The sequence below is a fragment of the Vitis riparia genome, chromosome 1, assembly GCF_004353265.1.
Source record: "Vitis riparia cultivar Riparia Gloire de Montpellier isolate 1030 chromosome 1, EGFV_Vit.rip_1.0, whole genome shotgun sequence".
NCBI classification, from domain to species: Eukaryota; Viridiplantae; Streptophyta; class Magnoliopsida; order Vitales; family Vitaceae; genus Vitis; species Vitis riparia.
In genome coordinates, this window is record NC_048431.1 from 38,394 (window position 1) to 99,341 (window position 60,948).

Genomic DNA, 60,948 nt, shown 5'->3' on the forward strand with positions numbered 1-60,948 from the left:
AAAACTCCAAGTCATTATCAATGCGGAGACATTTTACCTGCTTTCTTGTCTACTTCTCAATCATAATCTTCCACTCCTTGAATGTAGCTAAAACATCACTCTTTTGCTTCAAAAAGAACACCCAAAAGTTTTTGGAAAAATCATTAATGATAGTTAACATATAACTAGCACCTCCCTTAAAAGGCACCCTAGATGGTCCCCAGAGATTAGAATGTATATAATCGAGTATCCACTTTGTGTTGTGAATGTCTTTTGTGAATTTGACTATCTTCTGCTTCCCAAAAATGCAATGCTCATAGAACTTTAGTTTACTAATACTCTGACCATTAAGAAGTCATCTTCTGATCAATTCAATCATCTCATTCTCACTCATATGCCCAAGACGCATATGCTAAAGTCTAGTAACATCACCATTTGATAAGAAAGGAGTAGCAACAGCTGCATCACCTGTAATTATGGATTATTGCAAGACATATAATTTGGTAGACCTTTTCTATCATTTCATCACAACAAGAACACCTTTGCTAACCTTTAGGACTCCACCTTCACCAGTGTACTTGTACCCTTTTGAATCAAGAGTACTCAATGAGATAAGGTTCCTCTTTAGATTTGGAACGTGTCTCACATTATCAAGTATCCTGACAACCCTATCAAACATTTTGATTATGACCGTTCCAATACAAGCTATCTTACAAGATGCATTATTTCCTATCAACACAGCTCCTTTGGACATTGTTTCATATGTTGAAAACTAGTCCCGATTATGACACATATGAAACGTGCAACCTAAATCAAGAATCCAATCCTTGCAAGGCTCGGAGTTGTCATCAGAAACAATAAGGAGTTTTCCATCACTATACTCATCTTCTGCAACACTGGCTTCACCGGATTTTTTCCGGTTGTTTTTCCTTTTGATTTGCAACAGTTCTCTTATTCTTATTCTACAACTTATAACACTCAAATTTGATGTGCCCATTTTTCTTATAGTACTTGCAAGTTTTGTCTTTATTACTGGATTTCGATATGTCCCTCGCATCACCATTAGAATTTCTTTCCTTTGTCTTCCCTCAAATAACAAGGCCCTCCACTTGATCCTTAGATCCAACCACATGCTGCTTCATCTTCTTCTTAGAAAATAAAGCATTAAAAACTTCTTCCAAGGTAAGAATGTCACAACTATACAAAATAGTATCTCTGAAAGTCGCATATGAAGAGGGCAACGAACACAATAAAATCAACCCTAAATCTTCTTCATTGTACTTAACCTCCATGAAAAAAATGATCTTTATATCAGAAACAATTTCCTTAAAGACTGTTAAGTGATTTTCTAAAGACATACATTTTGTCATACAGTGAGAATACAATCGCTGCTTCAGATGCAACTTGCTAATTAGACTTTTCGTCATGCATAATTGCTCCAACTTTAACCATAATGCAACTATAGTTTTCTCCTTTAGAACGTCCTGTAGAATTTGATTTGACAAATGAAGATGAATTTGAGATAGGGTCTTTTGATCCTTACATTGTTTTTCCTCTTGTGTCCACGATGAAGGCATCTTATCAAACCCTAATAGTGCATCATCCAAATCCATTTGTGCAAGCACAACTCGCATCTTAACATGACATAACGAAAATCTGGTGTTGCGATCCAAAAACAGAATATCGTATTTCATCATTGCCATTGTCGAGAAAATCAAACCTCTCACTAATCAAACCTCGCTCTGATACTAGTTTGTTATGAACAAATAAGAATAGGCAATAAGAAAAATAAAAACACACACGGATTTCCATTGGCTATGAAATTGTTATGTATTTGATTACGATAATTGGAAGGCCACGTTCAGCTGTAATGACCCTATTTGATTTATAATATTGTTTGTTTTATGGGTAAAACTGTCCCTATTTGATTTATAATATTGTTTGTTTTATGGGTAAAACAACGCAGCGGGAAATCATTATTTATGAAAGTACCGTGTGCTTCTTGATTTCCGGTTACTGGCATGTCTAAATAATCCCCTAGTTTTTATTTCAGGAAGTGCGTGCGCTGATTCCTCTCTCACATGAAGGATAATGAATGCCATTAGTCTTACAGAAATAGTACAGCTTTCCCACATGAATGGCTTTTATATATATATATTCAGAGCCTATCCTAATAAATATTTGGCTATTCCTATGTAAATATATAGCAATTAATTTGAGTGCTAATCCACCATGCATCCTAATACCAACCACGCCTTACAGGCCGGATCCTGTCCCCATCAGCCAATCAGCAAAAAAACATGTACATATCCATTGTTTTGACTAGCCCAAGACTCAAATTAAACAGTTCCGCATGATTTCTATATCATGTCACCATACTATATAAACTTAAATTAAGGTCCCCTCTTATGTAACTCATATTCATCAACTTTAATGTGTCAATAGTTCAAGCTTAAACCACCACCACCACCTTCTTCGCAAAGGCAAAGAAATGAAGGACTCTGATATGGAATTTCCTGGATTCCATACTTGTGTTCACAAAGATGAGCTCCTTCTGAGAAGGCCTCGGAGCAGGTTGCAAAGGAAAGCTCCCTGCCCACTTCAGCTAAAGTCAACAGTCTCCCTTGAATGCAATCGTGCATCAAAATCAATGGTATGCAGTTTGAATTCATCATCATCTCCAGCACCATCTTCTGCTTCCTCATTCATGAATTCATTCTATCACGGTACTAAAGATCCCATTCCTCTTCTTTCTCCACTTGTGTTGCCTTCTTTGCTTGAACCCCACTACACTGAAGAAAAAAGTAATGCAAGATCGCTCTGAATTTCCCGTAGCTCTAGTTTCTAGCACAAATGTACGCGGTCAATCTTTCTTATAATTGTATTAAATGTGCATTTGGGGTGTAAATGAACTAGATTTCCTTCTGTTTCAGATTATAGATTTGGCATTTCAACTTTTCATTTCTAATATCTGGCTCCCCATTCTATTTTAAGCTTAGCGTTTGCTGTCGCTAGAATTACACAAATCCTGCAAAGCTCCATAGCAAATTTATTCCAAGGGCATCGACCAACTACAATTCAAAGTTCCATAATTTGGAATAATTGAATCAGCCTTCGCCCTGCAAAGATCACTCTTTAGCATCCTTAGTGCTTATTGTAGGATTTTAACAAATAATATATAATAGATTATTATTATTATTAATTTATATCCTTCATGAAGCATTAATTTCCTGAACTGGAGCTTGTAATAGAGGACAACCAATTCCACAAGCTAGAGTACAATTCCAAAAGGTATAAGTATGTACGTAATGCGCCTCACAAACTGAGCCCATCATTCATAGAAACCAGGAAAGATCAACTTTGGTGCAAAGCAGCCCGATCACTTAAATTAGTTGTTAACATAACATGCAAGCTATGAGAAATATAAGAATGAACCCACCAAGGTGTGTGATTTCATTGTCATCATCTTCTTCTTATTCTTCTTCCATGTGTTTTCAAGTCACTTGAAATTCTTTCTTAAACTAATCTTGAGATTCACCTCCTTGTCACTTACCTTCTTGTCAGGGTTGTAATTGATAATGAAGCCTGCAAGAATGCTACAGTGATACGGGTATGCTTTCATCTCCTCTTTTTGTGTACTCTTCACTGTAACTAACCTTCTCAGGAAAGCAATTATTGCTTAGAAAATTAACCTGGAAAAAGGATGTCAAAATGCATGCGGTTATATAATTTCAGTTTAAATTTAAAATTTAATCATCAGACCAGATTTAAGGGAGAGTCAAGCCAAGTTATATTTCTTTATGTCATTGTCCATGCCCCAGCCAGTGTGGCAAAAATTTAAAAAGTGGCTTTTTATTTTATTTTATTTTATTCTATTAGCATTAAAAAAAAAAAAAAAAAAAAGATATGTCATTTTGTCTATTCCATTTCTTAACCAGCCTGGTGGTGTTCGCTTCTCAGTTTTTTCTAATGCTTAAAATCTGGCCCAAGTAAATGGCTCCGATAAAGGTTTTTAGTACTGCCTATGCTTGGTAACTGGTAATTCATTATTTAGAGACACTTTAGAATAAACTAAATTGTAAACAAAGAGAATAAGAATTTAACATGGTTCCAAAGTATACATCTATATGTGTCCATAAAGAGAATTTGTGTAAGTAAATTGATAAAATTGAAGGAAATTAACAAGAAAAATGTGCAATGAAAAATATGCTTGTAATTTGGATTGAGCACGGACATGACTTATTCCATGACTGAGAAAAGGAACCAATTTAATTTGAACATCTGGACTGTGGTGTAAAATATTAATACTTCACGAGTGTTCACAATCCAATAGCAATATTCATTTCCACCAACTAAATTATGTTTCATTTCTTGAATTTTAATACAAAATCACATATCAATTATTTTACAAATACAAAAAGTATGTCTAGATAAATAATTTAACTTGTTCATGAAATTAAAACAAGTGAAAGTTACATTATGTTGTTCATAAATTGTGATGAACTTTAATCGACAATAGAACCACAACTTGAAAATGAGTTTCAATGTAAGGTTGATTAAGCTAATTATTGATTTGCTGGTATTAATTAACATTTAGTAGTAATAAAGAGAAAAAAGTTGACCTAGCAAGAATATTGGGAATGCAAAGATAATGATAATAAATCATAAAATATTATGATTGTTAAAAGAAAAACATATTTAAACTATATATACAATAATTAACTCAAAAAATCTCACAAATTTAGTGTAAAATAAATAAATAATGTATTTAAATTAAAATTTGGTAAATGTCATCATTAAGGATTAAAGTGGTATTAATTTTTCTTGATCTATGAAAATTGGTTAGAAAATAATCTTACTATCACAAAATTTGGTGTGGAAAAGTGTAATCCTATTTATATATATCTCATCCCAATCATTTTTTCAATTCAATTTCATGTCTAAATTCAATTATCTAACTTTGAATCTCTACTTAGTTTTGTACATGAATCTTGAAAGTTAGAGTTGGTGTCATTTGCATTACCTTATACTTGGTTTAATTAGAGAAAGAATTCTTCATCCATTTAAATAAAGTTCTTATAAATGATTAATGGCTCTACTCTTTTAGGGATGTAAGAGTTGAAAATCTTCTCATCATTGGCTCTTATCATGAGCCTATTGTCTTGCACTTGGATAAAAGGGTTATAGAAATAAAAACTAAACTTTTTAGATGTGAGGAGTTTTGGTTCCAAATTTTGGGTTTTATTAACGTTGTTAAGGAAGAATGGAAATCAAAATTTGTAGATTTGAATGTCTTTCAACTGGTTAGAAAAATCCAAGTTTTTAGACAAAAAGTTAAAGCCTGGAATAAACGTAAAGTTGAAAATTAAAAGAGAATATAAAGCAAATTAAAAAGGAAATTGATGTTATACAAAGAAATCTAATGGTAGACCCATAATGTAGTCTTTCAAAAGAAGAGTGTTTATTTATCACAAAAACTTAGCTAAGTTTTGAAATTAGAAGAGATCAAGTGGGCCCAAAAAGTAGGCAAACTTGGACCCAATTAGGAAATAAAAATAATTGTTATTTCCAAACGTTAACCCTAAATAGGAGAAAAATAAAATAAAATTTGGAAAATCAGAGATTTTAAAGGAATATGATATGATGATCAAAATAAATTTCAAAAGTATTCATAGATGACTTCTCTAAAAGATTTACTTTTGAAAATCCAAGGATATATCATGAATTATTTGATACCTTTAGTCCTTGCATATCAGAAAAAGAAAATAGGGAGTTAATTAAAAAAGTCACATATGAAGAAATTTGTGCAACTCTTTCACAAATCATTAGTCTTAAAGCACTTAGGTCTAATGGTCTCCAAGCTAGTTTTTATCAAAAATATTGGAAAATCTATTTGTAGAATGGTCAAAGCATTCTTTTTCAATGGCCATATGCTCAAAGAGATAAATTAGACTTTTATCACCTTGATTCCTAAATATGATAACCTGGAGTCTTCAAATCATTATAGATCTATTAGCTTATGCAATGTCTGTTATAAAATAATAGCTAAAATCTTGGCTAATAGGGTAAAACCTCTCCTAAACAAAATTGTATTTCCTTTGCAAGATGCATTTGCCCCTAGAAGACTTATTAATGATAATGTTCTTCTAGCTCATGAAATCATGCATTCATTTAAAAAGAAAAAAAAAAAGGCAAATCCAGATATATGGCGATTAAATTGATATGGAAAAGGCCTATGATAGGCTTGAATGGGGTTTTATTAGGGTAATTCTATTCAAAATGAGCTTTCACCTTAAATGGATTGAATGGGTTATAGAAAATATCTCTATAGTGTCCTACTCAATCTTGCTTAATGGTATTTCGAAAGGAAAAATTTAGCCTTCAAGAGGTATTAGGCAATGAGACCCTTTATTTCCTTACATTTTCATTATTTGGGTAAAGAGTTAGTAAAAGAAATAGAGAACCCTAGAAATGATATAAGAATCCTAACTCATTGAAATGGACCTAAAATTCCCTTATTTAAGTTTATAGATGATTGTATCATCTTTGTTAAAGCATCTCAAAATGTTTGTTCTAATATTAAAAGGATTTCAAATAATTTATGTGCCATGTTAGGAAAGTTCGTGAATTTTCATAAATCCTCGGTCTAGATTTCTAGTAATATTCAAGGGACTATGAAGAGGAGGCTTGGGGAAGCTCTGAACATTCTTATTTCCAATGACATTAGCAAATGTCTTGGTTGTCCAATAATTTAAGGTAGGGTTAAAATAAGCATTTTTTATGAAGGAATTCTCAATTTTTTTAAAAAGTTTGCATCTTGGAAGACTCAATTCCTTTCAAGAGCTAGTAAAATAGTCTTAATAAAGGTTCATTTAATTTGGCTAGTTTCATGTTATGCATTGTTTCAAACTTACAAAGAGAAATTATGAGGATCTATATAAAATCAACAAAAACTTTTTATGGTTACCAAATGTAGGGTCTAATGAGTCTAAAGGATTTCCTTTGGTAGCCTAGAAAGAACTTCCTTCCTGGTTGCAGGATCGGCCCTCAACCTAAGTCCATGCTACTTCATAGGTTTGAGGTAGGAGTACTGCTATAAATTTCTCTGGAGCCTGTTGGATCTTCCATAAACAATGGAAATTTGGTTGATCATGCAATGCGATACATAGAGGTGGTGCTTGTTGCCCGGAATCATTCAGCCCTGATTGCTTGATCATAGATGTGTAGGAACCAGTTATTACAAGATCAGTGACAACAAAACCATCATATTCTTGGATGCATACTTCTTTTTGAACTCTTTTTTTTTTTTTTTTTTTTGTATGAATTCGTTTTTCTTTGTCTGGAAGATTTTTGTTCTAACTGAACATCTTTTCTGAGTGTAGTTTAGAATTGGAGTGCTGGAAGGCTGGGATTTGAGAGGTTGGAAGGTTGGTGAATTACTTTGTGCATGTTTGGCTGGTGATAAAAAACTGATGGACTCAAAATCAGACTCTTCGTCGTCCTGCAGGCGACTGTAATGGTGCATATGTGATAATCAAATATATCTATATATTAATATATTTCACTTTTCAACCCAAACTTACATGTTAATTTCTAATCCAAAGATAAAATAACTGAAAATCTAACTCATATTTTGTTAATAATGATGCAGAATAAGCTACGGATAATATTCTACTCCACAAATCCTTTATTTCCTCTTTGTGGAAGACACTTGCTAAGGATGAAATTGAAATGATTTTATACTCAGCATAGAACCATCAGCCAGTGGCTAAGGATGAGAGAGAAAAAAAAAAAAACTCTTGTATCTATGGAAACATCAATATATTTTATTATATTAATTAATGAATTAATAATAAAATATTTTAATTTAAATGAAGTGCTTTAATTTAAAAGAAGTTCAATTTTATAATAAAAATGATTCATTAATAAAAATCTTTATATTTATAGAAAAAATGATAAAAATGGAATAAAAAAATTATAGAAATTATAATTTTGCTATAAGTTATTAACTAAGAGGGTATTTGGTATAATTTAATATTTATTATTTAATAACTTAAATTAACTTTTAAGTTAAATTGTTTTTAAGTTACAAATATAAAATTTATTATTTATTTTTTACTTTAAGTTAAATTATTTATTTTTCTTTTTAATTTAATATTGAATATAATTTACTTTTAGACTTTAAATAATTTGTTTTTAACATTTTTTTGTTACTTATTACTTATTTTTTTAAAAAAAAAATCATTGAATAAAAAAAATTAAATATTTGACTTTTGTTAAATGATGAAAATAATTTTTTGAAATAAACAATCTCAACATTAGCCACACTTTATTAATACTTAAACTGAAAAAAAATAAAATAATAAAAAACCAAACAACTTAATATTTAAAATTATTAAGTTGTATTTGAAGTTAAGTTAAATTAAAATTTATTTAAATTTAAGTAAAAAAATAAATATCTTCACACTTTCATGAAATATAAGTAAATAAAGTAAAAGATATTTGAGATTAGGAATAAATTAACTTTTTTTACTTAATATGTAAAATTATTTTTAGTTTTATGTTATTTTTATTTTATAACTTAAATTTAAGTTATTAAATTATTTATGAAACGCATTTAAGTTTTTGAACGAAATAAATTATTTTTAATTTTAAGTGGTTTAAAATTTATATTATCAAGGCCCATCATTCAACCCCCTCCTTACTTGCAAAACGTGCAATTATCAAAATTTCGCAGCGTCAACAGTTGCCTTGCCATGGCTGTTTGGTAAATAGATTCAATCATAAGGGTAATTAACCCCTCTGCTGCACTTAATAAATTAAATTCCAAAAAAACACCCCTCCCAGGCTGAATATCAAAATTTTCATTCCTGTGTCGCTCGTGCCATTCATTCATGGGAAAACCTGTGCGTAAGTAGCACACCATTGACATCTCCTCACCGCGTAGACCATTTTCCCTTCCGACCCTTCGTCTCAATTTTCTCGCCAGAAAATTCAACTCCCATTTTTTCAAGATACCCTCTTCTCATGCTACTGTGAGCGAGGCCAAGGGTAATTTCAATTTCTTTCGCTCTAAGATTTGATCTTTGTTTCTGATCATATATGCTTCAATTCCTTCATTGCACATGTTATTCTGTGCAATTAATTATTTTCTTTTTCTCTTTATTGTCTTTTTTCTCCTGGGTTGGTTACTGTAACTAGGGTTTGCTCGTTCTTTCCAATTTACGCATCTTTCTTCTTTGTGTGATGATTCGGATTCAATTCTTCTTCTTCTTCTTCCTCTTCTTCTTATTTAGGGTTTTTGAGTCAAGAAACATGAATTAGACTTAACAGTTGGCTCCTTTGTTATTATTGTTGATGCCTCTGCATGGGATTAGAATCCTGATTGGTGTATTTTTATTTTTTTAGTTTTATTGTTTCTTCTATTTGGAAATTATTATGCATTGCCTTAGGGCAGACCTCATGGGCCCTCTGTCTGGTTGCAAAGAAACTGAGGGAAGTAAAAGAAAATAAATTTGTTGCTTATTTTTTGTGTTTTGTTTTTTGAAACATAAAATGCTTTCTTCAATTCAATGGAGTAGTTTTATTAAGCTCTGTCATATGTAGGTTTTTCTTTTCTGGGTTCCTAAATAATTAACCATTTGGCCACCTAGCAATGACTGCCTCAACAGTAGTACAAACCGCCAAGCTAGAACTCCACACCTACCACGCCATGACTTTAACACTATGTTTCAGGCTTCAACTATCACAATCTGTGTTCTAAAAATTGGTCTTTTGGCTATTTGTGCTTTCAAAACTTATTTGGAAAACAAGGCAATGCTTGTGGAAGTTGGAATCAACCAAAAAGCAGCATGTTTGCTGTAGGAAATAAGAAATAAAAAGAATTGAATCATCCAAAAAAAAGTTTATTGACCATATTAGAGAACGTGCATGCTTGGGAATAGTTTAATAGTTGCAATCTTGATTGTTTCTTATGAGGATGATGACTCTCTAAGTTATACATCGAACAACAGAATTACTATTAATTTCAATTAAAGTGTTATTAGTATTACTTGGAATTAAATTAGAATTTGCATTTGTTGGAGTTAAATTAGGAGTAGCTAATTAGGCTATAGGAGAATTAAAATTAGAGTCATGATGGATTATGAGAATCCTAGTAAATTTTGGATTTTTTAGAAAAGGCTATAAATAAGGCTAATTGATGTAAATCAAAGTAGTTGATTAATGTTGATTAATGATTAACGATATTATGTTATTTTTCAGATTTTGCAAATTTCAATGATGACACTTCATTGATTTTCTTCTAAGTGAGACTTTAGTGAAATTCTAAGGTTTCCGTGTTTTCTTCTTCTTATCTTCTTTCTCTCTATTTTATTCAGCTGTGATAAACATTCTCCCTTGTTATCCTAGCCCACCTATTTGATTGCAGGCAACCATCCTAGGGTTGTCCTACATCAGTTTCTCCTTCTTTTTTTTTAATGTATTTTATTAAAATTATGGACTTTTTGAATATTGTCTTCAACTTATTAACCTTAGACAAAGGAAGATTATTAAATTCTTCTCAAAAGGAGTCCTACCTAACTCCAAAGTCATTTGGTTAAGATTTGATGATATGATGTAGGACTGACATTGTGGAATTCATGGTATTTCTAGTACAGGATTTAGTAGCTTGGATATCTTCCATGAATGCCTTTTTTTTTTTTTTTCTACTTTTGATTTATTTTTCTAAACTCATATTCTTGTAATGCAGAATTAAATGACAGGAGAAGGGAATTCAGGACGTCATTCTCAACCTGAACCCTGTTTTGGGATGAAAACACTAAAAAGGCACAAGATGAAACGGAACCTTAATGATGTTGTCTTCATTGATGTAGATGGTGATAATTTCCATAATGTTATTATCATAGATGGTCCAAAGTCTGTACAACAGAATGTACAAGATTCTGGTGTAATGAGAAGAGACAAAAGGGTTCCATTGGAAAGCATTATTAGTATTGATGATGATGAAAGCACGGACATCCATCCTGAAAATGGTGTGGAAAGTCGTGGTGACTTGGATAGTGATGCCAGCTCAAGCAAGAGATCTTGTCCTGCTTCCAACCATTCACAAAATTCTGTGGGCTTAGAAGCTGAGGAATGTCAATTCATCCGAGAAAGAAAATCCCCAGTGAAGTTGTCAAAATGTAAGCGAACCTATTCTGGGAAAGCTCCCTCCAGAAACCGTTATGGTTTAGATCCCATGCCTGAAAGTACTTCGCCTGAAAGTACTTCATCTGAAAGTGGTTTATCTGATTGTGAGCTTATGGAAGGTTCTAAGGGAAAGCTTCGTGAACAGTGGGAACAAGCTTACTTAAAGAAAAAAGATGTCCATCAAACTGCCAAATCTGATTTGGGGGATCAGCCTAGTGCCTCTGGTTCTAACACTGATACTCCCCCAAATATTGAAGTAGAAAACATGACTGAACAACATCAAGAAACCCCAGTATGTTCTAGTTCAAGCAATGAAAATTTTGAAAAAGAAAACCTACCTTCCTTTTTTGCTCCTGATGTCAGCAATTTGGGTGCTACTTCTCCAAATCCTGAAGTTGAGAATCCTTTTGCAGAATTTGAATTTAAATTTGATGAGGAGAGTTCAAGGTGTAAAATTGAGTCAATGGAAAAAACACAATTTTCTGATGTCAACAATGATGTTCAAGATGAAGAAGCTTCGTTCTGCAAGAGCCACAGTTCGGTGGAAACACAGGTTAATCTAGTTGCTTCGAGTGAAAAAGATGAAGGGCTCCATGAGGTACCTAATGGGTCTCATTTTCCAAATGAATCAAAATATGGAGGAACTATTTTCAAGGGAAAAAAGAAATCAGTTTCTAGAGAACAGTCATTTTGGAAACCTCAACCATCTGATGAAACATGGATTAATTGTGGTGTAGCACCCTTCAAGGACAAAGTTCAAGTTGTTCCTGAAAAAGCTTTCTTCTGTACCTCTCTATTGGCAGAAAAGTTGGATGTTAGTAATGAAAAAGGTTCTTGTCTGGAAAGAAAGAAACCAGTTTCTGGGGAACCTTCTTCATGCCATGCTCCACCTAATGAAACACAAATTAAAAAGAGCAAATCTTGTTTGATGAGGAAGGAACTAATTGCTGAATCTATGTCTGTCAGTGAACAAGATAATAAAATTGATGATATAGCACATGCTCAAGATGGTCAAAGAGATATAATCAATGAGCGAGAGAAGCTCAAGGAGACTGAGGAGTACAAGCGAGCGATAGAAGAAGAATGGACATCCAGGCAGAGGCAGTTACAGTTACAGGTTTGACATATACATAATTTCTGTAAATCCCTTTAAAATCACAACAAGAATCTGCAATATATGCACTTTTAGAAAATAGAGTTAACAGTTCCATATGCTGAGAGATGACTGTTCATAATTGCTGATGGATCTAAACTCATAAATACTCGTTATAATCATTCAGTTATTAGTTGCACACAAGTCAATTAAACAAGTAAATTTTCACCATTATATTTATGTACTAGTTGAAATTGTTCTGCATGATGCTCAACTTCATTGTATAGGCTATGCCTATCCAAAAAAACAGATGAAAGAAAGAAAGAAGAAAAAAAATGTCTTATAAAAGAAAGGAAGAAGAGAAGAATGAATAAATGAATGAAAGAGACTTCACTGTATAGTTTGTAGTTTTTTGTACACTCCAAGTACATGATAAGCATTATGTGAATAAGGAATAAAGATTCCAATGCACTTAAGTGATTCTCTAGATAGCAATAATGATATCCTTGCTTTTGTATAGGCAGAAGAAGTGCAGCGGTTGAAGAAGAGAAGAAAAGCCGAAAATACACGTTTATTGGACATGGAGAGAAGACAAAAGCAGCGTGTCCAAGAAATGAGAGAGACACAAAAAAAGGTTTAAATCTATACTTCCATACATTTCTCACCTTTTCTTTTCTCAGGATTATGTATTCTTCATCAAACCCTGCTTTTGTTTGCACATGTTGCGGGTATTATTGCATTTCTTTGCTGCTTGTATATTTTTCTTTTAATTGTAGCCAGATATGACTACTATAACTTTTAAGATTGTTCTTAATATTATGTTTCTTCACATGTTAATTGATTTTGAATTCAGGATGAAGAGAATATGAACATGAAAGAGAAAATTCGTCTTGAAGTACGGAAAGAACTTGATAAATTGGAAATGACATGTAGTGATATGGCCTCATTACTTCGTGGCCTAGAAATCCATGTGGGAGGTGGTTTCTGTCCCTCATCAAATGAGGTGAGTTACTTTCCTTATTTTATTTTTTTATTTTTCATTTGTAAAAACAATGCTTTATATTCCTAAGTTGTGAAAGTGAATAAACTAAACCATGAATCACAAATATGCTTAAAATGCTTATGCAGATGCATTGATGTGTACAGAATTAGGAACACCCACAAAAATATAAAGATAAATGTATGGCTAAAGATGTGGAAATATTTATATTATGATCAAACTGAATTACATGCATAAAATATTAGAAGAATCTAAATGGATATATCTGTTTCATATCGATCATTTTAAGCTAATTTGGGAATGGGAATTGGTAAAGTAGCTGCTTGGTTGGGCTTTCGAGGCTTGCCTCAAATGGTGAGGGGATGGAGTGGAGTTGTGGGAGGTTCCATGTTAGAGTCCTAGTGGGACCAAAAAAATGTTTTACCAAAAAAAAAAAAAATGAAGTAGCTGCTTCCTTGGGACATGCAATTGACATCTTAGACTGTGAAGCTTTTCCATTTTTTGGATCTGACGCACCCCACTACCATGTGTGGCTGAACATAAGTTGTTTTGGGTTCACTGTCTAGCATTAGCACAAGATTTTTCATTTTTTATTGTTTTAAAATCATTTTAGAGGTGACAAATATTTTGCCACTCTTTTTCTTGAGATCATCCTAGTCCCTTTCTAGCCTTTTGAACATCATTCGGATTAGAGATTGCATTTCCATATAATCAAAGGAGGCAATGTGTGAACCACCAGTACACTGGTGCTTGCAGCGCCTATTCAAATTTGTAGGCATCAGGGTACAGGGCAGAATGTATGTGGTAGGGTATATATGCCATTGTTGCAATCTTCATGGTTATTGTTAGGAGAGGTTGATGTATGGCACGAGCTGGTCATCCATTGATCCAATTCCCAGTTGCTTGGAGTTGGGGCTTTGATTTTCTCTTTATATAAGATATGTTGAGTGCTCTCTTGATGTTTAAAGAAATGCTTCTCCGTAAGCAAGTTCACCTTATTATGAAAGGTAGGAGAAAGGTTTATAGGATTAATCAATTATTCTTCATTATGTCACTTGGTCCATCTGAAAAGAAGGAATTGAAGAGCCTTCAAGGGCACTGGGATTTGGGACTGAGCTATTTCCCAACTCAAGGGAGTTCTGTTGTACTCGCTCCATTCTGGAATTCTGAGTAGCTTGGTAGTCAGGAAACATTCTTTCTTAGATTTTATCTTCAGTTTTGAGTTGAACGCCTGGTTAACATGTGCACAATAGTTTCTTCTTTTTCTTTCCTTTGCTGTTTTCTTTCTTCAGCTCAGACTAAGAATACCTCCTGAGTGCATTTATCGTATAATACAGAGGGTCATGTTGTCAATCCTTGCAAGCAATGGAGCTGTCAAGGCAGACTATCTCTGATATCTCATAAACTGCCTATTAATGTGGTGCTGAACGCATGATCTCAGACTACATCAGAAAAAAGAGTACATCATCACAGATTTCACAAAGGAAACATTTTATAACCAGTAGATCATGGAAATGCAGACTAATAGTTAAATGGCTGTTAATTGTACAAGGGACTTATGGATGAACCCTTGTGGTTGAATGGTGATTAATGGAGATTGTGAATAACAAATTGGGCCTCTGATAAACCTGAATGCTGATAAAGATGGTCATACTTCTAGCAAGGGAGGGCTTGGAAGTCTCCTTCCTACGCATCAATCCAACCAACTTCCAGACAAGGAATGTGGCTTGAGAGGAGGAAGCATCCCTAACAAAATGATGAGAAAAGTACTATTTTGAGTGGACATTATCTCGACATGCAATTTCCAAATGTAAATACCGTGTGATTTCTATTACATATCATGTGTTACTGCCAGAGGGGTCTCTAGATGAGAGTGGTTGTCTTAGGGGTAAGAGAAGGAAGGAGAGAAGAGAATTCCCATGTATGTTTGAGTGGGAAAGGATGTGTTTCCTACAAATGTTGGTATTTATGAGAGCCATTTTTTTGGTCAGAGCACATAGTTGGGCCAACAAAACAGGATAGTCCTGATAGGGACAAGTGTTTAACCATTCCACTGTTTCTCATTCGGCTTATTCCTAGCCCTTGAACCAGCTGGTTGTGAATTGTGAAATGGGAATGCTGTCAATTGTGTGATGTCATTGTCTATTATAGCCAGTTCATATAATAATTTACTTGGCTTCTCATCCCAGCTAGCTTGCCCAACCATGACCTCCTTTAAAATCCCTTCTCCTTCTCTTTCACCTGTTATAATGTACTGTCAACACATACAGAGAAGAAAAGATAAAAAGCCATTGTATGATGTGGCACATGTTTGTTCATGTGGTAGCACACACTCAAATCCCTGCTTCTATGGAGGGATATGAGGAAGGATGAGAAGGGAGTGAATGTGCTGAAAATAACGTTAATCAATTTAAAATGGATAGTGCCCCCAAAAGGCAAAGCTTCTGAAACAGAGGTCTCTTAAAACTTTTAACTAGAAGGAAATCTATTTTAATGACTCCCCAAGAAGTTTTCTTTTCTTTTTATATTTCAGTTATTAGTCATATTTTAATGGGATTCCATGTGTTGCATTTTGTGAATTTTTTCTGGATCATCTTCTTAACCCTATAGGATTCTAACATCAATAATTTTCTGGATCATCTTATTAGTAGCCCGTTTCTGCACATCTAAGGTATTCCAGCTAACACTTGAGCGGTCTCTATCCCAGCCAGGCTCAGGGTCTAGCTGAGTTTGTCACAAGCTTGACCCAAAGCCTAAATATGAACAAGTTTACAGAGCTAAGCCTTGAGACTATCAACTTGTTCAGACTTTTCTGCCTTTGTCATGTTACAAAATTCTATTATGAGCTCAACCAATATGTTCCACCCACTAGTGAAGAATTAATTTCCACAGCTCTGCCTTATACAAGGACTAATGTTTTGGATTGTATCTCAATTGCAAATATCTGGAGATCTTTAAACTTGGGTGTAAATGCCTAGGCTTGATGGTATGGAAGATCCCTGCTGAGACAAGTGATTCAAGCAGGTTTTTCAGGTAATAGCCCCCAAGATTTTGGGGCCAAAAGGGTCCAATTCCCTGACATGTATTTTCATCTGATGTTTGCACTTTAGCCCATGCAGAGTATAGATGATTAGCAAAACTAATACAGATACTTCATGTTGAAGAAAATGCAGTTATAGAGATTAGCCTACGGTTTATGCAGTCAATTGCAAAGATGGTTTCCAGCCTAATTTTCTCATAAAAACATTAATAATGTTATTCTTTTCACTTTGTTTACCACAGTTTTTGCTGCCTGCTTACATAGCAAGTGATGGTTGAATGTGTTAAAAAGCACTTAATATGCATAAAATGGAAACAAATTTTGGCATTCCTTCACAAGTTGCCATATAAACATGTAGTAGAAAAAGTGGTAAAAAGGCAGGACGAATAGCATTACTCAAAATAATAATAATGGTTGTATCAAGTCTCACAGTGGTTAAGTGTCTATAGATCACCTCCTTAGCAAATAGATGTTATCTTTGCCATATGGATGAAGAGTCTATTGATCTCCTCCTTATTCACTATGTAAAAACAAGGATTTTATGGGAGTTGTCATTGCTTTTTTTGGGGTGTCTTGGGGTGCTTTCATCGTCGGTTAGAGAGACTATTGGGTTGGTATGGTTCGTTTGTGGGCAAAATGCATAAGAAGGATTGGAGAGCAGGGCCTTTATGCATCTTTTGGACGGTGTGGAAGGTAAGGAATACAATTGCCTTTGAGGATGACTTGCTCTTGATCCAAAGACTAAAAAGTTCCTTTATTTGCTTTCTTTGGTCAAAGACCAAGTTGTTTATAGATGATTGTCCTTTGACGTTAGTTTCTTTAATTGGTTGGAATCTTTTTGAGGTGTTGTAGCCCCTTCCGTTTTGTAGATTGTTGTCCTATTTGAGCCTTTTTTGTGGTGGGTGTATAGGTCCTGTATACTTCGAGTTGCTCTTTTGCTCTTTTGACGCCTCTTTTTAATATACTCTCTTCTTTATCTATCCAAAAAAAAGTCTCAGTGGTTAAGTGGCTTTTAGTGCTTATGTCTCATTTATTTAAAATACATATTATGGACTTTGTAGCTATTGGAGATCATTTCATTATGTGTTGTGGGGGGCTAATTTGTATTCTCAGGAGATTCTTTGGTTGTTTTTGGCTCCTTTTAACACTCATTGTATATGGTGCAAGTTTCATGGTCTTTCTACCTTAGCGCTTTCCAAAATTGAAAAAAGAAAAATTGTCATGCAATGCTTGAGAATTACCAATATGCATGCCTGTACATACATCAAAGTTGTGAGGACAACTGTGACAACATGAATTTGTGCAAGTTTATTATTCATCTATTTATCCTTTATTGTCCCCTGATGTTCATCTCCATTTCAGGTCCATGCAGCTTATAAACGAGCCTTGTTAAAATTTCATCCAGACCGAGCATCTAGAACTGACATCTATCATCAGGTGGAGGCTGAGGAAAAATTTAAGCTTATTTCTCGCATGAAAGAAAAGTTTTTATTGCCTTCATGACAGAATATATAAACAACAATCTGTTTTAAATTTTGATCTAAAATTTATCAATTCTGCTCTGGTATTCAGTTGAACATTGTCTTGATCTCTCCCAAGCTTCATTTCTCATACAGAAGCTGAGAGCTTTTATTTCAGCATGCTCTGGCCTTGTACACGAATCATATTTTGTGAGCAGTTGTAGTTTCCTGTGCCTTCCAGTGAAGGAAATTCTTGATTTAAAGGTGGAACATTTCTGCTGCTTATCGTGAGTGTTCATGGTTGGAGAACTGTGTTGATGACCTTCATTTTGGTCTGCTGCCTTGTGCTTTAGCCTATTGATAGATAGTACATTTGATGCATGGGAGCAGTATAAAAAACACATGAAAGTCAATGTATTTTTGCTGTGTCCAAACGTGTGCTACTAGCAGTTGGCTTGGATCGGGTAAGTTATTTTTGTCCAAATATGTGATATTCAATTAAGTAGACCAATTTCGTTGGTACCAACACCCCCATTTATTAAATTTGTAATATGGCAGTGTGACATGCTTGGGCTGTATGATAATTGAGTAGATTCCGAAGTACATTTATGTCATGGATTCTTTTTTACCTATACTCTCACCTTTCTTTTTCCGGGTTTTGGGTAATCGGTATTTTTTGGCTTTCGAGTCTGATTGGCTCTTGTTTTCTATTTCTAGTTGAACAATCAAAAGTTGTTTTTCACCGGTTTTTTAAACTAAAAAACAAAAAGGCAAACAAGGATTTTTTGTTTTTGAAAATATATATGATATTATTCTTATATTAATACATTCTGGATTTTTTTTACTTCTCTAAAATTATCTATTAAGTAAATAAATTTTATATTAAATTATATTTGATATATAAAATTTATTAATTTTAAAAAATAATTTGAAACTCAAAAAATGATTTAATTTGTATTAGAAAGACATAAAACTTAGTAACATTAGAAAGTTATATATCAAAATTTATTTTAAATTACATAGATTTTTTTTGTTTTTTCCATATATCATATTTTTATAAATTTTTTTCACTTGACTAATGAATTCCAAATCATACCAAATTTAATACATTCCCCTAAATCTTAATCCGAATTGCCCATGAATCGCAATGACCAAGAATTGGCAATTGACACGGTAAGGAACTCATAGAATACATGGAATCTCACGGAAAGGTTTCTCTTTATGAATTGTTTATTCGATTAATTTCAAATAAGTCGTATCTTGCTTAGACCAATAAATAGGTCCAGGTTATAGTTTTTATGGATAAAAGTTTATAAACAAAAATTGATTTAAAAGGGCTATTATTTCTCTTCTTCACAAAATCATATTTTTTTTTTCAATTTTTCTCATTAAACAAGACTTAATGAGATGAACTCATTAATAAATCTATTCATTTTTAAAAATAATTTGAAAATCAAATAGTGAATCTATCATTACAAAAAATTTATGAAAAAATATTGGTTCATATCAACTATTATTTCTTTTTTGTATATAATTTTATTTTTATAAATTTTTTTAGTAGAGAGAATCTTCAAATCAAGTGATGCTTTGTATTAAATTTATTAATGAGCTTAATTTTTTTAAAAAATAATTTGAAACTCAAAAAATAGATTTAAGAACTACAAAAAATAATCAAATATATTATGAGTGATGATGTTACTAGTCCTCATATACACACAATTATATTTTTTAAAATTGTCTCACTAAGTAAATAGATTTTGAATTACATGAAATATAATTAATAGTGTAAATTCTTTAATGAATTCTTTTAATTTTTAAGAATAATTTGGAATTAAAAAAAATGGTCAAATTAAATCAAAGCATTTTAGAATGTCGTATTTGTAATTAAGTATTAAATGTGTGCATGTATATAAAACTTGATTCATTTACATGTTAAAAAAGTTAAACTTCATTTGTTATTTATTTTTAAATATAATATTATTAACAATTGTTATTTTTAAATTATTATTATTCATTTAAAAAAAATATCAATTATGTTTTTATGAAGATGTTAATATCTATATTTTTCTAATATAAATTAAAACAATGTATTTTTTTAGAAAAATATAATTTATGATTTTATTAAAACATTACTATTCATGTTTTATTAAAAACTATTTATTTTTTAATTATTTATAATTACAAACTATTTTCATTTTTAATAAAAACTTGAATTAAATTTATTTTATATTATATAAATTAAATTTACCATATTTTTTACAAAATCAAAATAAAAAATTTATTTTAAAAATAATTGACCTTAATAAGTTTTTATTTTTTATTTTTAAAAACAATCTGTCAAAGATCCTTATCCGTATCAAATAATAAAAAATTATTTTTTGATTTTTAACTTAAAAACAATTTTTAAAAGTAAGTGTAAGAAAACATAATCAAATGGAGCATTATTTTTCTTTCCTCCCTCTTAATAGTCCTTTCATAGTTTTTGATATATTAGGAAGTATTTAATTCATAGTTTTTAAGATTTGTAAATAGTTTTATGTTTCTTAGATAATTTATTTTAGAATAGAAAATAGTTTTTAAATTCAAAAAATATATTTAACAAACTTTTAATAGAAAATAAGTTTTTTAGAATTTATTTTGAAAACTTTTTTTTTGGAATAAATTTTATATGTTTTTAATTATTTTTTTTTGTGAAAAAGACATTAATATAGCCTTTTCCTCCTATTTCTCGCGGATCAGAGAATGGACGCAATCAAAGAGATGGCCGTTTTCAACATTTTTAAATTAAATCTTTTGAAAAAGAAATATCTTGGGATCAATTCTTAAAGAACATTTCTGGTTCTCAAATTCGAAAAGAAGTGAGTATTTGAGTGAAATGTACCAATTTTGGTTGATTTTTAGAGGCTATGCGAATGAAGTGTTTTTTTTTTTGGTTCATTGAGCAACGTTCTTCTCACTGGATTTTCGTGCCAAGGAGATTTACTAATGAGATAGTTGTAAGTTTTTACTACTGACTTAAAAATAAATGAAACAATGGTGATGCCTGCGATTTACTTGAAAAGTTTGCCTTCTCCGACAACAAGGAAGTAAAATTTTCTGATATTCCCCATTTCCCAGGTAATTTGCGTAGGGATTCCCCCGTAGCCCATGCAGTATTTGTTGGGAAGAAGTGGCCCTTGAGTTCCCTTCTCAATCTGGGGACAGGCAAGGTTTCCCATCTTCCATCACATGCTCATGAGTCTGACCTCATGGTCTGAAACATGAGCAGCTCCATATCCCACACTGCTCCTCCTCCAATATTGTTGAATGCCATTTGTCATGCTTTTCACTCTTTAATACATGAAAAATATATTGATGGATCGATGTAAACAATCTTCATTAGAAAATTGAAAATATAAAATAAGCATAAACATCTGGCAGAACAATATTTATTATTTAGCAGCATCATATAATGTTTCTAACTAAACTTCCATAATTGCTGCACAAGAAATTTGGTGTGTGCCTTTTCTCCCAAGTCCCAACTACCCTATTTATGTTCTTGCCTCCTTCGTTTAGGGACAAATCCATGTTCTTCTTTATATTCTCCCAAAGGTAATAATTTAATGGGACTAGTATATTGTTAACTGCTTCTCAATAAGATTCAAAGAAAGAAATAAAAATCAGAGGAAACACATAAATTAAAGAAAACATATATGTATTACAAAGACACATAAAAATATATGGATGGAAGGACCGAAAGCTGAAACCATCAGTTCTACCATTCCAATGAAAACCCCTGTGGGCCTATCCCATCCAAATTCCAGAGAGAAGGCCTAGCGAACATGCTTTGGGTCAGCGCGAAGACCGCGGAAATAGCCTCTGGGATTACTCTCGAAAGGAGCCCTAGCCATCCTATAATCTCTACCAGGAGCTTTCATCATCTTAGCCCCCCTCCTCCCACGGCAGCTGCCACAGAAACAATAGTAGAAGACGACAAGGACTAAACCCAGTGTGAGAAAAGGTGCCCCTACTTGTATCCAATGACGCGGCCTCTCTAGTAACACCAGCAACTCCTTCAGCTTCTCCAACTTCATTATGCTCTCTGCTCCCACTCTTTCTTTCTGTTCCTCTCTCTCTTTGTTCTTCTCCCTAAAATGAAAGTAAAGGGGCTCCTCTGTTGCTCTCTCTCTTTGTTCTTTCTCCCTTAATGAAAATAAAGGGTCTAAGCATATAGCAGCGTTGATGTGAAGCATTTTTTTTTTTTTTGAAAGTTTTTAAATGTTGCTAAAAAATACTCTACAAAAATAACTGAAAATATTTTTAAATTGTTTAAAAATTAAAAATTTTCATAATAAATTCTAAAAAAACTATTTTTTATTAAAAAATTATTAAACATGTTTTTTAAGTTTAAAAAAAAAACATTTTTTTTTTTCATTTCTAAAAGCTAAAAACTATTTTCAATAATCTAAGATTTTAAAGCACAACATATTGTCACTAGTACTATGATAATGGGCACACATGGGAGGGTTACTTCAGAGAAACTAGTAGGGGAATAAGCGCATATGTAAAGCTTCAAACGATTCGGCCCTTTCTTAGTCCGAGAAAAAGTGCATGTACGTCCCTCCTTTTCTTACTGGGCATCAATACTCCACTTACCACCTCCATATTTTTCCAATATTCTTGATGTCACGTTAGTAATGGAGGATATCAAAGCTGATCAAACCCACAAGCAGTTGCCATCACTCTTCGGCTCTCTTAAGAAGGCTTTTAAGCATTATTAAATGTATTTTTAATCCTTTTCAAATTCACACTCCCGAATCGACTCTTATATTAGAAAATTTGGATACAATTGAGAAAAGAAACACTCTCAAGCACTCACTTTGATACAATATAACTCTCAAAGTTACAAAATAAGAACAAGAAGAAGAAGAACACAAGAAAGGCTCAAACAAGTTCTTGGAACTTTGTCCAAAAACTCTATTTCCTCTCACTTCTAGAAATCTTTAAGGAACTAATGGAAATAGTCTTGGAATTGATCAAGCCTTTTTCACTTTTCTGCATAAGATTTCAAAAAGAAGAAAAGTCATATATAGCACTCTTAGGGTTGGAAAAGGTTACAAGGATGAGAAAAACCCATTGTCTTCCTCAATCTCTTCATCTTTGTAACATTCAAAAAATTAAATCATATGTTTAATTCACACATTAAACATGATTTAATCTCAAATGTGTAACTCTTTTACACAAATGTGTAACTCTTTTACACTTAACCTCTTAAGTTTTATAAAGTTACAAAGATGAGAAAACTCATTGTCTTCCTTAACCTTTCAAGTTTTGTAACATTTCAAAACTTAATCATGTGTTTAATTTACACATTAAAAGTATAACCCTTCTTACACTTTATTTTCAAAAGTTATTTTTTTCAAAAGTGTAACTCTTTTTACACTTTATTTTTAACCAACAATATATATATATATATATAACAATCCCCCACTTGGTTAAAAATAAACATCAACCCTTATAACCTTAACAGTGAAAATGCATAAAATAAAATATCTTTCGATTTGAATTTTACCTTAGTATAATTGTCACAAAACTCTATTGAAATCCCAGGTTGCTTGTAACATTGAACCAGTTATTCCTTGTAACGAAACCGGTAACAACACACACACTTCCACTAACCACACGAGTGCCCATTATTTTCTTGCTTAGCACTTTTATGGCCATGTGCTCAATCCATTCATGAACTTTCTTGAAAAAAACTCCAACTCTCGTGAGAGGCGGCACCACCCCTAAGTTCACATAGGTGAAATTCTTCCAACATCCTTGTTACCTTTAAGATATTTGTCACACATAGATTGAATTTCATTAAAAGCTTTAAGCTTAACCCTCCAACGGTAACAACCAGCATTAATCATCACAGATGGAACTCACATGTTCTAATGCTGCCACAACCCACTTATCAATGACTTGTTTTTACCTATTGAACTTAAGACTAGTCATTTCTTAGTATTAAGTTAGGTTACCATCATTGGTAAATTTTATTTAAGAAGTTTTAGTCTCATCCCTCTAGATGTTATCCTTACTAAATCTCTTGTAAGAGGTTTAGTAAAAGGATCCGCCAAGTTTCCACTTGACCTCACAAATGAGATTGAGATGATTCCATTTTGAATCAATTGTCTTACATACTCATGTCTAATGCTTATATGTCTAGACTTCCCATTGTACACTCCACTGTACGCACGAGTTAGAGCGGCTTGATTGTTACAATGTATCGACACTGTTGACACATTATTTGCAGTAAAAGGGATGTCCATCATGAGATCCCTAAGCCACTCAGCTTCTTTTCCAGTTGCAGCTGGAGCTATAAACTCTGCCTCCATGGTTGAGTGTGATATACAAGTCTGTTTCTTGGATCCCCAAGAGACAGTCCCACCACCAAGTGTAAACACCTAACCTGTGGTAGATAAATTATCTCCCACACTCGATATCCAGCTTACATCTGAATACCCTTCAAGTATAGCAGGAAACTTTGAATATTGGAGGCTTAGTTCTTTGGTATTCTTTAGGTAACCAAGAACTCTACCAATAGCTTTCCAATGTTCCACACTTGGATTGCTAATAAACCTACTTAGTTTACTAACTGCAAATGAAATGTTAGTCCTAGTACACTGAGCAGCATACATAAGACTTCCAATTGCACTTGCATGCTCAAGTTGAGCCACCGATCTACCATCATTCTTTTCAAGTTTTATACTTGAATCAAATGGAGTATTAGCATCTTTAATCTTGAGATGACTAAATTTGCTAACTACTTTCTCAATATAGTGGGTTTGGTTCAAAGCATAACCCCCACTATTTCTTTTCACTTTGATACCCAATATAGTATCAACTTCTCCAAGATCTTTCATCTTGAAGGTTGAGGATAGAAACCTTACAACCTTTGAAGGTGTCTCCTCTTGAGACTATCCAACACTAGTAGGTACTTGAGAATTACTATCACTCAAAAAATTCTCAAAGAACTCTACCTCTCTAGATTCAATTATCACATTAGACTCCAAGTCTAATAGCCTATAAGCTTTGCAATTTGAGGCATAGCTTACAAATGCACACTTAAGGACCCAATTTTGTTTTAGTTGGATCCGTTTTCTTGCAATAAGCAAGACACCCCCACACTTTGAAGTAACCTATATTAGGCTTCCTTCCTTTCCATAACTCATATGGAGATATCTCATTTTTCTTCATAGGAATTCTATTCAAAATATGGCAAGCACCACCTCTATCACTTCTAAGCACCTTAATATTTTTTCCTAGTTGATTTTCAACTTCGGCTTTGTAAACTTTAAAGGCATTGAAAGTTTCACTTTTGTTTTTCAACAAAAACACATAGGTAAATCTAGAACAATCATCTATGAATGTAAGAAAATACCTATTTCCACCTCTTGTTAACATGCCATAAAGTTCACAAAGATCACTATGTATTAAATCAAGCAAATTAGATGATCTCTCAACACTATGAAAAGGCTTTTTAATCATCTTTGATTTAACACATAATTCACACTTTTCAAATTTCTTGGTATCACAAGCAATCAAACCACATTTCACAATCCTCCTCATCAATTGCATTCACCACAACCCCTTTTTGGTCCTTTCGGTACCTACACTCCCTAGCATAATGCCCAGGTTTTCCACACACAAAATAAGGACCTTTCTTGCCCTTAAATTGCTCTTGATTTTTCTTGGGGCTCATATAATTTCCGGAATTCCTTTTGTCGTTGTTATTTTTACCTCTAGGATGATTGGCCTTTCAAACCGCATTGGCTTTGTTAGTCCCACCATTGGACTCTTCCACCATTTTGTCTCTTGATCTCGATTCTTCCTCAATGCGAAGATGTTTTTGAATCTCTTCCAAGGAGTAATCTTCACTCTTGTGGAGAATCCTCTTCTGGTAACCTTTCCAACTTGATGGTAATTTAGCCATAATAGCACCAACTTAGAAGGCCTCCGGAAGTTCAATTTTGAGAACTTTCAACTTATTCACAATTACTTGCAACTCATGAATTTGTGGTAAGAGAGTCTTTTCATCAAAAAATTTGAAATCTATGTATTGAGAAATAAGAAACTTTTTTGTACCTTCTACCTCGGCTTTGTACTTGTTTTCAAGAGCCTCCCAAATCTCCCTCGCGGAATTGGTGTTGGTGTAGAGATCATATAGTCTATCGGATAAGGCGTTCAAAATATGACCCCTACATATGAGCTCATCCTCATTTCACTTCTTCCTTGCTGCCACCACTTGAGGTGTGTCATTTTCCTTTGGTTCCGGGAACGGTGCCAAGGTAGGATCAAGGATGTAGAAAATCTTGAGTGCTGTGAGAAGGAATCTCACCTTGTCTTGCCACTTAGTGAAGTTGGAACCATCAAAACGATCCAACCTCACAAGGTCTTGGTTCATAATCTTGATAGTTTCTCCTTCCATTGAAAATAGAGTCTTTGATTATTGGAAAATTTGGATACAATGGAGAAAAGAAACACTCTCAAACACTCACTTTGATATAATATAACTCTCAAAGTTACAAAATAAGAACAAGAAGAAGAAGAACACAAGAAAGGCTCAAACAAGTTCTTGGAACTTTGTCCAAAGACTCTATTTCCTCCCACTTCTAGAAATCTTTAGGGAACTAATGGAAATAGTCTTGGGATTGATCAAGCCTTTTTCACTTTTCTGCATAAGATTTCAAAAAGAAGAAAAGTCATATATAGCACTCTTAGGGTTGGAAAAGGTTACAAGGATGAGAAAAACTCATTGTCTTCCTCAATCTTTTCATCTTTGTAACATTCAAAAAATTAAATCATATGTTTAATTCACACATTAAACATGATTTAATCTCAAATGTGTAACTCTCTTACACTTAACCTCTTAAATTTTATAAAGTTACAAAGATGAGAAGACTCATTGTCTTCCTTAACCTTTCAAGTTTTGTAACATTTCAAAACTTAATCATGTGTTTAATTCACACATTAAAAGTGTAACCCTTCTTACACTTTATTTTCAAAAGTTATTTTTTTTAAAAGTGTAACTCTTCTTACACTTTATTTTTAACTAACAATATATATATATATATAACACTTAGTTTAGAAATGAATCATTCTCAGTTACAATGTCTGCAAACGAAGAACATCTCTAATACCAACTGCTGTGAATATTCAACCTATGCGAGGGAAAATAGTGGGTTACAAGTTACACCTACGATTTGAACCACTTGATGTATGAAGACCATTTGCGCTTGTTAGGTCACCAAGTGCCTGTTGTCCATTCCATGCCATCCCAAAATCCCAAGACTGATCAATCTTTAGCAAGATGGATCCAAAAGACAATCCACAAATTTAAGATATTAAACATAATGGAAAGGAACCCATTATGAGACAGCATATGTGGGACTTCTTTCCCTAAAATAAACCTATCACCTTCACCGAATAAAGCTTCCCTCAAACCTATATGCTTTCTCCATTTCCTTTTGATAAATAGATAATCCTTGAGCAGGAAGGAAATGAAAGCAATTATGATAGCCACCCAAAAGCCAAAAATGGAAGCTCTTTAGGGAATCTTCCAATAACAGGAGCAAAAATTGCACCATGTATGAGAGTGGCTTCACGATTAATCACCACTGTTCCATGACAGGAAGCGATTGACGAAAAGACCTAGCAAAAAATAATAGCTGAATCAACAAATGTATTATATGAAACATAAAAAACATTGCCAATATTACTAAAACTAGACCTCAAATTAGAGACAACTATTATACATTCAGCTGAAGACGGTAAACTACTTCTAACTAGGAAACAATACCATTTCTTAACTATAAAAATAAAGGATTCATCCATTAACTGAATCACAGAAACCACAAGATTGGACCAATAAAATCTATGAAAGCTTGCTATAGCCTCCATTCTTAATTTATGAGCAAAGCACACAGTTAAACAACTAATTTCTGTCCAGCAGCAAAAGTACAGTTCAAAGTTTCATACCTCTTCTAGAACAGAAACTAAATGACAATGATTTCACCAGTAAATGTTCAGACAAAATTCATAAAACAGAATGCTCAACCAAAACCTAGACGTACAATAATAACATCAACAAATATCACCGACAGGCCATTTGATATATCCCAACAACAGAAGTTTCCTTTATCGGAGGATTTATTTCCATCAACCCGACAGCATTATTTGGGACAAGAAAAAATTTCTCAAGGGAGGTAGGAGGGAATAAACTTCCATCAAACAGACAGTCATTTCCAGTTCGGACAAATATGAATTTCTCATAACAAATGGAGAGAGGGGGAGAGAGGAATGAATTTCTAAATAATAAAAAAATCGTTGGACCTATTCTTAAAGAACATTTCTGGTTCTCAAAATCGAAAAGAATCGAGTATTCTATGAAATGTACCAATTTTGGTTGATTTTTAGAGACTATTAATTTAAGGACGCGAATGAAAGTTTTTTTTTTTTTTTTTCATTGAGCAACGTTCTTCTCACTGGATTTTCGTGCCAAGAAGATATTAATGAGATAGCTGTAAGTTTTTACTATTGATTTAAAATTAAATGAAACGTTGGTGATGCCTGCAATGCATTCATCCTCCTTTTCATTAACTCGTGTTACTTGAAAATTTTGCCTTGTCCGACAACAAGGAAGTAAAATTTTCTGATATTCCCATTTCCCAGGTAATTTGCGTAGCCCTGGTAGCCCATCGAGTATTTGGGGGGAAGAAGTGGTCCTTGAGTTCCCTTTTCAATCTGGGGACAAGCAAAGTTTCTCATGAGCCTGACCTCCTCATGGTCTGAAACATGAGCAGCTCCATATCACACACTGCTTCTCCAGAATTTCGCAGAAGCTCCGACACATCATTCTGGAAGAATTGGTCCAAGCCCTCTTCCAATCTTGTTGCAAGTTTCCTTTGGTCAATCACATAATGCCATTTGCCATGCTTTTTCACGCTTTAATACATGAAAAATGTATTGATTAAAATGAGGCAGAGCTGCAGACTAGCAGTATTTAACTTCGACTATCCTATAAATCAAAATGCTCAATTTATAACAATGGTATTCCTGCCGAGTCCCCAAGTAATAGATACAATAGCAGCCTATCATGGAAGATGTAAACAATCTTCATTAGAAAATTGAAAATATAAAATAAGCATAAACAAACATTATCATCTGGCAGAACAAGAGACGTTCTTCACCCAATCTTTATTCTTTAGCAGCATCACATGATGTTTCTACCCAAACTTCCATAATTACTGCACAAGAAATTTGGAGTGTGCCTTTTCTCCCGAATCCCAACCACCCTAATCAAATCGCAACAGCTTCATTTATGTTCTGGCCTCCTTCGTTTAGGGACAAATCCATGTTTTTCTTTATATTCTCCCAAAGGTAATAATTTAATGGGACTAGTATATTGTTAACTGCTTCTCAATAAGATTCAAAGAAAGAAATAAAAATCAGAGGAAACACATAAATTAAAGAAAACATATATGTATTACAAAGACACATAAAAATATATGGATGGAAGGACTGAAAGCTGAAACCTTTAATTCTACCATTCCAATGAAAACCCCTGTGGGCCTATCCCATCCAGATTCCAGACATATATAGAAAGAGAGAAGGCCTAGCGAACATGTATTCGGTCAGCGCGAAGGCCGCGGAAATAGCCTCTGGGGTCACTCTCGAAAGGAGGCCTAGCCATCCTATAATCTCTACCAGGAGCTTTCATCATCTTAACCCCCCTCCTCCCACGGCAGCAGCCACAGCAACAATAGTAGAAGACGACAAGGACTAAACCCAGTATGAGAAAAGGTGCCCCTACTTGTATCCAATGACGCAGCTTTTCTCCCCTGGAGTCTGGTGGAAACACCTTGTCCACCTCATCGACCAAATACCCACCAAAGTTCTCTAGTAACACCAGCAACTCCTTCAGCTTCTCCACCACAAACTTCATTACGCTTTCTGCTCCCATCTCTTTCTTTCTTTCTGTTGCCCTCTCTCGCTTTGTTCTTCTCCCTTAAATGAAGATAAAGGCTAATAATGTAGTGGGTAGTGGCCCAGTGGGTAGTGGGTGGTGGGTGGGGTAGGGACAAGTAATATTGAGTTTTTTTTTTTTTTTTTCTCCGCTTTATCTCATAGGGTGTATGAGAGAGGTAATGTGTCGGATACATAGGTACCATTTTCTTTACTTTTTCACTTTTTTTTCCTTTTTCTTTTCAATTCTAAAGCAAACGCTTGTTCATTGATCGATGCCTTCTAGCTGTAAAACAAAGTCTTCTTCAAAACGAAGTCTTCTTCACAGGTCTTTGTTTATCATTTTTTTTTTAATTTTTAAATAGTTTTTGTAGAATATCGCGACTTGCCTCTCGACAATAAAATCATTTTTAAAAACTTAAATATAGAATATAAAAATGCTACACTCTTATATACAACATAAAAATTTATAAAATATTTTTTATGTTTTTAAATGTTGATAAAAAATAAAAAATAAAAAATAAAAAAACCTTTACAAAAATAACTGAAAATATTTTTAAATTGTTTTAAAAATTAATATATTTTCACAATAAATCCTAAAATACTATTTTTTATTAAAAAAAAAAAAAAAGTATTAAGCATGCTTTCTCAATTAAATAAAACATTTTTTTAATTTCTCAAAATCATTTTCGATAATTTAAGATTTTAAAGCACTACATATCGTCACATGGGAGGGTTCCTTTAGAAAAACTAGTTAAACGATTAGGCCATTTTCTTAGCCCGAGAAAAAGTGCATGTACGCCCCCCTTTTCTTACTGGGCAAGCAATACTCCACTCACCACCCCTATATTTTTTCCAATATTCTCGATGTCGCGTACTGATTTCCTAGTAATGGAGGATGTCAAAGCTGATCAAACCCGCAAGCACTTGACATTACTGATTTCCTAGCAATGAAGGCGCTTTTAAGCATTATTAGGTGCATTTTTAATTCTTTTCAAAATCACTCTCTTAGTTTAGCCATTCTCAGTTACAATGTCCGGAAACGATGAACATCTCTAATACGAACTGCTGTGAACATTCAACCTAAGCGTCGGAAAATAGTGGGTTACAAGTTACACCTACGATTTGAACCACTTGATGTATGAAGATATTGCAGGACCCCCTCTTTGCGCTCGTCAGGTCACCAAGTGCCTGTTGTCTCCAGTTCTTTGGGGAATCTTAAAATCTCAAGACTGATCAATCTCTAGCAAGATGGATCCAAAAGCTAATCCACAAATTTAAGATAATAAACATGATGGAAAAAAATTAACCCATTGTGAGACAGGATATGTGGGACTAGCTCTTAAGTTCTTCCCTAGAATAAACCTATCACGTTCACCGAATAAGGCTTCCCTCAAACCTTTTGATGATGGATAATCCTTGGGCAGGGAGGAAATGAAAGCAATTAAGATAGCCAGCCAAAAGCCAAAAATGGAAGCTCGTTAGGGAATCTTCAGATAACAGCAGCAAAAATTGCACCATGTATGAATGGCTTGACGATTCTTCACCACTGTTCCATGACATGGAAGCAATGCCAGGAGCAATTGACGAAAAGACCTAGCAAAAATTAATGGCTAAATCAATTAAGGTAATATGTGCAACATAAAAAGCATTGCCAATATTACTAAGACTTGACCCAAAATTAGATGAACTATTATACATTCAGCTGAAGATGGTGAACCAGCTTCTAACTAGGAAACAATACCATTTCTCAACTATAAAAATAAAGGATTCATCCATTAACTCAATCACAGAGGTGACAAGATTGAACCAAAACCGAGCATGATTAACATAAAAAAATCTATGAAAGCTTGCTGTAGCCTCCATTCTTAATTTATGAGCAAAGCACACAGTTAGACAACTAATTTTAGTTCCAGCAGCAAGAGTAGAGTTCAAAGTCTCACACCTCCGGATTCTAGAACAGAAACTCAATGATAATGATTTCACCAGTAAATGTTCAGACAAAATTCATAAAACAGAGTGCTCAACCAAAAACTAGACGTACAATAACATCAACAAATATCACTAACAGGCCATTTGATATAACCCTCCACAAAAGAATCCCAACAACAGAAGTTTCCTTTATCGGAGGATTTATTTCCATCAACCCGACAGCATCACTTGGGACAAGAAAAAATTTCTCATGGGAGGTAGGTGGGAATAAACTTTCATCAAACAGACAGTCATTTCCAGTTCGGACAAATATGAATTCTCATAACAGGTGGAGAGACAGAGAGAGAGAGGGAGGGAGGAATGAATTTCCACTAAACCAACAACATTGTTTGCATTATTTGGGACAATAATGAATTTCTCATGATAGTGAATATTCATGAGAGATGTGTAGAGAGAAAGAGGAATGGTGCACTTGAACACGAAAACACTAAAAACAAAAGGGATCAGGCCTACCAATAAATGTGAGTATTACCTTAACCTTGAAGACTGCAGAAGCAAAGTATTACAAACATTAAAAAGCCAGTTTCATCTCCTTCTCTTCCTGCCTTTTCCCAATTGTCCAGATTTGAAAGCATGTTCTTGTTCTTGGAGAAATGCCCTTGCCTTCCCATACTTCTCCGCTCTTTCTTCTTCCTGCATTGCCTTATCCCTTTTCTTTACCTCAAATAAGAAATAATTATCTTTACGTAGTTCACGAGCTGCCCCCTTAGCTTCCTGTTTTATAAGTTTCTTCAATTTTCTCTGCTCAGCCCGTTCACGATCTGGATCATAGTCTCTACCCTTAACAAAGCTGCAAAATAGCATATATCATTAAGACTCACAGATCATTCGTAGTAGCATTATCTCAACAAGGTAAAATAACACATTGAAAGAAAGTAAATTACTTCTCCTCAAATTTTGGATTGAATAATTTGATAGGCACTGGCTTTTGTTTCCGCATTTGAAGTGGTTGACGCAGCATATGGTGTTCATGAGTTTTCTCCTTAATAAGCACTTCAACACCTCTAATTTTCTCCTTTAATGCATTGGGCATGTTTTCCTGTTCTGCCAACGCAAGTAACAATGTTGATATTGGCAAGAAAATTTCAGGAAATGAATTGTATCCTCCATAAATATCAACAAATCCTTGTAGAGTTTCAATGATGGATACCAGCACACAAGCCCTGCAAACAAAAGGCACACGTTTCACCAAACATTAAGCTGTCTCCAAAGAAGGGTATTCATGGAGAACAACAGTGCAGGCTCATATATGCTATTTTAAATAAAATCAATCAGTGATTACACAAAATAGGATGTTTGTTGATAGTCAGGACATCAACATAGGCCATCCTACCACCCCACACCATACAATAATGCATCATCAATAACAATTAAAAAAATTTCAAAGAAAATGCTGACCTGAAATTATCTGAGCTGAAAAATGAAGAGCCCTCTGGCATGGCCATGAGTGTGAGGAAATCCAGAGGACTAAGATCATCTACATGTCCTCGTATTGCCAACAGGGGCTTGAGCGTTTTAAGTTCCATGAAAAAATAAAACTGTCATACAGTAAATGAATAGTGGTCATTTTTTCTTCATGCAGCCATATAAGTGTGCTCATCATCAGGTATAGTTGCAAGCAAGTGCAGAAAGAAAGAAATAAAATATGCAAGCAGAACTTTTGGTGGCATCTATATTGAGGACTGTGCTATATAACTTGGATAACAAAAACTGAAGTGGTACCTGAGAATCCTGAGATAATTTTGAGTTTCCATCCAAAGCAACCATTAACAAAGTTCGGAGAAACATTATGGCTTCAGGACAGAACTTCCGAGATTGTTTAACAACCTGCAAAATAAAAATATCAAGTCCATAACCTCCAACTAAAAACTTATGAAAGCAAGTCCATAACCTGCAACTAAAAACTTATAAAAGTAAAGATAAAATAGAAGTTTCAAATATGCCAGACAATAAATTAACAGCATGCAGTTCAATATCATTGGACAGAATTGAAAGGAACAAGCTAAGAGCCAAAAGGATGAGTTCAAGTTTGGGCTTCCAGCACTTGAGCACACACACACAAAAGTCGCAAAGAAACTCTCTTACAAATAGCTCTCTTACTGTCTCAAAATAGCCAAGACAATTGACTAGAGGCAAAACAAAGTCAGCCAATAGCAAGCACCTGTGTTCTCCACCTGTTTTTCCATTTATTTTACTAATCACTATAATTTTGGTTTTTTCTTCATGAAAAATATATATATACATATATATATATATATATATATATATATATATATATATATATATATATATATATATATATATATATTCTTCATTGCCTGCTTGCCGAAATGCCCTGATCCTCATCTTCACTTGCATTTAACACGATCCAAGTACACACTTCTCTTTTTCTCACCCAGCAAATTTTATACATACTCCTTTCTTTCTTTGTATCTAACTTTCAATTCAAAATATCATATATCTTTAAATTGAGAATCACTTATCATCTCCTTAGCTTCTTCTTTCAGCCAATATGTATACTTTTAAAGAGTTCTTCATCCATAAATGCTTCTAGAACTTTTTAACATGCTTCTTTTACATAATGAAATCCATCATCAGTTCAACACCACTGGCCTCCATGGGTTACCAGTACCCCTTGGCTCCTATTAAGGGAAGGTCCAAGTTCTTACTCTCTTAAGGGTGGGCTTCTCTTCTACAACCAAGACCAAACACCCAAAGAGTAAAACAATATAGAAGTGAAAAATAAAAACAAAATAATGTCCTTCAAAATTCACTATGAAAGGGTCACCTGCTTTCTTCCAACATCTAAAATCTGTGATGACTAAGTGGCTCTAGAATCCTCTTTTAGAAGGATAGTAGGAGGATTCTCCTTTCAATTTCTTGATTTGAACTGAAAATTAGGTAATCATGATCACTTCTAAAAATAATAATAGCCATCCACAATCAATCAAATTCATAAATACATTATATTAACATGTGAGAAAAAAGTAATTTGCATTTTAAAATGCACAACTCTGCAGATCTTTACCCCTTAGGTAATATGCTTCAAAAGGGATGGCTAAAGAGAGCTCCCTGCCCTAGTCTTTCCATGTTTTTTTATATTATTGACATTGAAACGATAGATCAGCTATTTCATATCAAATTAGAAGGTTTTTTCCGAATGTAGTACTGGCCTTGCCCAACAACTTTTAGTTATCCTGACCTCTCCTAGTCATATCTCAGAGTTGCGCCTGCTCAAGAAAAACTCATCTTCCTTGAGGTAGCCTCAGAGTAGGGCCTCCAAATTCCAGCCTTATACATGATTTCTTTTATAAACAATGTCTAGAAGACATAATAGAGTTATGCTTAAAACAAATCCCCCTAGAAAAGAAAAAAAGAAAAAAAGAAAACAGGAACTCTCAAATTCTCTCGTTTGGCTTGTTATGAAAAATAGGTAAGAAAATAAAATAGAATTAGAATTAATTAAACAATTATACATTTTTTCAAAATCTTCAATCTCTATATAAAAAAAGATAGAATTGGTGAAGGATGATGCAAAAAAACAAAAACAAAAAAACATCTCAAGACATGTGTAATAGCAAAAATACAAATAGTAGCAGTAAACAAAAGTAGTTCACCATACTTCAAAATGGCAGTTTTGAATAAGTTATAAAGAAAAAAAGGAATCAGCAGAGTAACCAAATTAGAACTTTTCAATAACAGCTGGGATTTGGAAGTATATGCCAGAAGCAGTTGGGCACCTTCCATCACCGTTTTCTACTCCAGAACATGTTGCTCAGTGTCCAAGAACAGATTATGGAAAAGACATAATGCTTCTGTACCACAATTAGTGCGTAACTTGCCCCTAAACTTCCCATTTGGATACCAAAGGAAAGAAATAGCATGCAGTTTAACGTTCACATACCGAGAGAACCATGGAGCACAAGAAACAACCAATGGCAATATCATAACCAGATAAAATAGGACAACGCATCAGATATTCACACATCAACAGTGTAGCTGGGGTCATGACAACATGACGAAAGTCAGAGCATGGAAATATCATCGACCAGAGTCTCAGGAGAAATAATGTTTTCAAAGAAGGCCAACTACTCTTCTCTGCAAGCATTAAACAAGTGGTATAAGTATTGGAGAAAAACTTCATCAACACTAAGTATGCAATAATAAATGGAAAGAATCCAACAACTTTAATATGCTAACCTGGGATTTTAATTGCCTCACAGAATTGCATTCTAGTCCGTAATATCCGTTGACGAGCACATATTGCTGCAAAGTATGGGATCTCCACACTTATCTCCATTAATGGCTTGACCAGCAAATTCAATAGCTTGAAATTTAATGGCTTTTTATTTGCCAAGACAGCAAAATATTGCAATAATACACCATAAAATACCTGGAAAGGAACAGATGTTTTAATTCCACTTCAGCAATACTGATAAAGATACGAGTTTGTTAACAACATAGTCTGTAAATTTTAAAAAGCAAGGCCCAAATATAAAGCTCAGAACCATGTTTAACTTTTATAAAGTAATGTGATTGAAGCTGAATCCAATAAATAGTCAGCAGCTTTACAATCTAACCAGAAATCCCATTTATAGAAGTGTTTGTCTTCTTCCAAAACTCAGTGCTCGTTCAACTATGTCAAAACAACTAAGTTGACTACTTGATTGGTGAGTGTGTGAGCACTAAAAATATTATATCATGTTCCTAAAAGCTATCAACTGAAGCAAGATCAGATCTAACACACCTCAACTTCAGTTAGTTTCCTGTTTTGTTTTAGAAAGAAAATGCATTTTCACAAAATACAATAGAACCAGAATCAAATTGCAAACAAAAGTAGCCGAAAAAGTCATACCTGCATTTTCTTCCGATTCTCTACTGCAAGACTGATTGCATTGTTTATACGAATTCGATGAATTATCTCAACAATGTCAGAATCAGAACAATTCTCCAACAACATGCACAATTCTTCCAAACTGGTTGGAGCTTTAATCACGTAAGGAATGGAATATTGTTGAGACAAAGGATGTTTAACATTTGTTTTTATTTTCTTGGCATCTAATGAATCAATATTGTTTCTATTGATTTCTGCATTACCACTATCTTTTGCCTTTTGATGGATTTTCAGAACCATCTCTTCCTCCTCATCATCTTCTTCTCCTTCTTGTTCACCTTCTTCATCTTCCTCACCTTCCAAATCTGTACTAAGTTTGTCATCATCACTCTGTTCCCAGTCCTTCAAGGAAGAAGTCATTTCGCAATTATCATTATCTTTTTCAAAACCTTCATCATCACTCTCATTCTCAGGACTTTCTGATTCCTCGGAAGATCCATAATCTTCCGTTTCAAGCTCATTTGTATCCTTTCTGTCAAGAACCTCATAAACCCAGCCCTTCTTAGACTCTGGCAGCACATCAAGAGAGAAGGAATCACCAAGATCATCCCCAGAAATAGATCTTAGCCTCTGGTTAGATGCTTCAACAGCATCTTCACGTGAATCACCTTCTTCATCACTGGAATCATTAGGAGCAAGCATTCTCTTCTGACGCTCTTCCTGAAATTCCAACCATTATCAAATAATTAAGTATTTAAAGTTTAAAATTATAATGTCTAATATTTAGCTTCAATATGCATGTATACATACATACATACATAAATACACACACACACACTACCATAACAAGAAAGATGGAATTGCCAGTTGAAAAGGTGTTGACTACAATTCCGTCCATTTTCCCCTTAGATGTAAATGTACATTTATTCTAGTGAAAATTGTGGGTAGTTATTTTTTCTTCTTTTTCTTTAAAATTTTCAATGTGTGAAATTGATGCATAAAATCTAATCATCAAATTGAGAAAAAGAAATTGCCACTTAGAAATCAGAAGTTAGAAGACAACTGCTCACAATCTAGATTTTCATATCATAGACAAATGCAAACACCATTAGCATGCAAGTCTTTGTTTACAATAAATGTAATTCCAATGTAGCAAGTGATAAATATGAGGGAGCTCACACTGGCTCTGTCAAAATGATCATGTGTATCCCTGCGATAAACATGGGGCAAGACAGTATTATGAAGCTACCCTTTTCTTGTAGATTATGTGACAAATGTGGTAGGTACATCCACAAATACAGTACACCCATCATCCTAAAACTTCATACAATCTGATATTTTTTGTGTCTAACATACATACCTCCAGTCGCTCTAGTCGTTCTCTCTCCTCTTGGGCAATCTCTTCAGGCGTCTTTGTCCTGTCTGATGGACGAGCACGCATATCCAATGTCATCTCACCTATAAGTTTGTCGTAGGAATCAGGTTGTTCCTGTGATACATAACATGAAAATTTGTCAGTGAAAACACCACAAGAATTTTTATTTAGTTCTCAAAATTATGTAATTCATACATAAACAATTAGTTACAGCCAAAGAAACTAGACAGTCAAATAAAATATGAAAATGAATAATCAAGTAGATAAATAGCCTCCAATCAGTGATGAATAAATTGCCTGACATAGCACAGGAATAGAAACCCCTATTCAGAGAGCAAATATTGCATTATGACAAACAGAAACAAATTAGAGAAGCCAGCAGCCAGCTCAGATGGATATTTAAAAAACTCCAGAACTTCAAATTCTAGAATGTAGGACTCAACTGTGGTCAGTTTAGAAGCATCAAATCTAATAAATGAAAGCAGTCCCACGACCAAGAACTATAATATACCTGCTTAAAAGATTTTATGTGCTGCATAGCAGATACATCATCTTTCTTCATATATTCATTTGGAATGCTCTTGTTTACAAGAGCCTTTAAAGCATTCACTTTGTCTGGTCGAGTCAAAGATAATAATGCCTCAGACTGAACTAAGGATGTGAAGTTCTTATCCAATTCTTCCACCAAATGTTCATTTTCTTCTCTATCTTTTGCTTTTTGGGCCTGGCAAGAAATGAGGAAGAAGAAATAAAATAATAAAAAATTAAAATTGCAAGTCAGAAACTCAAGGCACGAGTTTGCAGTAGTTTCAATGGTACAAAAAGGGATCAGCACCTTGTAAAACTTGCTCTTTGAAATAATCTCCTCCATCACTTCCTTTTTGCTTTTGTGTTTCTGCATTTAAAAAAATTATAAAGATAATCCTTACTTTAAACCAAGTACAAGGCATAATGTCGATCAATGTGTGTGTGTGTTGCACAGGCATGAAAGATAGAAACAAACACAACATGAAAGAACTCAAGGAATCACAGGGTTAGAAGACTTAAGATGTGAGTTCACATCTAAAACAACTGTAATCAATTTCCTTACACCTGAAAATAGGTGTGTGCATGTGTGTGTGTGTTTGATTCAGATAATGATCCATTCCTAAAGCAGTTTAATCTTTTGTAGTCACAGCTCTTGGGCCTTGGGTTACTCAAAAGAGATATCTACCACAATGAAATGAACATAAAGTAAAATACCATAGAAGATAACACCAGCCAATCATAGAACCTATTGTCTGTAAAGAATGAAAAAAAAAATCCTTCCCTTACCCAACTGTAGTGAAGTGGCAGATATGAAACATAAACACTATATGTACAAGTTAAACCAAAAACTAGTGATGGAATGGGTTCAGATGAATGAGACTTAGTTGAATAAGGCTATAATAGTACATCGCATTGTTGACACCAGAATGAGCATAACAAAGAAGTAATTTCCTAGGTGAAGACTATAAACATTTCAAGACAATATCAAATTAAAATATCATACAAATGAAACTAAGTACAGTGAAAACAAGGAAACAAACTATTTGTTTAATATGCTAATCAAAACTATAAAAATTGGTGTGCATGAGTTACTATGAGAATACAATGTAGGTTTTGAATGGGTGCAAAAGTAAGTCTTAAATAGGACCTTTCCAACTTAAGTGGGGATACAAGAAAAAAGGCAAATGCTAGCCCAAACACATAAAAACAGGCATTATTCCAACATTCTTGTGGAGAAAGCATTTAATGGCATGTTCTATGGCAGAAATTTTTTGCCCTACTTTTGTATTTAAGTTTTGAATCATGTAATATGGCAAAATTTTGTGCCCTATTCTGCCATTTGAGTTTTGAATTCTTTTACTTTAGTTTACCAATGCTACTCAACCCACATGAGAGTGATGGTTGTCTTGAAATCCAATAAGAAACATGACATTGAAGGACATGATTCATGAATGATGTTCATATGACAAAAAAGAAAAAGGAAAAAAAATAGGAAATATAGTAAAACAATAAGAAATTGTTTTAAAAAATAAATGCATGTATACACATACACATATATGTACTGTGTACACAAACACACTTTTTTTTTTTTTTTTTTTTGATAACCAAGGAGCCTTCCATGGATAAGCCCTTAGGACTCTCCATGGGGACCCAAACCTCAAGGTGCCAACTACCCCGCAACAACCAATACTGAGTAAATTCAAGGTATCATTAGTGGAAGGATTTGAACCTAGGGCCATATGTCACTTATTAGGATCACACTTCTCAGTGTTCACCCTGACCAACTAGGCTACCTTGGCGGGTGTGTACACACACACACATATATATATATATATATATATTAAAAGTGATACGTTGGGGATGTTTTAAAACTCAAAGCAACCTCCCTAACTCTATGTTCTACCAGCTAATTATTTATGATTAAAACAGAAGTCAATAAATAATTCATGCTTCTTAGTCATATAAAAGTGTTTTAGAAAAGGACAGATTCCATATCTAGGATAATACACCAAAAAGCGAGAGAAAAGAATTGGCCTCACATTTTCCTCTCCCTCCATCAGACCCCTTTGTGACTGATTCTGCATATCATGGGCATTAACCTGTTTCAACAACGTTGGCTTTTCTGTAGATAAAAAGAAAAACACCGTAAGTCTGTAAATGTTGATATCAGAAAGGTCCCAAAAGAAACAAGAATCAAACACCAAGCTGCATTAACAACTATCACGAAACCAAATAGAGAGAGAAATTGCAAAATAGTAGCTTGTTAACTGACAAGGTACAGCTTCACTAATTGACAGATGTTCATTAGTTGTGCAGATCACAGGAAATCATACATGAGAACACCTTAACAGCAGAGATTAAGTAGAACAGCCTTTGCCAAATCACCCAGATAAATAAACTAATATGTAAAACCTGATGATACATTAGCTTTTTTTTATAGGCCTGATGATACATTAGTTTAATCACATAAAGGAAGAAAAGATGGAAAATATGGCAGATTCTATAGAATCCATACTGAACAAAATGTGGACAAGAAAGTGAAACATCCACATTTGGGCTGATGAGCTAATCTAAAGCGTCCATGAGGGCAAAGGACATCCTTAACTTCATGACTATGACTAGGAGGGAAGCCAACCTAAAGCCTAGCTTCACCCCTAGAACCTGGGTCTAAGACCCACTGACCCAGCCTCAAGCAAACCAAAACCTGGCCCAAACAGCCAGATGAGACCTGTGAAATCATGCCCAAACTTGGATTTCTCCATATTTCACCCCCAACCATGCAATCATTTGAAGCTCAGGTTAGTAATCATGTATGCAAGTTGGCAAATCATCATCTTGATGCCTATCCTGCTTTTCTTGCTATCTCTCATAATTTTAACAAATATTGGACAGCTCAGATTTAAGATTAAGTTATTTGTTCACTTGATATTGTCATACCAATTCATATTTACTCAAATGTTAGCACATAAACTTCTGCTTGTATGGCTTATTCTCTTAATCATCTTAACCTCCCCAATCCAAGCTTCATTCATCCTTTTGAAACTCCAAGTATTCAAATTCTAAGGTTACTAATTGGCTAATTATAAAGGTATTGACTAATTTTCTTCTTCTTTGAAATCCAAAATATATGCTTTCGGCATTAACTCAAACCAAAATCTCTCGTGCTTCTATGCTAACCTTTTTTTTTTTTTTTTTTGATAGGTAAACACATAGAAAAATTTTATATATAAAAAAAAAAAAGAGAAAAGGGTCCCCAAAGGCCAATCCACAGCATACAGGGAATATACAAGAAGCGTCTAAAGGTAAGAACAAAAAAAAAGAGGGGATACAAAAAATCTCATTAGCCCTCGTCTAAAACCCAACCAATCAAAAAAGTTGATTAAAGGTAAAAGTCCTTCATCTATAAACAACTTAGTCAAAAACCAAAAATTACATACAAAATAATTTATCTTTTGAATCGAAAGCTCCTCATTTTCAAAAGCAATCCTGTTTTTGTCCTTCCAAACCGACCAAAAAAGGCATAAGGGAGTCGTCATCCAAACCTTTCTACACTTCTTACCCACAAAGGAACCATGCCAACCAAGAAGGATCTCTTTAAACGACAAAGGGAGGACCCACATCACACCAAAGAGAGAAAATAATAACTCCCACAAAACCCTAGCCTCAGTGCAATGGATTAGAATATGATCAATAGACTCTTCTTCAACATAACAAAGGAAACATTTGTTGGCTATGGACCACCTCCTCCTTTTTAGTTGATCCAAGGTTAAAACCTTATCCCATGAAGCTTCCCATGCAAAAATGCCCACCTTAGTGGGAACATAAGGGCTCCAAATGATGCTCCTCATAAATGGTACTGCAGTTCTAAGCTTAAGAGCACTATAAAGGGACTTAACAGAAAATTTCCCGTCCTTAGTCACTTTCCATAGCACCCTATCCTCCATGTTAGTAACTAGCCTTTTTCCTTATATTGTCAAAAGGAACCTCTCCACCACCTCCCAATTATTGAAAGGCCTAGAGAATCGAAGATTCTAACCTCCCTCCTCACCTGTAGAGTCCCAAAACTCCGCTACCTACGCCTCTTTTGAAGCCGTGAAGGCATACAAAGAAGGGAAAGAATCGCCAATTAGTTCTCTCAAAGTGAAGAGTCATGAAACTTCGTGAAAAAGCTCATTACTTCATTCTTGATAATGTCCGAATAAAATTGCCAAAAAGCCATTGTGAACCCTTCTGAACCAAGAGCTTTATCCCCACACAAACTGGAGAGGGCTGAAAAAACCTTTTCCTCATAAAAAGGTTCCTCAAAGGACCTTGACTCTTCACTATCCAAATCAGAAAAAGACAATGTGCTAATACTACGTCTCCAATCCCCTTGCTTTAACAAGATGCTCTAAAGGGCATTAACCATACCCTCCTTTATCTCAACTTCTCAATTAATCTTCTTCCATTCATTTTTTATTTTATTTTATTTTTTTTTTTGATAAGTAAAGAAAATTCATTTATAAAGAGACGCCAAAAGAGCGACACTAAGTATACAACCTATGCAAGGTATACAAACCTATACACCCACCATCAAAAAAGCCAAAGACAAAGAAAGAGACCCAAGCACCCAAAAGGCCAAAAAACCTTACAATGATCCCAACCAATCTATAAAATTCACCAAAGTTTGGGGGCATTCTACTATAAACAGCTTTGCCTCAGACCAAAGAGAGCATAAAAAGGAATATTTCAATCTCTGTATTGATATGTCATCATCCTTGAAAGCTAAACGATTTCTCGCCTTCCACACCGTCCAAAAAATATGAAGGAGAGCCGCTTTCCACACCTTCCTGTGTTTCTTGCCCACAGAAGAGATCTGCCAACTAAGTAGAGTCTCTCTAACTGAGCACAGCAACACCCAAGACACCCCAAACAAAGAAAAAAGCAACTCCCATAAGACCCTTATTTTTGAACAGTGAAGAAGCAGATGATCTATGGTCTCCTCCTTTTCCATACACATGAAGCATCTATTTGCCAATGACCATCCTCTTTTCTGAACAAGATCTAGGGTTAGCGCCTTACCCCATGCAGCCTCCCACGCAAAAAAACTGATTTTGGGTTGTACCCACACCATCCAAATGCAACTAGATGGAAAAGAAGTAGGGCAGTCCGCTTCTAGAGCAAGATATAGAGACTTGGCCGAAAAAATGACGCTCTTCATTTCGGTCCAAACAACCGTATCATCTATGTCTCCAAGGACTCTCTTCCCGTGAAGATACCCCAAAAATAATTCTGCCTCCTCCACCTCCCAATCGTTTAGGGCTCTTGAAAAACAAGGGTTCCACCCCCCCTACCCCCCTGCATCAAGGGATCCCAAACATCCGCCACCCAAGCTTCCTTCTCGATCGATAAGGCAAAGAGGGAAGGAAACGACTCACACAGAGGGGCATCCCCACACCATCTATCCCTCCAAAACCTCACCCTCCTCCCATTGCCGACACTAAAAGAAGTCTGCGCACCCACCAAATCCCAATCCATCCTTATTCCTTTCCAAAGCCCAACGCCATGCACCTCTCTCACTTCCTGAGTGCGCCAACCCCCTCTATCTTCCCCATACTTCCCTCTAATCACTTGATTCCACAAAGCCTCTCTCTCGTTTGCAAAACGCCAATTCCATTTAGAAAGAAGTGTCTTATTGAGAATGGAAAGGCATTTGATCCCTAAACCCCCGTTCTTCTTGCTTAAGCACACCACCTCCCATCTTACTAAATGTGGTTTTCGCTCCAAATTGCCACCGCCCCAAAGAAAATCCCTTTGGATTTGCTCTAGTCTTCGTCTAACTGAACTTGGTAATCTCAAGACAGACATAAAGTAAATGGGAAGATTTGACAAAGTACTTCGGATCAAGGTTGCTCTTCCTCCCTTAGATAAGTATTGTCTCTTCCACATAGTCAATCTTTTGCGGAAGCGCTCTTCCACTCCATCCCACACTGCCACTGACTTAAATGGAGCACCCAAAGGAAGACCCAAATAAGTGGACGGGAGACTACCCACTTTACATCCAAAGTCCAAGGCGAGATCATCAATATCCACTACCCTCCCTACTGGAATGAGTTCACTCTTCTCCAAGTTAATTCTCAGCCCCGAAACAGCCTCAAACCACATTAGTAGCCAACTTAGGTAAGTCAACTGATCTTGGGAGGCTTGACAAAACACCAAAGTGTCATCGGCAAACAACAAGTGTGAAATCTGAATCCCACCTTCATTCCTTCCCTTCACCTCACAGCCCGAAATATAACCATTATCCACAGCCCTTTTAAGGAACGAGCTGAAAACCTCCATGGCAATCACAAAGAGGTAAGGCGAGAGAGGATCACCTTGCCTTAAACCCCTTGAGCTTTGGAAAAAACCCTTAGGCGTTCCATTAATCAACACAAAGAAACTTGCAGTGGATATGCACCCCTTGATCCACCCTAACCATTTCTCCCCAAAACCCATTTTCTGCATTACTGTAAGAAGAAATGACCAATCCACATTGTCATATGCCTTCTCTATGTCAAGTTTGCACAAGATCCCATTTTCATTGTTCTTTAGAATCGAGTCGATGGCTTCATTAGCTATTAGCACTGCATCTAGAATTTGTCTCCCCTCCACAAAAGCCCCTTGAGCCTTAGAAACCACCTTTTTAAGTCTATTGGCTAAAACCTTAGCCAATTACTTGTATAAGCTTCCCACTAAACTTATGGGCCTGAAATCCCTCAAATCCTCAGCCCCCATTTTTTTTGGGATTAAAACCAAAAAAGTTGTGTTTAGCCTTTTAACAAATTTACTATGTTCATGAAACTCCCTAAAGAATCTCAACACATCTTCCTTCACAAAATCCCATGCAAACTGCCAGAAAGACATTGTAAATTTATCAGGACCCGGGGCTTTGTCCCCACTACAACCTACTAGCGCACCGTGTACCTCTTCTTCCGTGAACGGCACCTCCAAAGCATCAGCATCCAAGTTCTGTAGCTGTTCACACTGCAGTCCAGCCAAAGAAGGGCGCCAGTCCCCCGGATTGGACAGCAAAGTTTTAAAGGCATTTACTATCCCTTCACTAATCCCATTCTCCTCCGACTTCCAAACACCATTAATTCTTATTCGTTCCATATTGTTTCTTCTCTTGTGGGCATTTGCCATCCTGTGGAAGAAACTCGTATTTCTGTCCCCTTCTTTCAACCACACTTCCCTTGACTTTTGTCTCCAAGTAACCTCTTCTAGAAGAACCCATTTTTTGTATTCTTCCCTCACCTCTCTTCTAGCCTCCATCTCTTCCAATGTCAGTCCGTTTGTCTTTTCCTTTGCATCCCAAAGCTGCATCTGATCCAAAGCAACATTTTTCCTATACTCCACCCTGCCAAAGACGTCTCTGTTCCACTCCTTCAGTTTAGAATTCACCACCTTTAGTTTTTCAACCAGAACAAAGCTTGCAGCACCATTAAAATTATCCCCCTCCCACCAGGCTTTCAATAAATCCTTAAACCCCTCCACCTTAAGCCACATGTTCTCAAATCTGAAAGGGGATGGTCCACTTCTCAAACCCCCTCCTTCTAATAGAATTGAGAAGTGGTTTGACACTGGTCTTGGAAGAACGTTTTGCCTTGAATGGCTAAAACGACAATCCCACCCCTCATTGACTAGGAATCGATCTAGTCTTGAAAGGGTCTGGTTATTCACCCCTCCACTCCAAGTGAAAGGACCCCCAAACAGAGGCAAGTCCTTTAACTATAATTCTTCTATTACATCTGTGAATCTTCTCATATTTGAATTAAAACTCCCTCCTCTGCTGCGCTCTTCAGGACTTAGGATAGCATTAAAATCACCAGCAACACACCACGGCCCATTCCAAAGGCTGTAGATGGCCCCCAACTCATTCCAAAGACTTTCCCTATCTCTCCTCTTAGTCGGACCATATACCCCTGTGAAGGTCCACGTAAAGCCATCCTCACAGTTTTTAAAATGGCAGGAAATCGAACATTCTCCCTTTACTAGCTTGATCATCTCCAGCACCCTATTATCCCATAACACCACTATGCCGCCAGCTGTTCCCCTTGAGTCCACAGTACCCCAATCTAAAAATCTCCCCACCCCTAAACTCCGAATAATCCCTCTTATCATCTCCTGTATTTTTGTTTCCTGCAAGCAGACCAAATCTACCTTGTTCTTCTTAATCAAGGTTTTAATCACCTTTCTCTTGTCACAGTTATTAGCCCCTCTAACATTCCAAGATAGAATTCGGATCTTCATTTGATTTTGGACGAACTGCCCCCCCCTTCTCCTCCAATGTAATTCACAGTCCATTCCAGCTTCCTCAATTCCCTTTCGAATTTTGAGGATTCTATTTTTCTCTTTTTCCTACCAACCAGGTTCCCCTTCTTCCCCTTCTGAAATTTTCTTTCTTTCATTCTTTTGAGTAGAAACAGTATCTCTCCTTCAAAGCCCTCCGTCGGCATCCCGAGGCATCGGCTAAACCTAGCCAAGCAGCTGGACTGCCAACACGGCTCGTCCTCTTCGATTTTCTCTTCCATATTTTCCTGATTGTCCCTTCCCACAACTTCCTCTGCCTCCTGTTCAACAGTCCTGATTGTCCATTCATTTTTTGTAGAAGACAATAAATTCCTTCTTCTTTGGGCATTAGCCATTTCATGGAAGAAGTTTGAGCTTTTTTCTCCTTCTTTCAACTATAATCCTTTTGATTTTTGCCTCCAAGAAGTCCCTGCCATGCTTGCCCACTTACAATCTTCCACTGCCTTTCTTCTAGCCTTAATGTCCTCGAGAGAGACTAGAATCTCTTTCTTTGGCATCCAAAAAACCAATCTGATTAAGGACAACTCTTTTATTCTTGGTGACATTCTGCAATCACCTCTCTATTCCAAACTTTGAGATCCTCCTTCAGAGCCTTTAGCTTGCTAGCAATGATGTGAGTACATGAGCCACTAAAATTATAGCCCATCCACGAATTCCTAACCAGGCCTTTGCAACCTACCACTTTCAGCCACATATTTTCAAAACAAAAGGGAGTTTTTCCACCCTTGATCCCTCCTCCATATAGTAAAATAGGAGCATGATTAGAAGTGGACTTAGGCAACAAACTTTGATATAGACATTGATTTGTTTGTCCATTGCTCCAAAAGAACAATTTTCTTTAGATTTTGTTAGGATTGTGAGCAATTTGCATAAGGAGAAAGGATAAGATGAATGAAAAGAAGTGGGTATAAATGGAAGATAAGAGCATATTTGGCTTTGTATTTATGGGCATTTTTGCTGTTAAAAAAATTTTAAATCAGGTGGTCTAGAGAGTCCCATGTTAGGATGTTTGCAAGAATTCATTTATGTTAAAAAAAACTTGCAATCCAACATGAAGGCACATAAAAAAATAAAAATAAATAAAAAAGGCAAAAAATCCAGAAAGGCAGAAACTATATAATACACCAGGAAACATAATGCTGACCTTAAAACCAACCTAACACATTAGGTCCATATTATAAGAAGAAAGTAGATATTGAGAAGAGCAAGGAAGGAATTGGAGATGAAGACAATTAAGGCCTAATTTGTATAATTGAGTGTGTTAGAGCAAACAAACCCCCAAATAGGTTTCGGGTTAAGCTGAAAACTGGAGGAAGAAAAAGACTGCTACCATCAGAATTCAGTGGCAATAATCACTGAAACTCAAAATATTTCTGCTGGTTTAGTGTAAATTAAATAATATCCTAATACATCTAATACAGACACACTTAATCATCTGTTTTTCTCAAAAAGGAACATGACAATTGCATATGGAAACCTCCTAAATTACATAATGAGTTCCGCATTTGAACACCCAATTAAGAGAGGTGACGAATTACTAATATATTAAGACTTAAAATCAATTCTCTTCATTATACTAAGAATAATGATAAGGGAAAAGCTTCAATTACTATCCTAAGACATAAAGGTCATGGGAAGGTTGCGGATGATTTCTGATGCAATATTGCTATTGCTCAAGGGGTTGCTGAAACTTGAAAGAATAAACATCTTGTGAATAGATGCATAATACATTTTTTTTTAATCAGAAACAAAATATATGTTGATAATAATAAAGTTGAAGAGAAGGATGAGAGGTCCCTCCCACAAAGTGCAAACCCTAACCAAAGTAAGAGTATACTCCTCCACTGTCCAGGAAGAAATACTAATAAAAGCATGTACAAAATATCCCAACAACCAAAATAGATTATTATCAATATATGCATGTACAAATAGATGCATAAATACATTACCTTCATCAGTTCATTAAAAACAATGATAAAAACAAAAAAGGTAAATTAACAGTGGACTTCAGCCACCCTCTTTTATATCAAATTCAACATTAAGTGGAATTCATCCTCAACCGCGCCTTTCTGTTATAAATAGCCAATATTTTATTAGTGTATCACAGTAGCAGCATCATAAACATTTTTTTTCCCCAAATTTCTATTAAAAAATCATGCTTGAGAACTTTTTCTTAATTGACAATATATATCAACAAAAAGCATTTTCATGCAAGAGAAGAAAGACTTTATTTGGGGTGCCTTCTTTTTTCCTTCTAATGATGATGAATAACCAACCAGATTCAATCATCAAATGAAAAAGCCAACAAGCCAATGGCATTCAGAGAGATTGCTCATCAAAAGTTTCAAATCATGGGTTTCAAAAGTTATAGGACCGATAATATGGAAGAACAGATAACCTTCCCAAAGACGAACATCCCAAGACACTAATAGCTTACAGAACTGGAGGAGATTGATCACATAGTTCAGCAGAAGTATTGCCAAAAAATTAAAAGAGAGAGAAAGTAACAACTCCTATGGAAGTTTTCAGTGCCAATCAAAGGCAGCTTCAGCTCCTCAGATTATTTTCTCTATTCCAGTCAGGGAACAGACAACAGGTAGGAGGACTCCAAAGACAACAGGTAAACCTAATAATGGTTAGCAATTGTGGTTTATCATCCTATATAGCATTCCCATAATTTTATACATGTCTTTAAATCCAAAAGCTACCACTAAAATCTTTTTTTTCATAGGAGACTAGAACCTATTTCAATACCACAAATGAATTAGACCACTGCAGTACAATCTACTTAGGGAAATTCAATATCATGCACAAAAGTAGGAAGTTCATACATACTCTCAGTTCCAGCTCCTTCTGCACCATCATCATCATCATCATCATCGGGCACTATTTCATCTTCAAAATCATCCCTTTCTGAAAATGAAGGAACTCCTTCAATTTCAAATTCATCTTCTTCTCCATCGGATAAATTATATTTGCTTTTCTTCTTCAGTTTCAACTATGAAAAGAAAAGGGAAACAAAAATAACAGATTATGAGATATAAGTCAACTAAATTGTGTCAAAATTTCAATAATTCTCTGTTGATTGCTGAAAAATGCAGGACTAGGAAACAATTCAAAACTTTGAATCTTTACTATTAATTAGGACTTGAAAAATCAAACACCTCCACTCAACCGTTTGATTTTGCTGTTCTTTTCCTACTATTCTTTCAGCAACCATTGAGATGAGTTAAGATTGGGCAAAGAAAAAGGAAAACCACAAACCATTGTTCAGCTGCCAACAAAACTGAAGAAAACAAATTCCTAAGCAACTAAAAAATCAAGTCTATTCAGCAAACATTAGCACAAATTTGAAAAGGAGTCAAGTTAATTATTGGACAATTTTGCAATCCCCAAATCAACAAAAGCCATTCTTTTTACAGGTTCAAATCAACAAAAACCATAACACACACTTTCCTCTTTCTTCTACTTTTCCCCAGTTCCTCAGCAACCAAACTGCAATCAAATCTGTCATGGAGACGTACAACAAACTAAAAAAAAGCACATAAAATTACCTGACGCTCACGCTGTGACCGCAAAATCGCCTTATCGAACTCCCCAAGCGCATCGTTTTGCTCCCCAATTCTCTTATCAAGAAAAACCGAAGACTTGGCGCTTTGTTCATACTCCTTCAACAGTGTGGCGTTCCTCTGTAAAAGGAGCAATTAAGGGAGAGAGAAAAAAAATCATCTATAAAACCGAAAACAATCAAAAGAAGTTGAGGAAGAGAGTTAAATATCGTGCCTTTTGGATGGCGCGAGATCGAGCCAAGCCGATACGCTTTTGTTCGCCTTTACGCTTCTTGCCAAGAATGTCGAACTTGGTCCGAGACCAAATGGTCTCGAAAGGGTTCGATTGGGGAGCTTTGAGCTTCATAGCTACGGAATTTGGAGCCGAATTCTTCATCTTCTTCTTCTTTTTATTCTTTTTAGCGTCCGTGGAACTGTGATTGGGCTTGTTCTTCGCCATTTGAATCTCAGCACGAAGGCAGACGGAACCTCTAGGGTTTTTGTGTCTGGAGGGTTTTGCAGGGTTTCTCGGCAAAATAAATAAATAAATAAATCTATAAATTATACTTGTTTGGTAACAGGAATATTTGTGCCAAAGGCACTAAATAGCGGGTAATTTGGACAAGTCTCACCTTATTTATTTTAAAGAGATTTTACAACTCCTACAAAACTCTCTCCACATCCACCAATTTTTTCAAATAAAATATACATATTAAATACCCTCTTTTTCAACTTCTCCCTGTATTTTTTTTTCTTTAAAGCATTGGATATGGTTGTTCCCTTTTTTTTTTTTTTTTGGTGTTAAAAAATGAGAATGAAAAAGATTTGAGGAGGAAGATGAAAAAAAGAGAAGGAAAAAACAAAAAAAAAAGAGAGGAAGAGAGGTCGTTCCATACTTCCCCATTCACTCATACCACTTCACTTCCATCATTTATCTTGGTCATGTTGTTCCATCCAAGTAATTCTTTAGGTAGTGCTTTGTTGATTATTTAGCACCTTGTTTAGGAGGTAGAGAGGAAGAGAGGAGCATGCACTTCATTATTGAAAGGGAAAGGGATCAAACCAAACAACCAAACCAATTGAGAACTAGCTAAGATGTAGCATTATTGAATCAAAGTTATAAATTTGCTTCCATTTAATTAACCTAACAATAGATTTAATTAGGGAAGTACTAAATTTTTTAGTGATGAGCAATCATATTTGTCGAGTCATACTTGAGCTTAGTCCAACGGACTTTTCCATTAAAATGATAGTATAAGGCTAGCATATATTTACCCTCAAAAAAAATATTATAATTTTTATCAAAACTTACTTTATGTTCACCTATTATTTTATTTTTTCAAATAAAACTTAAATATAAAGATAGAAATGCTCTTTTTTTCTTCATTCTCATCTTTATCCAATCAAAACTCTCGACTTTTCCACTCGTATTTCTTTCTCTTCTTTTTCTTTTCATTTCATTCTTTTCCTCTTCATCTTTGACCTCAACTTATCTCAATTGAAGCAAAAATAATAATAATAATAAATAAATAAATAAATAAAATGCATGCTTTGGTGCAATTGCCTTGCAATCAGCAATTGCCCATGACTATCTTTGTTTTTAAAAAAACGAAAGATATGATTAAAGTTTTAGATGAAGATTGAAATATAAAAAAAGAGAGAATATTGTTGCTCTTTTACATTTAAGTTTCATTTTAAAATAATAATCATAATAACATTAATAATGGTGGGGTGGAAAGAGTTTTGGCCGGAGGAGGGGGTTTTCAATGTAAAGGGACAGCCTCGGAGGACAAGCGTTCCCCACCATGTCCTAACATAGGGTGTGTCACCCAAAGAAAGGTCCGTGCCATGTGCCCTTGCTTAGCCATTGTGGCATCCATGACCATGAGAGACCCTAAAGAGAGGAAGGACCCCATTGTCCTCCCATAAGCCATTATGGCCAGTGGCCCAAATCATGACACTCCTCACTTTTTCATTCACAATTACTAAATGAATCACCTTTCCGTGTTCCAATCTGCAGCTTTTATTATTTACAAACAAATATTACACAATAACAACCACAAACAGTAGAGCATATGAAGATGGGCATGCCCTTGATTCAGGCCAGGAGCCAGAAGTCTTTGTGACGCTTGGTGGTGATCAAATACCCTCCGCCCTTCTTGCTTTTCCTCCTCACTGCAATTGCCATGCAATCAGCATTCTGGATACAGTACTCCACCACCCCACCCCCAACTCGATTCACAGCCCACATCATCACAAGCCTCCATGTCATGGACCGCTTTCTCTGCCCCAGAACCAGTAGTGCCACCCCTCGTTTTTTCGCCTCTTCCACTATGGTTGGACCTTTCTCCTTCCCTTCCACCACTGCAACCTCTATTTCCACCTGTTGCAACCCAAAATCAACAACATTCACCTCCGTTTCCCACGCTCCATGGAATTAACATGTAAGATATAAAGCAAAAGAGGAGCACCATTTTCACCAAGGATTGGATCAATTGGTTCCAGTTGAGTTATACTAACCTCAGGTCTCTTCAATTGACACACATTCTTCATAGAGTAAAGAAGCTCATAAACCCTTGGAGCCACCTCCTTGCCACACTCTTCACCTGCAATGAAAATGAAAATTTTAGCCTCACTGCTAGATTTCTTCTCAGAATATTTCAATCCAATTAAAGGGCAAAAAACAGAGAGGAATAAAGAAGTCGGACCTTGTTTACAAGGCTTGGTCACATAGAGAAGAATCAAAGTGTCTTGACTCTGAACAGTGTGGGAGAGAGCCCATTGTAGAGCTCCCTTAGCCTCAACACTAGAATCAACCACAATCATGATTCTCCTACCAATTATCAACCCGGCCTTGGCATTCTCTTCTCCAACACTGGGGGAATTCTCAGTCTTCTGATCAGTTTTAATGGAATTGGCATCTGGCTTGGACTGAATAGACGGAGAGCGGACTCGAACAAGAGGCCTTATTCGATTTAAGCAGAAACTGGGCAATCTAGCTCCAGTTCTGCCCATGGCTGGAGGTGGGTCTTAACTCTTAAGTGAAGGCACCAACTTCAACCACAAGGAGGAGAAGAAAAGGCAACAATTAGGCCTTTGCCAACTGCTAAGCCAATATATCTATATGTTGGTTTGGACATTGCCGCTTTGGAGCATGGACCACGGTTATTTGATTATTTCTCCTTTGCTTTTGCTCTTTTTCTTTTGGGGGTTTAATCATTTTAGTTGTTTGTTTCTTTTATTCCCCCTCCTTTGTGGGGCTATTCCAAAACGTGCCTGTCATGAAGCTGTGGGCCCAACCCCTAGACCAGTTGTCCTACTCTTTGAGAAATTTGGGCAATTTAGCACGTCGGTGTTATGGGCACTTTTCCTCTGCAGCAAGCTCCTAGGTCCTAACTAAGAGGTATCTATCTGCTCATCCACAGCAGACCTGTGTGCTTCAGTGCCCCACATTACACTGTAAATGAAGGGGTTTTTTTTGGCAATTTTGCAGAAAACCCAACGCATAAATGATGAATGACAGGTGCTCCTACAGTCCTACTCTTATTTTATCTCTTCTTCTGTTGTTTGATAAATAATAAAAAAAAAAAAAAAGGGCGGGGGGAAATACTTGTTGTGATCTGTTTAAGCCAATAAAAGATTTGATAAGCTAGATACCCTTTTCTATTTGGAATAGTATAGCAAATATACAACACATCATGGGATGGCCCCATCCCATTTATCTTTAACATGATGGGGATGGCTCTACTACATCTTTTTCTTTTCTTATATAGTTTATGATTGAATTTTTTTTCCTTTTGTGATTTACATAACAAGTAGCTTTAAAACTTCCGGTATCATAACATGAATGATGTTTGACACATCCATTAGTTTAACCATCCATCAATAATTCCAGCTAATGGTTGGCACTAAAATAACAAAAGGCAAGTTAGAAAATAGAACATATAGATTATAGAATCTTTAAGGGCTTGTTCGAAAATTGATTTTGGAAATAAATTTGTTGTTAATTTAAAAAGTAGGTTTGACAAGATTTTTATGGAAAATATATTTTTTTGAAGAACAAGTTATATTTTGAAAATAAATTTGAAATGTTTTTATTTTATTTTATTTTTTCTAGATTGTTATGAAAAAAATTGAAAATATGGATAATGTTTCAAGAACTTTTTATTAAGTGTATAGTATTTTTATGGAGGTTAATAAAGATAAAACTATTTTTTATATTTGAAGTCCCTATTAGAATTTTTTTTTATCAAATATTTTTTAAAAAAACATTGTCAGCATGTCTTTAACATCGTGCAAGAAAAAATCAGCATTCCATTTTGTTCTAAGAAACAGATAAGTAAAAAATAAAAATCCGTGAAGAGTGGTAACGACATTTCAGAAAAGCAGAGGTCTAGACTCTAGGACAAGAAAATTTCTTAGGGAAATGCGCAAGAAAAACGTTGAATAGGCCACTCCATTGGCATTATTGTTCTAAAGGCTAATCATAGATTCAATTCATGTTGTGTCCCAACTCCCAAGAGTGGTGGTTGGGTTCTTTTACCCTCTCCAGGACACCCATCAACCTTGCAGATGGCCCAAAACTTCTTTTAGGTGGTGAGTCTTGGGTGACAAGAGGGGCATCAGTCTGAGAGTGAGATCAAATAAAGACATAATCCCTTTGACATTTTCTTGAAACGTAATTAAACAGAACATGGATTTGTGTAATAAACTAAGGGTCAAGCACATAAAGATATAAAAGTTGCCCCTTACTCTAAGTAGAATAGGTAAGAAGAGGGGCCAAGGGGCTGACTGACTTTTCAAGTGCATCAATCATATATTTTTGTTTTGAGAATAAGGTGTAACTACCTCCACTTTGTTTGCTAAAAATTGATGGTTAGAAGGCTCTTTCAATCCTTTAATTGCACTTTTGCATTTAGGAAATTATGTTAATTTGTGGGTGGGGTCCATGTTTACCTAGATTATCTTCAAACGAATCACATATTTGAATTTTAGTCATGATACTACTAGGGACTACACTTAGAAGAAGGGGAGTATATTAACAACTTATGACCTTTGCAACAATGTTTTTGAAAACAATTTGCGATAATAATTTTAAGAAGAATTGTTTTCAAGAGTAAAATTTGATTTGAGAATTCAAATATGAAAATAGTTATATAATGTAGAAGTTCTTAAATTATACATATTTGATTTGAGAAATAGCTTTATGTAGTTGGACCTATGAACATTTTCAAAGTTATTCTATGCAGCTTATTCTATGAGTCTCTTGGAAGCTGCCATACAAAAATAACTTCGTATCATTGAAGTTTCATCAAAGGTTTAGTGGATACAATCTTTATATAAATCTCCTTTAAAAATAATCTTCACCCAAAGTTTAGTAGATATAATCTTTATATAAATCTCCTTTAAAAATAGTCTTCACCCAAGATGGTTCATAGGAGCTAAAACTTTGAGACATCAAATGCTATCATTACGAAACATGCAACCAAATTTTTCTTTCTTTTGAAAACTTTTGTACATATTAGATTACTTTTTGAATCGATTCCCAAGTTGTATTAGATGATCTTTTGGATCACTTATCCAATTATATTAGGCGCTCCAATCGCATCATCAACCCTAAGCATAACCCATGTGTGCTCACTCTATGAAAGATATTAAGAGATCATATTTTGCAAATTATATTGTATTATAATTGTTACACAAATATGATTAGCCAGCGTGACGAGGATCCTTAAGGGCACCTATCATCTTGATAATCTAATCCATCCTAGGATCCTTTAATTACATGACACCAATTATTCTAATAATCTAACGCCTCTTCACTTGTTCTTACTCATCATTTTTATCTCTTAATTTTTAAATTTCATAAAAATTCTATTGATTGCCTTCAACAATTTAAATAAAAATGAAAATTTTTATTAATAATAGTAAAATGTAAAAATAAATAAAATGAAAAATAATGGTAGAAGATATTGATTTCTTCTCAAAATTGGTCATTCTCTTAATAATAAAATGTGAAAAAAATAAAAATTTAAAAATGCATATAAAAATAAAATATAAAATATAATTATAAATTATTAGCTTATCTGCTCATAGTTCAGCATTCTATCGAATACCTATATTTTTTTTTCATTTTTGTATATTAAGAAATATGATATTAAATGAAATGTGGTGACAAATTTAAAAACAAAAATCATTTCTTTTTTTTTCCTTTTATCTTATTTAATAAAATGATTTTTTTTTCTTTTTTTTTTTCTCTAAAAAGATACAATATTAATTAAGATTGTATGAGTCTTAACATGCATGTTTGCCGTAATTTCATGTTATATTAACTGCTAAAACAGATATTATATATAGTTTTTGAATTTTTTAATTCAATAACAAATTTGTAATCTATTAATATTTTATCATTACTGAGAAAACAAAGGCTATGTTTAGTTAAGAAAAACACCCAAAAAGGGGGGGAGGGGGGTGAATTGAGTTTTTAAAATCTTTTCAATCACAACAAAATTAAACAAAAGATAAGCAAAGTAAAGAGATAGAGTTGAGAGAATTCAAACTCGGGTTTATAGTGGTTCGACACTTCCTTGCCTACGTCCACTCTCCTCAACCTCCTAACCGAGTAAGGGTTCCACTAACTTGAAGCTTCAACCAAGCTTTCAATCTTCTTACACTTGGATTCCGCTTCTAATGGGCTCTTACACAACCTCTTCAAGATTCAACCCTCTTGAAGGCTTTAACACTCGGATTGTTACAAGATATAATCACTCAACCTAGCTTAAAGATGGCTTAAATACAAGACAAGGCTAGGATGACAAACAAGAGTGCACTAAAGGATATGCAAGTGGTGATTTAATGCATAATGAAAGAAATGAGAGCTTTTTGATCAAGAATAGGTAGGTAGGCTTTGAATGCAATTGTTCTCCTATCAATAAATGAAGTGGAACTCTCAATTTATAGGTTTCTAAGTTCGGGAGTCAAAATCAGCAAAAGGCAACCTCGTTTGGTCGAGCTAGGGGTCGACCGGTTCACTAGCCGTTGGAGCATTTAATGCATGACAGGTTACCGTTGCCTCAACCGGACCTCGACCGGTCCTCGACCGGTAAAGGAATCACCTCGACCGGGAAGGGAATCACCTCGACCGGGAAGAGAAGGCTATTGGGAGAGAGAGAAGGTTTTTGACCTTCCTCTATCGGTCCTCAACCGGACGACCTCAACCAGTCGACCGGTTCCTCAACCGGTTGACCGGTTGGTCATAGCCTCGACCGGTTGAGCCTTTTTGGCCCCGAAAAACCTATTTTTTGATTCCTTTCTTTTCTAACACTTAGGTAAGGTCTTTAGGTAAATTATTAAGCAAATTTTGAAACATTTTGCCTAAGGTAAATTAGTTAAAAACTCGGGTTTTAATGAAGTCAACGTTTTAAAGAATAAACCGAGTTTTCTAAGATGCGTGAAAACGTATGAAAATCCTAAGTGCACTCATGCATTCATCTTACATTAGTTTCCTATGATCTCAAGTCTTCCAAGTATCTCGATCTTATATCCATTTGGTCATTTGATGAATTTTCGAGTTTATACCTGAGATTCTTAAACATTAAACCAATTAGTTACTTAACCATGGTTTGTTATCATCAAAACCCGATTAGGAGAACCCTTGGGCTAACAATCTCCCCTTTTTTGATGATGACAAACCTTGGTTATCTAGGAGAAAAAGAAATCTCCCCCTCAAACCAATCATGGATCAATCAAACGATAAGCAATGTAAAACACGAAAAATCAATGGATAAAAATATCATATCATATATATAAGGAAATCTCACATGTACAATAAGATAGATATGACAATGATAACATGTGACATGCATGAGAGTCTCCTAGATCCTATAGATCCTAGATCCTATAGATATCTCCCCCTTTGGTAACATAAAAAAGAAACGAAGGGGGATGTTTAGATAATTTCAGGGCTGAGGGGGTGGAGGAGGAAACACAGAGCGGAGATATGCCATCATCTCTGCATGCTAACTCGCCTGACGGCTCTCAATACGATCCATGCGCTGCTCGAGATGGTCGAAGGTAGCCTGCTGCTGATCCATACGTTTCTCTATGCGCTTAAATTGCTGTTGGAAGTGATCAAACCGAGAGGTGACTCCAGTATGATACTGATCGAGATGCTCCTCCATAAAGTAGAAACGGGAGTCATGGACTAGGGCAAACTCTTCTATACGAGTCCCAAGAGACCTGATATGCGTGGAGAGATCCATCCAAGGTGCATGATCAGGAACATGAGGTGCCTGAGATGGTAGCTCGGTAAATGAAAGCTGAGATGAAGGGCCTGCTGAGAAAGACAACTCAATCATCATAGGCTCGAAGAAGGTAGCCTCAACATGAATGCCCTCTGACTGATGTGGAGGTGAAATGCCAAGCTCGGGCCCTCTCTGCTCAAAGTCCCTCTGAGGGTCCAACCCATCCTCCATCTCTCTAATCTCAGTCTTCTCCTCTACTTCGGGGTGTATCTGATCATGTCCCCGGGCCTGTTGCTTGGCTTTCCTAACCCAGGAGCCATCGGGTGCCTTCTCGAACTTCATGCGCCCCAAAGACTGCTCATCATACGTGTCATAGGTGGTGGGGGCCTCAAAATATGTCTTTATACTCAAGTCGACCTCGGCATCCTTGAAAGCACAGGTAAGGAAGCGGTCGTAGGGGAGTACTCGTGTCGAGCTCTCAACACAAGAGATCATATGCATCATCATAAGGTATCTAACATGAATTCGTCTCCTGGTGAGGATCGAGTCCACAATGAAAGCCTCGAGGTAGGAGACCTCGTCTCGATGTCCTCCACGTGGTAAGAGAATCGAACAGATCATATGGTGAAGGACTCGGCTAGCCACTGTCAAGCTGTGAGCCGATGGTTTGCCCATCCCCTAGGGATCGGCAAGTCCGCACAACCTCTGAACAGCCTCTCTAGGCTCAAATCCCGGCACAGTGGGCCACGCCTTGGCCTCATAAACACAGAGTCCAACTTAAGGGATGTGGAGAATGCGGCAGATGCTCTCGGGACTCAATCGGATCTCAACGCCTCTCACAGTGGATAATACGGGTCCTCTAAGCCTGTAGGTCGCCCGAGAATAGAAAGCCCGTATCAGAGTCGGGAAGACCGGCTTAGAGATCGTCACTACGAGCAGCCATCCCATCCGTTCGAATAGCCCCTCAAAGCCAAAGTGCTGAAGTTGGGAGAAATTGACACTTCTTCTTGGAATGACTTTCATCTGGGCAAATTTTTGCTTGTAGCGTTGATGGTCCTCATTCGAACTGAAGAATGCCGTGTCAAACCTCGCCTTTCGGCGAGCCTCTGTTTGCTCGGGCTGAGATGGCTCAACAAGGCACTTGCCCTGAGCCTTAGAAGTGCCCGTTTCTCTCCATGGTGCCATCCAATGAAGCAAAAAAGGGAAGAAGGAATCCTAAGAGAGAAGGAAAGCAAAGAGGAAGAAGCAACCACCAACTTGAAACCCTAGACGCCCGGAGATGGAGCTAAACATCCCTGAGATGCGCGGTGCAGAGAGGAGACGCTTTCAACCCTGGGTTTCAAACCAAAACCCTAGCTCAAGTTCGTCCCAAAAACGAGTCCAAGCCTTCAATCAGACTAAAAACCGACCCAAAATCACCTCTGGAAGCAGGGATGTGAAGGGGCGGAAAGCTCTGGAAGAGAAAATGGGAGAAATGAAGCGCGCGAGGGGCGTTTTAAATTCTCAGCCCCGACGAACTGGTCGATCACCTGGTCAATGGTCAATGGTCAAATTTTCCAAATTTTATTGCATTTTCTTGTCTCGTGATCCTCCCTCTACCATTTTCAGTTGAAATCCCCAATTTTTGATGTCCAATGCCACGGGAATTTTGATTTTTGGGTCAAAATTTGACCTATTTCCTATGATTATTTTTATATGATGCATATGATATGAATTTCACGCAATCATAGGGTATATTCAAGAGGAATATCAACAAGAATTCATCAAGCAATCATTTGATCATAAAGAAATCACCCCTAGTTGTCTTCTAATATCAACAAGTTGCTCTTCACTTAGGGGTTTTGTAAAAATATCGGCAAGTTGATCTTTTGTGCTTACGAATTCAAGTGTAATGTCACCCTTTTGTGCATGGTCTCTAAGAAAATGATGTCTTATCTCTATATGCTTAGTCCTAGAGTGTTGTACCGGATTTTTTGAGATGTTTATGACACTAGTGTTATCACATTTTATAGGAACATGCTCAAAAATCAAATTGAAATCACTAAGTGTTTGTTTCATCCAAAGGATTTGTGCACAGCATAAACCGGCTGCTATGTATTCGACTTCCGCCGTAGACAAAGCTATCGAATTTTGCTTCTTACTATGCCATGAAACAAGTGAGTGTTCTAGGAAATGACAGGTGCCACTAATGCTTTTCCTCTCAACTTTACAACCGACAAAGTCGGCATCCGAGTATCCAATTAATTCAAAGTTATCACCCTTAGGATACCATAGGCCTATGTCCATAGTTCCTTTTAAATATCTAAGGATTCGTTTTACAACACTTAAATGAGATTCCTTAGGGCAA

At 35.4% G+C, this 60,948-nt stretch overlaps 3 protein-coding genes across 8 annotated transcripts; 1 reads left to right on the forward strand and 2 right to left on the reverse strand.

Annotated features, from left to right (window-relative positions):
- The first annotated feature begins 8,834 nt into the window (after window positions 1-8,834).
- LOC117919604 lies at window positions 8,835-18,376 on the forward strand. 3 transcript variants are annotated; one of them, XM_034836810.1, is made up of 5 exons: window positions 8,835-9,056; window positions 10,730-12,286; window positions 12,783-12,896; window positions 13,116-13,265; window positions 17,665-18,376. In XM_034836810.1, the coding sequence occupies exons 2-5, from the start codon at window positions 10,736-10,738 to the stop codon at window positions 17,803-17,805; spliced, it is 1,956 nt and encodes a 651-aa protein (XP_034692701.1). In that variant the 5' UTR covers window positions 8,835-9,056; window positions 10,730-10,735; the 3' UTR covers window positions 17,806-18,376. The 3 variants fall into 3 exon arrangements, with proteins under 3 accessions (XP_034692701.1, XP_034692694.1, XP_034692706.1); XM_034836803.1 differs by having other exon boundaries at window positions 8,835-9,030; XM_034836815.1 differs by lacking the exon at window positions 17,665-18,376 and having other exon boundaries at window positions 8,835-9,030; window positions 12,783-12,895; window positions 13,114-13,189.
- Window positions 18,377-30,727: 12,351 nt separating this feature from the next.
- On the reverse strand, window positions 30,728-50,900 carry LOC117924371 (nucleolar protein 14). 4 transcript variants are annotated; one of them, XR_004652765.1, is made up of 16 exons: window positions 50,594-50,895; window positions 50,365-50,499; window positions 49,646-49,808; window positions 40,519-40,601; window positions 38,787-38,846; window positions 38,463-38,675; window positions 37,937-38,065; window positions 36,598-37,296; window positions 35,943-36,135; window positions 35,647-35,840; window positions 33,465-33,569; window positions 33,141-33,280; window positions 32,627-32,905; window positions 32,403-32,532; window positions 32,215-32,357; window positions 30,728-31,346 (listed from the first exon to the last, which is right to left on the reverse strand). XR_004652765.1 is itself a non-coding variant. In XM_034842994.1 (14 exons), exons 1-14 carry the CDS (start codon window positions 50,816-50,818, stop codon window positions 32,268-32,270), a joined length of 2,883 nt encoding a protein of 960 aa, XP_034698885.1. In that variant the 5' UTR covers window positions 50,819-50,894; the 3' UTR covers window positions 31,774-32,267. The 4 variants fall into 4 exon arrangements, 2 of the variants coding, with proteins under 2 accessions (XP_034698885.1, XP_034698896.1); XR_004652763.1 differs by having other exon boundaries at window positions 32,215-32,532; window positions 50,594-50,893; XM_034842994.1 differs by lacking the exon at window positions 30,728-31,346 and having other exon boundaries at window positions 31,774-32,532; window positions 50,594-50,894.
- Window positions 50,901-52,340: 1,440 nt separating this feature from the next.
- On the reverse strand, window positions 52,341-53,451 carry LOC117921618. Its single transcript, XM_034839568.1, has 3 exons — window positions 53,067-53,451; window positions 52,879-52,964; window positions 52,341-52,741 (listed from the first exon to the last, which is right to left on the reverse strand). The coding sequence occupies exons 1-3, from the start codon at window positions 53,371-53,373 to the stop codon at window positions 52,457-52,459; spliced, it is 678 nt and encodes a 225-aa protein (XP_034695459.1). The 5' UTR covers window positions 53,374-53,451; the 3' UTR covers window positions 52,341-52,456.
- Between the last annotated feature and the right edge of the window lie 7,497 nt (window positions 53,452-60,948).

What these genes read in the sequence shown, in the direction of transcription:
- LOC117919604 (XM_034836810.1), top strand. Translation starts at nt 10,736, where the DNA reads ATGACAGGAGAAGGGAATTCAGGACGTCATTCTCAACCTGAACCCTGT. An exon ending in AGAGGCAGTTACAGTTACAG is followed by an intron (nt 12,287 to 12,782) that starts GTTTGACATATA and finishes GCTTTTGTATAG; the next exon opens with GCAGAAGAAGTGCAGCGGTT. An exon ending in TCTGTCCCTCATCAAATGAG is followed by an intron (nt 13,266 to 17,664) that starts GTGAGTTACTTT and finishes TCTCCATTTCAG; the next exon opens with GTCCATGCAGCTTATAAACG.
- LOC117921618 (XM_034839568.1), bottom strand. Translation starts at nt 53,373, where the DNA reads ATGGGCAGAACTGGAGCTAGATTGCCCAGTTTCTGCTTAAATCGAATA. An exon ending in GACCAAGCCTTGTAAACAAG is followed by an intron (nt 52,965 to 53,066) that starts GTCCGACTTCTT and finishes TTTTCATTGCAG; the next exon opens with GTGAAGAGTGTGGCAAGGAG. An exon ending in GTCAATTGAAGAGACCTGAG is followed by an intron (nt 52,742 to 52,878) that starts GTTAGTATAACT and finishes GGGTTGCAACAG; the next exon opens with GTGGAAATAGAGGTTGCAGT.
- LOC117924371 (XM_034842994.1), bottom strand. Translation starts at nt 50,818, where the DNA reads ATGGCGAAGAACAAGCCCAATCACAGTTCCACGGACGCTAAAAAGAAT. An exon ending in GGTCACAGCGTGAGCGTCAG is followed by an intron (nt 49,809 to 50,364) that starts GTAATTTTATGT and finishes TTCTTTTCATAG; the next exon opens with TTGAAACTGAAGAAGAAAAG. An exon ending in AGAATCGGAAGAAAATGCAG is followed by an intron (nt 36,136 to 36,597) that starts GTATGACTTTTT and finishes GTTCCTTTCCAG; the next exon opens with GTATTTTATGGTGTATTATT.